Source organism: Nicotiana tabacum, chromosome 3 (genome assembly GCF_000715075.1).
Source record: "Nicotiana tabacum cultivar K326 chromosome 3, ASM71507v2, whole genome shotgun sequence".
In the NCBI taxonomy this organism is placed as follows: Eukaryota; Viridiplantae; Streptophyta; class Magnoliopsida; order Solanales; family Solanaceae; genus Nicotiana; species Nicotiana tabacum.
Genome location: NC_134082.1, coordinates 137,361,515 through 137,433,603, shown reverse-complemented (window position 1 = coordinate 137,433,603; position 72,089 = coordinate 137,361,515). Strand labels below are relative to the sequence as shown.

Here is a 72,089-nt window from a genome sequence, read left to right as displayed (position 1 = left end):
TAAGCCAATAGGAGAAACCAGGGATCACAATCAAGTAAATTGGGACAAAAAAGCTATAAACCTAAAAGATAGTCCAAAAATTACATACTTGGGAGGAATTGCAGACCGAGAAGGATAAACAGCCTCAAGCAGTCTCTTTTCCCTATGCTTCTGAGCCTCTGCTTCTTTACTTTCTTCACCAGCAACCATACACCATCTCTCATTCAAATTAAACTACCAATACAGCAATAAATGGGCTATTACAACAATGTGTACAGAAACCAGGCAAATAAAGGCAACCTCCTATCATAAAAAACTTAGATTACCTTGGGAGGGCACTTCCATTTAGCCAGAGGTATGTAAGGAAGCCTCTCTTTTGGTTGCTTCGGACAATGTCTTCCTTCAAATGATGGTCTAAGCGACGGCTTAAACTGAAGATGATGTTGAGATCCCCTACCGACTTTTGATGGGCAATCCTCTTGTAGGAAATGTTTTACCTATTGCAACAACAACAACAACAACAAACCCAGTGAGTTCCCATAAATGTTTTACCTAATGAATGGTAAATTATGCACAATTGCCAAGGAGAACTAGGAAAAAACTAAAGCATATCAACGTTCTTGATAAGTAAAACTGAAAGCATGTCAATCTGGCATGTCATGAACAAAATACTACACTAAGAATATCTCCTTGAAAAAATGAGGGTGAGGGGGTTAAAAAGAATACAGTAACGGCAAAAATCCACTTCTTCATGTTAGCTTTGCCTTCAAAAAGTGGGAAACGATTGTCAATTAACAACTCAAACATTTAGGTGTAGCTGTGATGATCTGCTATGGTTCTCAAAAGCTTAATTAGCAAGATACAATCAGCGACCACTAAGAATGACTCTTGAACAAGGGATGAACTTTTACCAATCAGGTCTCGTTTAAAAAAGTCACCATGACATTGACAAATTATAATAGGGATAATCATAAAAGAACTATTTAGTGCACGATGATATGGATCACTGACACCATAACCATTACTTTGGTTCAGCATCATCTGATCTTGAAATGCCTTTAATTACAGGAAACATAAGAATTTTAGTAATTGCATTTTGTTATATAAGTGACTTGAATAAGTGCTTTTGTTCAGTTTTCCTTTTTCTGTCCAAATACATTTAATGGCAAGATTCTCAGCAAACTTTTTCATGCTCTTGAGTCTTGAATCTCCGGATCTACGACTGACCCACTAGTAGAATCTCGACATACTTTTTTTGTGCACTTGATTCTCCTAACCTGACACTAATTTTGTTCTTCGGATCATTATTTTTAAGAATGGTAACAGCTTATATATACAAGTATCAGCACAAAAGGGAAGTGTTGCAGCCATATCTATAGTTCAAAAGGGAAAGCAAAAGTGAGTCCTCGTTCTTCATACAAGGATACTATAACATCTAAAAGTGAGCTTACATCATCTAAAAATCCTCTTTACACCACAAATGAAACAAAAGAATGCAATTCATTTATAACATTTTTGGATCACTTCTTTGTCCAATTCATTTATAAGGCCACATATGGCAGCTGTCTTTAATTTTCTTTTCACGAATTAGCATAAATGAATTACTGCCCTTTTTTGTCTTCTTTCCTCTAATAAGCTCCTTTTCCTTCTCTTAAGAAGAAAAAAAGTTTCTTTCTTTTTTCTTTTGGATATTTAAGAGAAAATGATGCTTAAGAAGATTAACTTGCAGATTTATTCCCCGATTTTTTCAGTTGACAAGTAAATATAGCATAAGTCAATAATTTTCTGATTATTCAACACCAATTTATTCTATTTATATTGCTCTATATAGCTATAAAATTGTTTCAGAAATTTTTGCAAGGAAAAAATTCCCTAACGGTCCGATTACAAAAAATATTTCAATCAAGATGTCTAAATCTGGTCATAAATTCCATATTTACCTTGTAGTATGGTCTTATATGGGGAAACAGAGTTTTAAAAAAAATCCACAAGATTAACATCAAGATTTTGTTCTTTCCACCAAAGCCATCTTCATTTGATGGGCAAAATCTTACATGGTTCTTTCTTTCATCAAATGTCATGAAGTTCTCCAAACATGGCAGATTAGCAACTAAAACTGCAAAGTTAGGTTTAAATATGACTAAATTATCATGGAAATGGGGATGTTGAGATGGATGTGTAGACAAACTAGGTTGGATAGAATTAGGAATGAAGTTATTCGGGACAAGGTGGGAGTGGCCCCTGTGGAGGCAAAGATGCGTGAGGCAAGGTTGAGATGGTTCGGGCATGTTAAGAGGAGAAGCACAGATGCCCCAGTCAGGAGATATGAGAGATTGGCCTTGGGATGTGAGAGGAGGGGTAGAGGTAGGCCAAAGAATTCTCGGGGAGAGGTGATCAGGCGGGACATGACGCAGCTTGAGCTAACCGAGGACATGACCCTAGATAGAAGGGTGTGGAGGATGAAGACTAGGGTAGAAGGTTAAGAGGTAGTCGTGTGTTTCCTTTTGTCTTCTCCAGTTCGATAGTATTAGTGTTAGTACGGTACCCTTTTTTCCTTAGTTTGCTATATTCGCATGTCTTGTTCCGTTATTACTTGCCATCGGTAATTCCATAGTTTGCTAGCAGTACTTCGTTCATATTCTCGTTTGGTGCCTTGGATTTAGTTTTCTAAATATATTATTTTGCTACCTTTCATATTCTCTGTTGCTATCTTCGATTTAGTTTTCTAATTATTTGTCTTGTTATTACTTGCTATCAGGGCTTCTTTCACCTTCTTTAGCCGAGGGTCTATCGGAAACAGTCTCTCTGCTTTTCCAGGGTAAGGGTAAGGTTGCGTGCATCCTACCCTCCCCAAACCCCACTTGTGGGATTATACAAGGTGGTGGTTGTTGTTGTTGTTGTCATGGAAATGGGGCATAACTTCCAAGAGTCTTCATCCCGATTTGTTTTCCTTTTTGACTTAGCACGAGTAAGGAGGAGTTTGAAGTGCAATTAAAAGCTAGAAACATGAATGGGCATTTGGGCTAAAAATAGATCTTATGCCACTGTAATAACTTTTAGGATAAACATTTCTTAGAAATCCTTCAGGTAGTGACATACTGAAAAAATGTGATGAATAGTGTAGAAAGAGTAACATTTCTTAGAAATCCTTTAGGTAGAGAGATACTGAAAAAATGTGATGATAGTGTAGAAAAAGTTTTAAGCACAGAACACTGGACAACCAGTAAGGAGGTTGGGGTAATCTACTTGAAACTTTGAGGTTATTACATAGCATCCGAGCAGTAGCTTTTTTACGTAAATTACCAAATTTTTGGGACTTCAATGGAGATGACAGTATCCAAGCTGACGGAATTAGGCTTTGGAAATCATAATAATGTATCAATCTCATCAATTCCTTCATTTACAATATGTTTACAGTTCTTGCAGCTGTAATTTATAAGCACCTTTGCAAGATAGAGCCTGTTGAAGAAGCTTCTCAGTTGATACCAACTTAACATGGGCTGATTTACTGCCTTATTGCACGTTTGATCTTTCCGCCAAACTAAGTATTTTATGTACATATGTCCTAAAATTAATTTAATATTATCTGCTGGCTCCGCTCCAAAAAGGTAAAATGGTGCACTTGGTTGAGTGTTGAGTTATTTACCTAAAGGATTAGGGATCGATCCCCACTTAATACTTCCTTTTTTCTCTTTTTCTTAGTGGTGTACCCATGTTCCAAAAATCCTAGATCCGCCTCTGGAACTTAAGCAAGGAATTTGTTAGCGTAATAACATTTATCAAGTTACTTCCCCCTCCTTGCATTACCATTCATTAGGTATCTTGTTGATATCTTCAATATATATAAGACCAAGAACATAATTTAGTAAAAGTTCTCAGCCAAAATGTAATTCAAGGGACTACCTTGTGGGTTGGGAATTGATGTGATTCTAGATGGGGATTTTTTTAATGAATATTGGGTATGATCTGCCTCAAGATGCATCTTTCTTTTAATATTTTATATCTCATTCTAAAACTCTTGGCTGAAACAGCAGAGACACATCACTTTAATAAACCTGCTCCCCTCCCAGTGTTGATCTCATTTCTTATTTTTCATCCACACATGTAGCAAATATGCTGAGGTCTTTGTCAACGAGCATCGTGTATGATCAAATTTATAAATAAAAAGCTTCTAGTAACTGTTTACCTGAATGATAATATGGACGAGTTCGACATTCACCTTGACGCTTGATAGTACTTCTCTAACATTTTAAGTTGATTTAAATACATGTAAGTTCCCTTTCATAAGTCCTTTTCTTTATCCGTAAAAGAATATTCTATAGAATAGCAGAGCACTAAGCATGTGCTTTGGCGTTACAAACAAAATTATTTACATTCTTTCCTAATTCTGAATATGCGAACCTTATGTTGTCTGTCTTTAGTCTGCCACTAGATATTAGTTCTTTGTTTCACTCTTCCTTCAGATAAATTTAAGTTCCTCTTAACAAGTTAGATACCTTTATTTTACATTGTTTGATCATGTGTAATATAAGAGCTTCGGGTAACTGTTTACCTTAACAATAGCATAGAAAAGTTCAGCCTTTATCTTGAAACCGAATAGTACTTTCTCCCTCTCATTGAATATTGTCAGTCTTTCATCTTGTCAACAGATATTACTCCAACCGTCCCAATTTACATGACTCTTTTCATTTTGGAACGTCCTAAAAGGCTTGAAACCATTTCATTTCTTATACAAATTTCATAAATTCAAAGTCAATAGACTATTCAAATCTATACTTTGACGTGTTGTTTTCCCTTTTAAACTTATTTTCGAACATTACTACAGTATTTCTTCTACTATCACTAATATACCAAGCAAGTTAAACTTCATGTCCAATCAAATACTATCATATAAAAAAGGATGAATATCAATAAAATCATTTTGACTTGTATAGAAAAATGTATGTTTGCCTTGAATTCTTGTAATTACTAGTGCAAAGCAATAATGACAAATTAACAGCAATAAATCAATATGATAACTAATAGACAGACACACACCAAGAAGCCTTATTAACTACATGCTCTGGTGTCATCTAATTATAAAAACACAATGGCACTTAAAATTTGAATTTTAGCAAATATTGATGAAGACCGCCTTTCAACCAAAAGGATAAACAGCAAAGTCAAAGCTCGAAAGAAAAATCAGTGGCCACTAAGCCTTACAAACCTAACAGCTGAAAACATTACTTCTTGGCGGAAAACCAGAAGTTTCCTTTGTCTACATCCACTTCAAGGAACCTAAAGACACTAATACACAACTCAAACAATCGCTCAAGGCCTTTGACTCTCTCCCTCAAAGCTATGTTTTTTTTTTTTTGACAATGGTGGTATCTGGGCCAGCTTGTTTACACCTCTGCTACCTCCCTAAAGTTTCAACTTTTATCTCATCCTTCTCTTTACCCTTTAGTCCTATAAAAACCCTTAATCTCCTTTTCCAGATTTACAGTCCAGAATAACCCCACCTAAAACTGATTGCAATGTTTTTCTACAATCCTGCCACTCACATATAACATAAAATCACTACATCAGGCAGCCAAACTAAAATAAATTAATACAGGTAACGCAACATAGCAAAACTAGTTATCATCTATTTATCTACGAACAGAGGCTAGCCTGAAACTGACTAAATGCTCATGAATAAGAAATCAAAAACAGGCATAAACTTCGTGCACTAAAAATACACTGTGTGCAGTAATGTGGTGTATACCTGACAAAGATTAGGTCCAGTAGCCCAGGAAACCCTGTTTGATTTCTTCAATTCCATGAAATCCCTTAAAATCAGATGAATTAATTAATAGATTCGAAAACACTCAAATTTCTTATAGATAAAAACGAATTGTTTTCGCCTCCAGAGAATTAATGCAAGTTATATCTGCGTTCTGAAAAAAGCTAAGAGAATACAAGTCGGAAGCTGAGATTAGAGTAATCTACAGAATGCGAAAACCCTAGAAGTTGAAAAGCGCCACGGGGATGCAGTTTTGTTATATGGCTGCTGCTGCTGGAGTCTGGAGAAATCGTTACACTTCTTTTCAGGTTTAGCGCTTACAGCTCATCATCATGTCTTTTTATATTATAAAAAAGAAATAGTAGTACGTCCATTTATTTGGAATTTAGTCCTTTTTCTCTTTGGATTGTGAAACGTACTCCTTTCTTTTCTCTCCTTTACCCATCCGTAGATTTTGTTTTGTTTTAGGAATGCATACGTAGTTATTTTATTTTATTTATATCTTCCTAATTTTTATGGTGCTGTCTACTTGCACTCACCTCCCCTACTTGTTACGATTTCCCATCATTACCTATACAGCTATACCACATAATTATGTTCATCAAAAATTCAAAATTTAGACAAATAAAATTAAATCATACAATATTACTAGAGTTTAAACACATTTGTTCCATAGTTATATTCCAGCTTCCTCGAACATCAAAGAATAAATCATAGGGGTATAACATTACTAGATTTCATTAATAATTGCAAATTGTCACGATCCGGATTTCCCACCTTCGGGAGTCGTGATGGCACATACTCGTGAAAGCTAGGCAAGCCGAGTATTATAGATTCACTAACCCTTTTACTTAGCCTTTTTAACAGTTTTAAAACAGCATGCGATCAACAGTGAAATATTAATAATAATTAAAGACATGCGGAAGACGAAATATGATAACTTAGCCAAATACAAATACGAAAAATACAAAGTACATCTCTACCCAGAACTGGTGTCACAATATCACGAAGCATCTACTAATACTACAAACAGTTGTCTGGAAAGAAAGATACAATCTGTCTCTGAAGTAAATGAAAACAGAATGTAAATATAGAAGGGGACGCCAGGGCCTGCGAACGCCTGCAGGACTACCTCGGATCTCCTGATGGACTGAAGGCAGCAACCTCTCTCTACGGTCCGTATGCTCCAGAACCGGGATCTACACACAGTGTAGAGTGTAGTATCAACACAACCGATCCCATGTACTGGTAAGTGTCGAGCCTAACCTCGGTGAAGTAGTGACGAGGCTACCAAATAAACCTGTACAATTTAAGCATATACGACAAGCAATAATAATGAAAACTAGCAGTTAAAGGTGGGAAGGGGAACATGTTGTAGGGAAATATCAAGTAACAACAGTAACTCAGGAGAAAACATAAGAACATTTTAAGGTTTGCATAAGTAAGAATAAAGAAACAATAACATATCAGCATCCACTTTCATCATTTATTGTTGCGGCGCGCAACCCGATCCAAATCATATAACACTGTTGCGGCGTGCAACCCGATCCAATCAGATATTATTATTGCGGCGTGCAACCCAATCCAATCAGGTATCACTGTTGCGGCGTGCAACCTGACCCCTCCTGTCCTCCCTTATTTCTCCATGTTGTGGCGTGCAACCCGATCCCATATAACATTGTTGCGGTGTGCAACCCGATCCAAATATACAATTCAACACCAAACACAAAGAGTCCCGGTAATGGATCAATAAGGAAACAATAATATCCCGACAAGGGAATCAACAATAAGAATAAACATATCCCGGCAAGGGAACCGATAGTAAGAATTAAATACGTCCCGACAAGGGAATCAACTATAACCAAACTTGTACCAACATTTAACTTTACAAATAAAATCTCAACTGGAACCAGTACTCAACAATAAACAACTACCACGAGAATAATCACAATTCTTGCCCAACATGGAGAATCAACAACTTAGGCATTTGTAGTATTTATCAAGAACACAACAATTACAATTTAAGACCCACAGGCATGCTTGACAACTACATATAGATACTCGTCACTACACCTATACGTCGCGCACTACACTAGCACATAACAAATAAGACACAACACCTATTCCCTCAAGCTAAGGTTAGACCAAACACTTACCTCGAATTTTCACGGCCAACTCAAGCCTCAAACATCGCTTTTCCTTTAGAATTCGCCTCTAAATTACTTGTATCTAATCCAAATTAATTTAACAACATCAATAAATGCTAGGGAGTTCATACCCAATGTTAAATTATAGGTTTTCTACCATTTCCCCCAAAAAGTCAAAAAATTGACCCCGGGCCCGCTTGATCAAAACTCGAGGTTCGGACCAAAACCCGATCAACCGTTCACCCACGAGCCCAAATATACAATTAGTTTCGAAATCCGACCCCAAAACGAGGTCTAAATCCCATTTATTCAAAAAGCCCTAACTCTACCCAAATTCCTAATTTCTACCATGAAAACCTTTGATTTTTGATTAAAAAGTGATGAAAAACATTGGGTAATTGAAAGAGTAAAGTTTAGAATTGATTACCGGCACTTTGGGGATGAATTTGTGTGAAGAAAATCGCCTCTAGGCCTTAGGAGTTCGAAAATATGAAGAAAAATTAGTTCTGTCCGCGATGGGGTCTGTTTTAAAATGACCGGGCACGCTTTCATCGCGTTCACGATGGGCCTGTCGCGTTCGCGATGGGTCAGGAACATAGGGCCATCAAATTCGCATTAAAAGGCTCGCGTTCGAGGAGCTTCATCTCCTCAAGCCTTCGCGTTCGCGGTCAGGTGGCCACGTTCGCGTAGAACAATTTGAAATCCCTCCCCCAGGTCTACTAACCCTACACGTTCGCGAGAGCCTGAATGCGTTCGCGAAGGGTAACTCCCCCCCAGCTTTGTATTCGCGTCCTGAGCTCCACGTTCGCGAAGAACAAACTGGCACCTGAGGAAACTTGTCTTACGCGTTCGCGAGTGTAGCCACGCGAACGCGAAGAACAAAATCTCTGTGCACCTGAGACAGCAAAACCTGCAACTTTTCTAAGTGTAAAAATATCCCGAAACCTATCCAAAACTCACCCGATCCCTCGGGACTCCAAACCAAACATGCATACTAACTCAATAACATCATATGGACTTACTCGTGCAATCAAATCGCCAAATTAACATCTTTAACACGAATTTAGCATTAAAATCAAAGAAAAATCTCAAAACTCTTAAGTTCAAATTTTAACAACCGAGGATCTGATTCACGTCATTTCAAGTCCGTTTCTTACCAAATTTTGTAGGCTCAACCTAAATACCATATAAGACCTGTACCGGGCTCCAAAACCAAGATACATGCCCGATATCATCAATTTCAAATACATTCAAATTTTCAAAAACTCTTAAAATTCCAGTTAAACAATTTTCTTCAAAAATTTATTTCTCGAGTTTGGGACCTCGGTATTCAATTCCGTCCCATGCTTTTCTACGGACCCTCCGGGACCGTCAAATCATGGGTTCGGGTCCGTTTACCCAAAATATTGACCAAAGTCAACTTAAATTCCATTTTTAATGGCCAAATTAGCATTTTCATCAAATTTTCACATAAAAGCATTCCGGATATACGTCCGGACTGCACACGCAAATCGAGGTGAGATAAAAGGAGGTTTTTAAGCCTTAGAATACAGAATTTACTTGTAAATCAAGTGATGACCTTTTGGGTCATCACACAAATAGTTGCATGTTTTACATTCATTTGATGCACATATTTCCATTATTTCTAAATGGCTAAGGAGGGATGAACATTGCACTAATAATTGTACAAAAAGCAATACAAGTTGTGCCTTTTCTACTAGGTATTATTTTAAATTGTGAATATGTACAGGGGTAAATTGGTAAATTCATTTCTCCATAAAAATACATGTACTGCAGTACTGTAAAACACGTGTATTGTCCTCTCCATAAACTGCTTGTAGTGCATTTTACCAAGTAAACATAGATAATTACCCATATTCTCTCACTGATCAGCGACTTTGAAGAGGATTACTAATAAATTCTCGGTGTTCTTCCGAGTTCTTCTTCTGTTGCTCCTTCGATTCTCCAAAATTTAAGCTAACTCTAATGAGTGTTGGTTGGATTTTTCAAGGTATTACTTTATTTCTATTGGTGTAAGCACAATTTGATGGGATATACCTGGTATAGCTGAGTTCCTATTTTTCTGATTGGTGAGCATATAATACTTTGGTTCTAATTTTTCGAATATTATTAACTTAGAAATCTTCATTCTACTTCTAGAGCTCTCTGTGGATATATTGCCTTTTTCTTCTCCTTTTTTCTCCAATTAAGTCTACCATTTTGTATTTGTGGTTGCAATTTTTTTGGTCTTTCTTCACGTTTCCTTGTGAATTCTGTACATGTCACACTTCCTTTTTACACACCCGAAGGTAGCACAAGGGAGTTTTTTCAATTTAAGTGATATTATTCGAAATGAGATTATTTATTTATTTTTATTCAAAGTCGCCACTTGGGATGGTTTGTTTTTTGGTGTCCCAAGTCACAGGTTTATTTTAAAATCCCAAATCGAGGAAAAAATTCGACTTTCCTTTTGAAGTATGCGAACCAGTAATTCTGAATAAGGAATCTGTTAACCTGAGGGAAGGTGTTAGGCACCCCGGGTTCCATGGTTCTAGCACAGTCGCTTAAACTATCATAATTGGCTTATTATCAGATTTTAATACATGTTTTACCTATGATACATTTCAAAATTATTAGCCGCTTTTAATTAATTTTGGGAAGATTCAACGTTATCTAACACACGTCTTGAACCACGCCACATGAAATGCACCCGCGGTCCACGACACATTTTATTTAACGTTGTTGAGATTTGGATTTGGGTCATATAAAATGCACACCCGAGTTTAAGGAAATTAATTTAAATTGCGCGCCTAAAACAACTACACACTTTCAAGTCTGCGAGGGCCATGGAAAATTCAATTAATGGCACACCTCAAATTTAAAAGAGTTATTATTAATTATCCGAGGTCCATGGGTTATTTAATGAAAATGGCACACCTCAAATTTTCTATAAGAGCTAACTAGTTTTGTGAGGGCCATAGGAAGTATAGAATTATATGTTGCCTTAGATACAAAAAAAAAAGTTTCTTCACTAGGTAAAAGAATACTAAACTTACAGTCTACAAATGGAAAGAAACGTTCAGCAATTTGTACCACCCAAATGGGCAAACGGGGTCATAAATATTCTCCCATCTTCGTCAGAGCCAAATACACAAACCCAAAAAATATACTATAGTTCAGAGAGCCTTCAAAAGAGGTCACTTTAATTCAGATCATATTCCCCTACGTGTTGACCTTTAAAGCAGAAGAGAACTAACTTGCACCAATAACTGTGCAAACAAAGTTGCCATCAGATTATTCCACTTCTAAAAGCGAACCAAAAATTGTCTGCTCCCTAACGATAATCAAATATTTTACTACTGGTCACAAAAATACGCAAATATCTCAAATGCGCTAAGTCTGCTGACCAGTTCTTGGCTCCTATATTACAACACAATTGGTTTGGCAGAATCTAAATTATCAACAATAAAGACTAATCATCTACAGCTTTCGCGTCATCAAATGAAAACAAATAGCTAAGCATTTAATGCTCTACAAATGAATTGATGTTAGCCATGATTACCATTGTTTTATAACGAAACACTTTTTCCTAACAAAATTCGTCTATGATTATGTTATTGCAATGACTTAGTGGCGCACAGATTTATTTCATTTAAATGAAGAACAATCATCCTTTTTTTTTGTGCATTACTTAGGTAGTGAGCAGAATGGAAAGTAGAACAAACATGAACAACAGATTTCCATCTTCCTATAGATAGCTCGAAGAACAGAAAGATTGTCGGCAAACTACCAAACTAACAAGCTCTCATTAATTGAAACAACAAATATATTCCAAAATAGATGTAGAATCCCAAATCTGGACAGATCTTTTAACAATTCCAGCAACAAAAATAAAAATAATTCCAGTAGCTAACATCCCTTTTGATTTTTTTTAAAAGATTTACAGGGTAATGGCATACTACAACAACAGAATTCCAAGTCATGAAACAGATTCACATGAATAAATCGAGGGACCAACAATTTTAATCATTAAAATGAAAACAGAATACAAGGGGTTTCAAACTTATCTAATCAAACAGCAACAAAATGACTGAAACAAGCTAAATGAAAAGCCGAAAACAATTGTGACAGTGAGAGCTCGGTCAATTCCTCGGCAACAGCAGAAACACCATGATTTCCAACCTCAGTTTGAACACCCAGAGATATCAACTTCAATTTTTGAACTAGTTAAGAAGGAAAACATTTCTTTTATAGCCTTGCTTTGGCTTTTGAACCTTTTGCTTTAAAACCCAGAACACTTTTTCTTTGAATTCTTTAAAAAATGCTTTTCAGTTGATCTCTAGGTGTTTGTTAGTGTATGAGGGAGAGTGTGTAGGAGAGTAGGAACGAAAATGGAGAAGATGAAAGCATCGAGCAGTAGCTCAAGCCTCGGATGCGCCGTTTCTTCAGGGGTCCAAGTCTAGGAGCTCCTGATTTTTCTATCTCTACGTGCGCCGCTGCTATCTCTGTCTTTAGAAGTGAGGTCTAATGTGTGTTTTATATGCAGAGAGAATGATGAAGAGTGGGTGGAGGAAATATTTTTGGGGAGAGTGGGGAATATGAGTGGAGAAAGTGGGGAGAGTGGGGAACATGAGTGGGGAAAGTGGGGAGTGAGTGGAGAAAAGTGAGAATAAATTCAAACATGGTCAAAAATTAAGTGCTCAAAGTACATGCATATGATTATTTGTTCAAATGCATCTTATGAAAATTCTCTGCATTGGTGCATACTTCACTGCGGCACTTTGCATACTAATGTAGCTAAGGTGCTCGATAATATGCCTAAAGCAACTAAATAATTTTTTTTTTATTTCTTTTCCTTTTTTACACAGGAGTTCTACAACTTACACATGGTTCAAGGAATGATGTATTGAAAGAGATGTATTGTTGTTGGATCGAAGCATGGTAAAAATGAAAAAAAAAACACATTTATCTAATAGCATTGAAGCCATGGGCAAGAAGGTGAGAACTTTAGAGATTGACTTAACCTCTCTTGAAACAGTCTTCTAGCTATGAGCACAAGCATGTAACATAGTTATCGCCATTTTCATTAGAATCAGAAGTTTGATCTCAAACCTCTAAAATATGTCGCACAAATTGGGAGACAAAGTTTTAAAAGCTGACACAACTATCCAAATCAGAAAAAATGAGTAACAGTCAGATATAAGATAATACTATCCAGGAAGCATACAGAAATCTCACAAACATTTGAAGAAAGTTGAACTTGAGTGTTTGAGGTTGTATGCTTGCCATTGTTAGTTTACATTGGGAGTTGTTTAGAAAGTCAGTTGCATATAGAACTTAAAGATTAGCATGTGGTTCACTATCAAAGCATACACCTTCTTGCCATGTGATAACAACCAGAGTAACAATATGTGGGATAAGAGTTCAAATATATTATAGCTAGACAACAAAATGAAGACGTGAATGAGCACTTATATGAACATCTTAAATAAGGTGAATACTTTACCAGATGCAGATGCCATTGATAAATTTTTATCTCTTTTTGAAGTCGACTACTACCGCAAGTCCTGCGACTTAACGTCAAAACTTAATTGTACAAATTATAGCTTAAATCTCAAATATTTAATAAGCAGAGCATATTAATTAATCACTCACTTGCCATAACTCAACATCTTCTCCTTGAATCATCTTTTTTGATTCTCATTTATTATTTCTTATATAGGATTTAAAGCTAACACAATTACCTATTTCTCTTCTAGGCTGATGATGACCTTTTTCCGTCAGATGTTTCCAAGTCGTCTTTAAGACTCTTGAATTTCTGAAAATTTAAGTTATTATGGCATCTCCTACAATACTTATAATGAACAGGAATGTATTTTTGTAGGTAATGGACTTGAGGCTCACTACATTAGGGGAATTGGCAGCTGTTTGAGCAAGCTATTGTCACCAAATGCTCATTTGAGGATATCGCTAATATTGAAAGGTTCTCTTATCATTTTGAAGCTATTGCCTTAAGGTAAGCTAATGGACAACAAAGGGGAATGAAGGCTTAAAGCCAGAAAAATATAGAGGTTGATAATTTGAGCATATCAATATTGAAAGAATTGCTTGAGCACTTAACATATGACTGTACCGAAGAAAAGTAATCACATGTAGGAGGTTTACTTGAAAAGTTAATCATAAGCAAATTCACTAAATAAGAAGCTTTAACCTATTTCTGATGTCATCGTATCTTGCCTTATTTTAATCACGTTGTCAAATTTTTATAGTACAAGCATTACGGTGCCACTGATATGGGATCCGAAGGAGGAATTCACATACTTTAGCAGGGCAACGTAAGTTGAGAACTACAACATAAAAGATGCTTCATCATTTGAGAATACTAAATGCTTCCTTTATACTTTTGTTTGCAGCTACTTTTAATTATAATCTTTTATGAGATTGAAACTGTTGTTCCTCTGTACTTGTAAATAATGATTCTGAAAATTAGAACGTTAGCTTATAAACGTAAATATAAATAAAAAATCAGAAATTAATTCGAGCCCACTGAATTCACAGTGTTTCCTTAAGGAATTTAATCCCCTCCTAGTACCCAAGGTTATAGATTATTTCCTCCCAGGATAGAACAAATTACACACTGGTGTAGCGGTACTTCAAACCCCAGTGTTTCAGCGAACACAAAGTTCGGCAACAAATCACACTTATGGATGTTTTGTTTGTAGTTAAAAACAATGCAGAATAAGGAGGACAACTCAGAAGTCGAATGGAAATTCTGAGAGGAAGGAATGCAAAGTATAGCCAATGTTGAATTCTTACTGAAGAGAATATCAAATTGCAATTCGTTTTTCCAGTGTATACGCAGTGTATACAGAGCGTATATCCAGTATATGCAGAGTGTATATCCAGTGTATACAGAGTGTATATTAAGTGTATACAGAGTGTTTCAAGTGTTTTTTCCGATGTGTTCTTCTTTCTCTCCAACTTATGCTCTATTTATAGCAGTTATTTGAGAGAAATCCGCCCCTTCCATGGTGCAACAAGCACTAGATCATGGAGAAAGCACTTACATGGTGGTATATACACTTGCTTGGTGGGAGGAACACTTGCACTATTGTGGGAGGTGCACTAGGTTGCTTATTGTATTGTGTTGCAACACAATACACGGATTGGAAAACATCCGTTACAAACACGGATTATATCACGTTAATATTCACTATTAACAAATAAATTTGGTCCAAAAAATTAATCAATCGATCGATCATTTGACCAAATCCGAATCCAAATCCAAATCCCATTTCCCATTCACTCTAATTTTAAGACTATTTCATCTTAAACAAAAACTCAACAATCCCCCACATGAATGGGGAATGGCTATATCACGGAAGTATGCATGAAAAACTTGTGTGATTTGCAAACAAGAATTAATTGCATCTGGATAAGTAGGTTTCTCTTTGAACTTTCCGTAGTGAACTTATGTCGGATATACTCGGTCAATCGGTAGATTTGATATCTTTGAACCGTCGAACTTTAATGTATACCTAGACAACCATAAGTCACACAATCAATCCCTTAACCGTCTTTGGTTCTCATTGTTGTTCGTTTCAGCCATGAACACTGCCTGGTTTCATAAGTGCGTAGAGAATTGGCCTTGCAAAATTCTCCTTGAAGCGGCTAACACTTCACACTTACATAGGTGATTCCTAAACGTGTCATCCCGTAGATACATTATTTGATATACCATGTATCAAATTTAGAAATCATTAAAAAGTCTTAATGCTTTATCCTTGGTACTGAACATTGTCTCATCACGAGAATGGACTAAAACAAATTTTGTTGACAATGTTGAACCGTCATTAATGACTTTGTTTGATCTCCTTGAACCTAGATCTTGGGATCTCCAGTCTTCTAGGTAGAGTTACCGCCACAATGACTTGTTCTCGGCCATAGTCTCATTCCCTTCGATGATTTCTCAACTACCTCTCTAGTTAGGCCTTTTGTAAGTGGATCTGACACATTATCACTTGACTTTACATAGTCAATCGTGATAATTCCTCTAGAGAGAAGTTGCCTAACGGTTTTATGTCTTCGTCGTATATGACGAGATTTACCGTTATACATAACGCTCCCAGCCCTTCCAATTGCCGCTTGGCTATCACAGTGTATGCATATTGGTGCCAACGGTTTGGGCCAAAATGGAATATCTTCCAAGAAATTCCGGAGCCATTCAGCTTCTTCACCGGCTTTATCTAAGGCTATGAACTTAGCCTTCATTGTAGAGCGGGCAATACATGTTTGTTTGGACGACTTCCAAGATACCGCTCCTCCACCAATAGTGAATACATATCCACTTGTGGACTTCGAATCAGTTGAACCGGTGATCCAATTTGCATCACAATATCCTTCAATCACCGCAGGATATTTACTGTAGTGCAAATCAAAGTTTTGGGTATGTTCTAAGTATCCCAAAACACGTTTCATTGCCATCCAGTGAGATTGGCCTGGATTGCTCGTGTATCGACTTAGTTTACTTATAGCACAAGCTATATCTGGTCGTGTACAATTCATGATGTACATTAAGCATCCCAACACACGAGCATAATCCAATTGTGATATGCTTTGGCCTTTGTTCTTTGCTAGTGCAAGATTCACGTCAATTAGAGTCTTTGCAACTTTAAAGCCCAAGTGCTTGAATTTTTCAAGTACTGTCTTCATATAATGAGATTGTGACAATGCCAGACCTTGAGGAGTCTTTTGGATCTTAATCCCCAGAATTAAATCCGCAATTCTCAAGTCCTTCATATCAAACTTGCTAGTTAGCATACGCTTAGTAGCATTTATGTTGGCAATGTTATTACTCATTATCAGCATATCATCCACATATAAGCAAACAATGACTATGTGATTTGGAACATTTTTAATGTACACACATTTATCACATTCATTTATCTTAAAACCATTTGACAACATTGTTTGGTCAAATTTCGCATGCCATTGTTTGGGTGCTTGTTTTAGTCCGTAAAGGGACTTAACAAGTCTATATACCTTATTTTCTTTACCTGGAACCACAAATCCTTCAGGTTGTTCCATGTAAATTTCTTCCTCCAACTCTTCATTTAAGAAGGCCGTTTTAACATCCATTTGATGAATTTCAAGACCATACACTGCAGCTAGTGCTACTAACATCCGTATGGACGTAATTCTTGTAACTGGGGAGTATGTATCAAAGTAGTCAAGACCTTCTCGTTGTCTATACCCTTTGACAACAAGTCTTGCCTTGAATTTATCAATAGTGCCATCATCTTTCATTTTTCTCTTAAAAATCCATTTAGAACCCAAAGGTTTATTTCCAGGAGGAAGATCCACCAATTCTCATGTATGGTTGTTCAATATGGATTCTATTTCACTATTGACTGCCTCTTTCCAGAACAATGATTCCGAAGAAGACATAGCTTCTTTAAATGTTCGAGGCTCATTTTCCAATAAGAAAGTTACAAAATCTGGTCCAAACGAAGTAGACGTTCTTTGACGTTTACTACGTCTTGGATCCCCCTGATTAAATGTACTTTCTTTTGTTTCTTCCCGAGGTCGTTTAGATCTTTCACCAATCGACTCACATTCCTTTTTATACGGATATATATTTTCAAAGAACTCAGCATTATCTGATTCTATAACCGTATTATTATGAATGTCGGGATTTTCTGATTTATGAACCAGAAATCGATATGCTTTACTATTAGTTGCATATCCTATGAAAACACAATCAACTGTTTTCGGTCCTATTTTTACCCTTTTGGGTTTAGGAACTTGCACCTTTGCCAAACACCCCCACACTTTAAAATAATTCAAGTTGGGCTTCCTTCCTTTCCATTTTTCATATGGAATGGATTGTGTTTTACTATGGGGTACTCGATTTAGTATTCGGCTGGCCGTAAGAATGGCTTCCCCCCACAAGTTCTGTGGCAAACCAGAACTTATCAACAATGCGTTCATCATCTCCTTTAATGAACGATTCTTTCTTTCCGCAATCCCATTGGATTGGGGCGTGTAAGGGGCTGTTGTTTGATGAATAATTCCATATTCTAAACATATTTGTTCAAAAGGAGATTCATATTCACCACCCCTATCACTTCTTATCATTTTGATTTTCTTGTTAAGTTGCGTTTCAACTTCATTTTTGTATTGCTTGAATGCGTCTATTGCTTCATCTTTACTATTAAGTAAGTAAACATAGCAATATCGAGTACTATCGTCAATAAAAGTTATGAAATACTTCTTTCCACCGCGAGATGGTATTGACTTCATGTCACAAATATCTGTGTGAATTAAGTCTAAAGGATTTGAATTCCTTTCAACCGACTTATAAAGATGTTTAACATACTTAGATTCCACACATATTTGACATTTTGATTTTTCGCATTCAAACTTAGGCAATACTTCCAAGTTTATCATTTTTCGCAAGGTTTTATAATTGACATGACCTAAACGTACATGTCATAAATCATTTGACTCAAGTAAGTAAGAAGAAGCTGAAGTTTTATTATTAGTTTCAACAACTATTACATTCAGCTTGAAAAGGCCCTCAGTAAGGTAACCTTTTCCTACAAACATTTCATTCTTACTAATCACTACCTTGTCAGATACAAAAACGCACTTGAAACCGTGCTTTACAAGAAGTCCAGTAGAGACTAAGTTCTTCCTAATCTCGGGAACATGAAGGACGTTGTTCAAAGTCATGACCTTGCCAGAAGTCATCTTGAGAAATATCTTACCGTATCCTTCAATTTTTGCTGTAGCAGCATTTCCCATAGAGAGCGTCTCTTCGGGTCCAGCAGAAGCATATATAGAAAATGCTTCCCTCACAGCACAAACATGGCGAGTGGCTCCAGAATCAATCCACCACTCCTTTGGGTTTCCTACCAGGTTGCATTCAGAAAGCATGGCGCACAAGTCATCAACATCATCATGCTTTTCTACCATGTTTGCTTGACCCCTTTGCTTGTCTTTCTTCCGAGCACGACACTCCGTAGATTTGTGTCCGGTTTTCCCACAATTGTAGCAGTTTCCACTGAACCGCTTCTTGCTTGGGTTGTATTTCGGACCAGAAGCCTTCTTTCTCTTTTTGTTATCTTCAACAATATTTGCTCCCATTATTGTTGAATTTCCACGGCCTCTTCTCTCAGCAGCTTTGTTGTCCTCTTCGATTCTCAATTGAACAATGAGATCTTCAAGGGACATCTCCTTTCGTTTGTGTTTCAAATAATTTTTGAAGTCCTTCCACAATGGAGGCAACTTCTCAATTATTGCTGCTACTTGGAATGCTTCATTGATGACAAGACCTTCAATGAAAATTCCGTTAGTAAAATTACTAAAAAATTTACTTTCAATATCAGTATTTATTTGAAACATACCTTCAGCAAGTAGATCATGAATAATCACTTGCAATTCCTGGACTTGGGTAATAACAGACTTGCTATCTACCATTTTGTAGTCCAAAAATTTTGCGGCGACGAATTTCTTCATCCCGGCATCTTCAGTTTTGTACTTCTTTTCAAGTGCATTCCACAATTCTTTTGACGTCTCCAAGCCACTGTATACATTATACAGATTATCCTCCAGTCCGCTAAGAATATAATTCCTGCACAAGAAGTCAGAATGCTTCCACGCCTCAATCACAAGAAAGCTATCATTCTCTGGAGTTTCATCTGGAAGATCAGGAACATCTTCTTTGATGAACTTCTGTAGACATAACGTAGTCAGGTAGAAGAACATCTTTTGCTGCCAGCGCTTGAAATCCATCCCGGAAAATTTTCCAGGTTTCTCTGCCGGTGCCAACGCCGGAGTTCGACTTGTCGATGCGTTGGCAGTCATCATCGGAACAGCTTGATTTCCGTCATTCGCCATTTTTACTGTAAAAATGACACAATCAAACGTTTAATAAACGTTTAAAACTGGAGTGAAAAATCACGTAGATTTTAATCTCCAACAAAATGCCACGAAGGCTTTAAAACTGGAGTAAAAATCACGTAGATTTTAATCTCCAACAAACCGCCACGAAGGCTTTACTCTCCAAACGGGAGTACACAAAAAACCACAAAGGTTATAGTTTCCAGAATAATAAAAGTAACACAAATACAGAAATTAAATTATTAAATTATTAAATTCTTAAATTCCTTAAGATTGTTGTTCCTCTGTACTTGTAAATAATGATTCTGGAAATTAGAACGTTAGCTTTTAAACGTAAATATAAATAAAAAAAACAGAAATTAATTCGAGCTCACTGAATTCACAGTGTTTCCTTAAGGAATTTAATCCCCTCCTAGTACCCAAGGTTATAGATTATTTCCTCCCAGGATAGAATGAATTACACACTGGTGTAGCGGTACTTCAAACCCCAGTGTTTCAGCGAACACAAAGTTCGGCAACAAATCACACTTATGGATGCTTTGTTTGTAGTTAAAAACAATGCAGAATAAGGAGGACAACTCAGAAGTCGAATGGAAATTCTGAGAGGAAGGAATGCAAAGTATAGCCAATGTTGAATTCTTACTGAAGAGAATATCAAATTGCAATTCGTTTTTCCAGTGTATACGCAGTGTATACAGAGTGTATATCCAGTATATGCAGAGTGTATATCCAATGTATACAGAGTGTATATTAAGTGTATACATAGTGTTTCAAGTGTTTTTTCCGATGTGTTCTTCTCTCTCCAACTTATGCTCTATTTATAGCAGTTATTTCAGAGAAATCCGCCCCTTCCATGGTGCAACAAGCACTAGATCATGGAGAAAGCACTTACATGGTGGTATATACACTTGCTTGGTGGGAGGAACACTTGCACCATTGTGGGAGGTGCACTAGGTTGCTTATTGTATTGTGTTGCAACACAATACACGGATTGGAAAACATCCGTTACAAACACGGATTATATCACGTTAATATTCACTATTAACAAATAAATTTGGTCCAAAAAATTAATCAATCGATCGATCGATCATTTGACCAAATCCGAATCCAAATCCAAATCCAAATCTCATTTCCCATTCACTCTAATTTTAAGATTATTTCATCTTAAACAAAAACTCAACAGAAACATCTTATGGGCAAATGTATTTCAAGCTTTACCACCCTTTTTTTGTTTGTAGCTTCTTTGAATTACAATTTTAGAGGAGACTTAAGAATATGTATGCAAATGTGTACCTTAGATTTTTTAGATTCATCACTCTGTTAAATTTTCTTAGAAACAGTATTTGTAATATACTTTGTGATATGCTGGTTGTTAATCAGGTTCCTTGAATATACTTTGGTGCTCATTTTGATCGATGCTACCATTTTATTGAAACCAATATTATGATTTGAGTCACATAGTTGATTTTTTGCGATTTAATTGTTGCATAATATGAGCAAGTTCTGGACATAAACGATCACATTTTATTCTGTATTATGTAGTTAATACTATTGGTTTTAATGCTTATACATAGGTTCTACAAATGTGAAGGTTGTTGTAACCTTATCTAGACATGAAATATGTTGTTGCACCCGTGCATTGCACGGGCTTCTGTTTCTAGTACTAATTATAATAGGTTTAACTGTTTTGTTATGTAAAAGTTTGTTCACAACTCCAATTGAATTTATATTTCACGACTCAATAGAAAAAATAAACAAATAAAAAATAATTAGTCAGGTTTCCTTTTAGATGAAACGCGACCCAAATTGAACCATCACACCCTTAACACCGCTAAGCAATGTTTTAAAAGGCGGGGTGTGAGGCGAAGCGTTTTACCTCTAACGAGGCGAGGTGTAAGCTCTGAGACATGGGGCGTAAGTCCAACTGATTGTTAAATTTTATTAATTTCAAGAATTTTATAGTATAAAATAAGTATAAACTGACACTAAAATCACAAAATTATAATATAATCTATTTAAAATATTTATAAAATTATAATCCAACTATGAATAATACAAAAAGTACGATATATATCATAGTATGCAAATTAGCTGCAGCGCCGTTACAACTCAAGCATCAAAAGTAATTTATTCGATGAGAAATCTTATATGTATCTCTTAAGGAGTAATGAATCTTGAAAGAATTTCGATATTATAATTTGATATTTTTTTAAATCCTCCTTTTATTTAATATGTTTTCTATTTGAAAGAGAATTTATATAAAATATAATTCACAATTTAAATATGATTCTCTAGCATCACTTATTTTTAAATTTCAACAAGTAATGAAGTGACACATAATTCACCATACAATATCATGATAAATAATTATTTGTAAATAGTTACTAGCTAATACTGAGCTATTAAATTAATAAGTATTGTAACTCGTAAACATGAAAAAATAATATTTGAGAAATAATTATAAAAAATTATGAACTAATAAAACAAAGACATAACAAAAGTTAATAAATAAATACTTTTAAACAAAAAATTTATTTAAAATTTACTATCATAGTAGTATTAGTGGATAACATGCAATAAATTTTATTTTAATCATGATATAAAATACTCTCAACTTAATGATTTATGATTAAGAAAAAAGTAATTTTGAATAGTTAATGATTTATTAAGAAAATTTGAGGATTTACAAGGTTAGTTACACACAATTGCATAAAATTCTATTAGGCAAGCCTAGTACGCTAGGCGTTGGGCGCGTCTGAGGCATAAGCCCCTACGACCAAAGTATAAGTCTCACGGAACTAAGCCCTGCACCTAAACCCAGGGGCCTTTTACAAGTGCTCCGTCCTAGGGCGAGCCTCGGACGAGTCCCAACTCTACCTTTTAAAACAGAGCCAGCCGCTAAGCAACGTATTCGCAAATTCAATTTGAGGTCATGGGTTTCCATTAACTATCCCATTAAGCAAGGTTAGATCTTCTCAGAGCATGAGGAGTAGTTTTATATTAACTTGTTTCCATTAACTATACCAGCGTAGTCTCGCTTTTTGTTGGTAGTAGATTTTTATTAACGGTTATTTTCTTTCATTGTGATCACCTTACTATCTTGTTCTCTTTATTCTGCTTTTTATATGGCTTTTGGGCTTTGTCTATATTTTCATTAATGTGAGCTTATGCTTTCCTGAGTTGAGGGTCTATTGGAAACAACCTCTCTATCCTCGCAAGGTAGAGGTAAGGTCTGTGTACACACTACCTTCCCCATACCCCAAAGGTCTGTGTACACACTACCTTCCTCATACCCCATATTGTGGGATAATACTGGGTATGTTGTTATTGTTTACAGCAGCGTACGCGATATTTTTATAAGTGGTATCAAAATTTGTAGAAGAAAAAAAATATTAATTTTAATTATCCTACTTCTAGACAAAAAATGGCACTAGTTTGCTGGGTTTGTTGAGTTTTAAGTTAGAAAAGGTCTTGAGTTTAATTCTACTTCATCACAATTTTTAACTACAGAGGCTCTCAATGTGCTCGTTGAGGTTTGATCTATAACCTCTTGGAACAAAATCATAACGAAGAGACAATGTCAAGAGGTTTCACTACAAGAAATATAATTTTTTGTGACGACTTTTTGCGGCGACACATATAGTTGCCACAAAAAGTAAGATTTTTGTGGCGACTCAAAAGTGATATTTTTAGCGACGACTCTTGCAGTCTCTACAGAAAATAGCATATATAGTGGCGACTATATGTAGGTCGCTACAGAAATGTACTAGTTTTTTACAATAAAATATGGCTGGAAATGTATTGTCGCTGCTAAAGACATTGTTGTGGCGACATTGTCGTTCCTAAAAGTGGAGTTTTTGTGGCACCTTATTATGTCGCCACTAATTATTTTATTTTGATATTGATTATTATTTTTATGGAAAAAGGTTCAAAATGCCCCTAAACTATATGGAAAAGGTTTTAAAATACCCTTCATTCACCTATTGGGCTAAAAATACCTCTCCATCCACTTTTTTTGTTCACTTATGCCCTTTGACCGTTAGGTCAATGCTAAATTAAAAATAATTATTATTCTTTGTAAAAATAAATTTTAAACAAAATATTTTTGTTTTTTTAAACTAATGCATCAATAGTCCACTAATTTAGTAAAGTCTTCTTATTTTTTATTTTTTTAGTTTTTACAAAAAAATATTTTTTTAAATTTTTTTTAGTTTTTTAAAGCATTTCTTTTGTAAAAACTGAAATTTTTTGTAAAAACAGAAAAAAATGTTTTTAATAAAATATTTTCATTTTTGAAAAAAAAAATATTTTGCAGTTTTTTAAAGCATTTCATTTATTTTTGTTTTTCAGTTTTGTTTAAAAAAAATATTTTCATTTTTTAAAAAAAACTGAAAAAAAATATTTTTCAAAAATGAAAATATTTTTTCAGCTTTTAACAAAAGAAAATATTTTATTAAAAATAATTTTTTTTCGTGTTTTTACATTTTTTTCCAGTTTTTACAAAAAATGCTTTAAAACACTGGAAAAAAAGAATTTTTTTTTTAATAAAAACTGAATTGTTTTTTGTAAAAACTGAAATAAGAAGAAGACTTTACTAAATTAGTGGACTACTGATGCATTAGTTTTAAAAAAACAAACATATTTTGTAAAATATTTTTTTAAAGTTTTACAAAAAGAATAATAAATATTTTTAATTCAGAATTGACCTAACGGTCAAAGGGTATAAGTGAACCAAAAAGGTGAATGAAGGAGTATTTTTAGCCCAATAGGTGGATGAATGGTATTTTTAAACCTTTTTCAATACTTTAGGGGCATTTTGAACCTTTTTCCGTTATTTTTATTTATATATAAATTTTACTATTAGTTGAAATAAGTTCATGTATTTTTTGTCCCTTAATATTGCTAAATAAGTACTTAAAATAATTTTATATATTTATACACTTTTAAATATAAATACTCATATATTGAAAAGGTTTGATAATAGTAGAGTTATTTAACTAAGTACTTGAAATAATTTCATATATTGTATAACAGTTAGTTCATAAAAATTCATTTTTAGTTCCAATTTAGATAATCCGAAAAAAAAAAAAAAAATCAAAACATAAAGAAACCAATGGTTCCCCCTTGAAGTTAAAGACCCAAAATTCCCCGTCAAACTCCCAGTTCCCTCTGGGCCCTTCATATTTCGTCTTCTTTATCTAAAAGAGTTTAACTCGCATTGTTTTACCATCAGAGACACAATGTCCTCTCAGCCAAGAAGAAAACCCATCTCATTTATAAAAAGAGGAGGAGATTTAAAGGAGGTCCATATCCCAAAAGTTGAAGTTTGAGTAACATTAAGGTACAATCATTTCTTTTGTGTTGGTTTGATTCAGTTTCTTTTTGGGTCAATTTGACTTTTCTCTTGCACATCACTCACATTTCCCGTCAATTCCAAATCTGTGCTACCGAAGCAACAAAATAAACAAATTCCGACAATTTCAGTTCTTGCTGACTTTATTTCTAGGGTTTCGTTGATTCTCGCAGATATTGTTGCATCGAGGTAAGCTGAAGTCACTCCTTTCTAACTTAGGGTTTCGTTATTACACCGTTTCTGCATTTTGTCAAACTTTTTGGCTCTCTAAACAACTATCGCTTTGTTGCCCTTGATGTTTTTGGCTCTGTTCATTGCTGCTTATAGAACAGGTGGCCGGCCGCGACCAGTGCCACTTTTCTTCAATTTGAGAAAATTTCCTTTGTTGAGGTTAAGTCAAAACTAGTCCTTGTTCTCATGGTTATCATTTATGTTCTGCTTTTAATGATGAATTTTATTTAGCCACTTAATTGTGTATGTATTGTTACTACATCTAATTAGTTGTCTCCTTACATTTTTATTTCTATCAATTCTTTGTTCTGCTTTTCTTTTGTTTATTTCAATTCTTGATTTTGCTTCTCTTCCGCTCTCGCTGTACACATGCTTGTGTTTTTCTTTTTGACCTTGTATCTTTTTTCTTGGTATTTGGTTCTTTGATTGGTTTTGGGAGGAAGAAAGAGTAGAAGCAATATGAAAAATTGAAGTACTCCGTTCTGTTTTCCTCTTTGAATAGAGTGTAATCTATATGGGTAAGACGAAGACAGGACATAATGCAGAACATTATTTATATCCTTAAATTAATGTGGCGAGACAAACAATGCAGAACATATTGTATATATTTAGCAGTACAACTCGAAATTGAAGAAGATTGTAGCTGTAAGGGCAGCAAATATCAGGCTAGAGAATGCACCACTCATTTCAGTATCCTCGAGATACCTTCATGCGACACTTTCCATACACCTGTGCAAGACTCCAATTCTTTTTCGATAATCATTTGTTTAAATCTATGAAAGGATGTCATACTACTGTCTGTGTGGCATGTTGATTTTCTTACTTATCTATCAAAAGAACACTGTCCTATATGACATGCAATAAACTTATCTGATTGGTTTAGCTTTTCTTTTAGTCCAATCCTGTGAGCTGCTCATCTTGGTGTACTTTTGATTTTATAAACGAGTAAAAATTATTAGTTCGAGCTAGAGGATTGTCTCCACCCTGTTGTCTTTCCTTTTACCGTTCTAAGCGGCTTTGTGGCTCTAGTACCTACTCAATGTTGAAGTGTTTCATATATCAATATGTATTTCACTTGCACTTTTCCAGTTAGTAATATGGTTTCGATTTTGGATTTCCACTCCTTTATAGAAATCACCGGGTATCTCATCACTTTTGATACTGATATCCTGCTCACATCCTGTGCTTTCTTTAGGGGCTCTTTTTTTTCTCTTCTCAGGGACCTTCCAGTTACTGACAGAATAAATGTGAACCAACCTCGTGCTTGAATTTCCATGGTATCAGTAAACTGGGTTGGATGACGGATCATCTTACTTGTGAAGATGGTGGCCTTCATAAATTTGAGTATATTAGAGGTTCTCTGGTTGTATCTTTGAAGTTGCATCTCTGTGTCTATCTTGCTGTGTGCATAGCTTCTTCGTTGTAAATATTGTTTTGGCTCCTTGTATTTTAAGGCTGTTAAATATTCATACTTTTCAATGTCCGAATCATATGTAAGTTTTTCTTTCAGCCACGACTTCTTTCAGTCAATGTATCAGATTCCACCTGATCTGTTGAAGGATATGCGTGATTCCTCTTCCTTAGGTGGGATGCTTCCATATGCCAGCTTCAATGCCACATCACAAATTAAAACAATTTGGTTGTTTGGTGCTGCCTCTCCTTTTTAACATTGAAGCACGTATCTCATAATTGATAACATCAAGAGTGTTGGCACTTATCTTATGTCATTACACAAGACATGCTTTTCCTATGATCGAAGAATTGTTTCTTCAAAGGTAAAGTGCGATCATGAATCAAGTAATGTTACAGCTTTTGCCTCTTTGCATTTGGCATACAGTTGGGCTATTAGAGATCTTTCCATGCTCATCTTAGCCTCCATCTCTAGCAGCTTCCGTATATCAGGATACCCGCACCTTTTGATTCTCTGTGGTTAAATTAAGTTTCTTAGAAGACTAGAATGATGCAATGAAGCCATAGGCATATGTGTAAGAAGTGATTTAAGACACTTGCAAGTTTCCCGGATTAAGTTTGTCGTTGTTAAACCTTTTAATACCTGAGGATCTTCTCGTTTAGAAACCAATTAGAAATGAGCAATTGTATCACTTGATCAGAAGTGCTAATTGCGGGAACATTATGGATCACATAATGCTATTTATAGAGTCACAGTTGTAGGCCTCATAAGTAGTACCAGAGGAATTACACTGCATCTATTGACTGGTTATGTGATGTGTATGCCTAGTCAGTTATCACTTCTTGTTCCAGATTGTTGGCCATGCATTTTCCCTTCCACAGCTTCTGACTTTGTGTGATCAGTGAGACACCAAAGTCACGACTTAGTGACTTAGTGGTCTTTTTAGTAAGAAGACCACTTAGTGATACTTACACTTTGCAACTAGGCTTAGTCACGACTCACGACTCCTTGGTAGCTCATTTATGTAGTCAATTTTTAACACTTGTTTCTGAAAATGAACAAAGAATCTGCACGTTGCCTGAATGTCTGTTCACCTTTTAGCATGTGGGAGTTCACTTTGTTGTTCACCATCTAGTAGTTTCATTTTAAAATTAGTAAATTATAGTTGGAAGAGCACCTTTTATGAGAAACAGAGAGAGAACATAGTGAAAATTAGGACAATCTGGAAATATGAAACATGACTCATGTTTATACCATTAACTCAGGAATTATTTCAAATCTTAATATTTTCAAACTATACTTCCATCAATGTGCAGTATGATATGGTATTTAGGAAGTTTGTTCTTTTATAGAGAATACGATTAATAAATAATCAGTAGAGAAAGTTTTACTTCCTTATATTTTCCATCTGTTGTTAATATGTGTTGATTAGTTTTAATATTTAGCACTTACACATGAAAGAAGATAATTTTAGTCATCATTATTATCGTAATATTTAAAAACGCATTGGCATGATTACATCATTTCATTTCATGGTATCTAAATTTCTAACAAATCACCCTGAATTTCTTTTGTAGGTAGTAACAAATACGCTGAAGATAATAATGAGCCTTCCTATGAAACTGTACAAAAGGAGCCACACTTGGTGGGCAGCCAATATTATCTTCTTATGAAAGTTTGTGGCTGCATTCTAAGGTCATATTCTTCAAAAGGAAATGAAACTAGCCAAGGACGAGCTCGAAGACATTTGAATTGTGTTGGCTTTTTTTTTTTTTTGGCATTTCATATGTATAGAATTCCTATTTATTATGAATTTTTAATAAATTGTTCCTTGATCATTTTGTTTGATAGAACTTTTAATTGTCTTTTTAATATTAATGAATTGCTCTAATAAATTTGTGTAATATTAGTTTAAAATATTGTTGCAGCTTAATAATTTTTAAGAAGTAGAATCAGTTGGAAAAATAGGTTTTAGGGGCGACCAATTTTGTCACTAAAAATTAGTATTTGTGGCGACCAATATTGCTACTAAACATAATCTTATTGTGGCGATCTGAACGGCTACTAATGGTATGATCCCTTTTGTGGCGACTATTGTCGCTGCTAAAGTCCATCATCAGCGGCGACCTACCCCCAAATCTACTTTGTGGTTGCATGTTTTCTTTACTTGTTGTAGTGAGTTAGGTCGCCACAAAATGTATATTTTTGTGGCGACATTCAAGAGTCGTCACAAGTAACATTCAGTAACGGTTTTACTTGGAGCAACATATTAACGCTACTAAATGGTTAGTGGCGACTTGTCATGTCGATTTCTTGTAGTGAATTTCATTTGTTCCTACTTTTCCATTTCCTCGTAGTATTAATATATATATATTTAATGTCATGTGACACCGCTTTGATAACGTGCATCCGCCCCTGCTTGTTTATAGTAATTTGGCTCTTAATCCTTTTCGCTAATGGATTATCATATAGGGAAATGAAAGTGTATCGTAGCTACCTTCTTGTTGTTTTATTCTTTCCAACTCTATATATAATCTTGGATCTTCCCTCTGTCTTGTTATGTGCATTCACCTAACGATTCTTTCAAAATGGAATTTGGAATGAGAGATGTAAGGCAGATGCATGTGGCTCTGAGATTCTATGAATACTTCATTTCCTTTAATGCTTTACTAACATGAACATTATTCACAATCATAATTAAAGGAAGATTGCTGTGAATTAGCATGCTACTTTCTTTTTATTCATTTAGATGTTTACCGGGGGATTTGCATTTATACTCGCTTTTTGGGTCATGTTTTAATTTGTGCCCGCTTTGCAAAAAAAATTGCAAGCATACCCACTTTTTCGCGTAACTTCAGAATACGAGGTTGAAGCTTTTGTTTTTAACTGGCGAATTTCAGCTCTAGAGCTGAAGTTTTTGTTTTGTAACTGGCGAAAGTTTTTGTTTGTAACTGGCGAACTTCAGCTTTCTTAGAGTTGAAATTTTAACTGTCTTTCCATATGATTCGAACTTCAACCTTCAAAGAAGAACTTTGAAAGCAACAGCTATTTAACAAACTTCACTACAACTATTTATCAGAAACTAGTAGAAATCTACAGCTTTGTTTTCAAACAGTGTAGAAACAAGTTATGCAGAACATTCATAATGCAACTTAATCAAGCAAATAGTCAGTTGTCAAAAATTTCTGACCTTCGTTCCTAAAGTTTCAGCAGATCTTAGAAATACGATCAATATAATTTCAGGATTCTTAAAACCAAGAATCCTATCTTCGAACAAAGGGGTATACGCAATTCCAAAAAAGTAAACCCATATCGTTAAAATGACTTTCCATTGTCTATAAACAATGGAGTGAAAAATAGGAAGGAGTGGCCTATCGGATTGAGGGCGGATAAGGAGAAAGTGGGCTGAAGTTGTTTAAAAAGTGGATACAAATTAAAACTTTAAAAAAAAATGGGTATAGGTTAAATGAGGGCGACCAACCGTGCAATTTTTACATGTTTACCTCATGCTTTACAACTTTTTTACTAACCTTGTAATTAATCAATTCTTAAAATTAAAAGGATATTTAGAGAAAAGGTGTAATTCAATTATTCAACCAACATTTATGCTAAATGATTGTTAAAAGACTTTTTAAACACATAAAGGTTTTTCCTCAACTCATGAAAATAGGAAAACAATATCTAAACACTTAAGTATTTCTTATTTAATGCATGCCTAAAGATATTTTGCTTTTTCTAGCTTGGTAATGGTTCATGTCAATAGAACTATATGCCAATCAACCCAAGGGCATAATATGTAAAATTATAATTTGTTTCTACCAAATTAGTATTATTAAGAATTAATTATGACCTGAGACGGCTCAATGAAATGTTAACCGACTTTGAAATCGATACAAATTGTTCAATTACCCATAAGATCCTTAGTGAATAATTAATTCTTCTTGTTTTTAATAGGTTCAATTAACCATATGTATTTTAGTCGGTCAAATATGTGAATATTTTCTCTTTCGGTGAGAATTCCTGAAAAGGAACCAGAGAGAACAAGCTAGAAAGAAAAAAACAAGTTGGGAGCAAGGTCATTCTAATAACTTCATTATTCAGAAAAAGAAAATAAATAATTGGATCCATAAGATAAAAATTGTTCTTTTGACGGTATTAACATGAAATAAAAAACTTCTTAATTTCATTCAAAACTATGACGCCATCTTTACGTACTCTAATATTTTCTAGTCTTCATTCAACCACCTTTTCTAGAGAGAAGTTAATTCTCAAATTATATTTAAAACTTTCCTCATTTTTCTAATACGTGTATCTTATCTTGGTCACAACTTAAGACCACAGCTAATTATTACGCATTATATATAGTGCGATATTTGGAATTTCATTTGCCTGGTTACAATCAAACAAATCTCCCCATTATGGCAGCTGAAAATGGCAGCACCGCCATTGCACCACCACCTCGCAAAATTGCACTGATCACTGGTATCACAGGCCAAGACGGTTCTTACCTCACTGAATTTCTCATTAACAAAAACTACGAAGTTCATGGCCTTATTCGTAGATCTTCCAGCTTCAATACCCAACGCATTAATCACATTTACATCGACCCGCATAACACCTACAAAGCCCGAATGAAGCTCCACTACGCTGATCTCTCGGACGCTAGTTCTCTTCGCCGTTGGCTCGACATTATCCTCCCCGACGAGATCTACAACCTCGCCGCTCAGTCCCACGTTGCCGTGTCTTTTGAGATCCCTGATTACACTGCTGATGTGGTAGCCACCGGCGCCCTCCGCCTTCTAGAAGCCGTTAGGTCCCACATCTCCGCCACTGGTAGGTCCCACTTGAAATATTACCAAGCCGGGTCATCTGAGATGTTCGGATCTACAGCGCCTCCACAATCCGAATCTACTCCGTTTCACCCGAGATCTCCTTATGCCGTTTCCAAATGCGCTGCGCATTGGTACACAGTGAATTACCGCGAAGCGTACGGGATATTCGCGTGCAACGGGATTTTATTCAATCACGAGTCGCCACGTCGAGGTGAGAATTTCGTGACGAGGAAGATTACTCGGGCCGTAGGAAGAATTAAAATCGGGTTACAAAGCAAGGTGTTTTTAGGAAATTTACAAGCGTCGAGGGACTGGGGTTTTGCTGGAGACTACGTAGAAGCAATGTGGATGATGCTGCAGCAAGAGAAGGCAGATGATTATGTTGTGGCGACAGAAGAGTCCCATACTGTGGAGGAGTTTTTGGAAGTGGCATTTGGGTACGTTGGGTTGAATTGGAAAGAACACGTGGAGGTTGACAAAAGGTATTTTAGGCCTTCAGAAGTTGATAATTTGAAGGGAGATGCGAGTAAAGCCAAGAAAGTGTTGGGTTGGAAACCGAAAGTGGGATTTGAGAAATTGGTGAAGATGATGGTGGATGAAGATGTAGAGTTGGCTAAAAGAGAGAAAGTTCTTGTTGATGCTGGCTATATTGATGCCCAACAGCAACCTTGATCACCTATTGTCGATCGGTTCTATATTGTAGTATTAGATTTCTTTAAATATATTGTGTTGTTAAGAAATAGTAGTTTATTTTGGTGTGATGAGATAATTATTTGTTCTATTTTCATTTTATCATTAGTGGAGTATTTGTTATTTTTACTTACTCCTATAATAATAACAAGAGAGACAGAATATCTTGAGCAGCTCCGCCTTTTCGCCACTTCTCTTTTTGTTCTTTTTTGGCCACTCCGGAAAGGAAAGTGGCGGATTTATGTACTAATTTTTGGTGCTTGAAAATGTTGTTGTTTTGGTTCTTTCACACAATCTTAGAGGACATCTTTCTAGCTTTTTTATTTTTTCACTTTTGTTAAATATTTAATAAATTTGCATGAGTTCTTCTACTTTTTATTAAATTTTTAGAACGGTTGTAGCTTAATTTGTATTCTTTTATCTCTTTCAAGCACTTCTCCACCGAATGTTGTTATACATCAGCGATTCCTCATAATCAAGTGGGAAAAAAATTAAAAAGACGAAACAAGATGGTTGTTTCCTCCTTGTCAAGTGCCAACATAATTTGAATTTAACGTGCTTCAAATGCAATTGCTTCCTGATTCTGATTCATGTGCAATGTATTCCCTTGCTATGTTAAAGCTAAAGATGTATCGAGTGCCAATAAACGAAGAGTTAATACAAGCCCACGAGTAGGGGTGTTCATAAAAATCCGAAAACCCGAACCAAATCAAACCGATACTTTTTGGTTTGGTTTGGTTTTGGTTTTGAAATTTAAAAACCGATCAAATTTGGTTTGGATTTGTTTTTAATTAAAAAAAACGAATCAAACCAAATATAGGAGTAGCTATTTTAAATTTAATATTACACCTATATATATGTATACTTTTATACAAAGTTTTAAAATTTTTATAGTAAATATTAATCGTTTGCACATTTAGTACAGTTCTTTACCTTTACATTCTAGTTTAATTGGTAGTTTTCTTTTGTTAAGTGTAAGAATCTATTTCATGTTAAAAAACAATACTATTTTTAATTGAGTCCTTAAATTATTCATCACTATTTGATTCAATTATCATCAATATATCTTGGTAAATAATATATTTCTCAAGGGGCAATTGATTTGATAGTGTCACGTTAAAAATGTGGTCGCCGAAATGTATGTTTGGTAGTGTATGTCTTATATTTAAGAAAAAACCAACAAATAACCGAAAAAACCGAAAAACCGACATAAACCGAATCAAGAAAAAACCGACTTAATTGGTTTGATTTGGTTCTAATATTTAAAAAACCAATTTACTTGATTTGGTTTTTTTTTAGGAAAAAATCGATCCAAAACACCCCTGCTGTGGACTTCAGTTGCAAACTTGCAACTAATTTCCTGACTGCAATAATTTATTGACTCTACTAAAGCTACAAGTCACTACGCACTACATTACGCGAAATACAATGTGTAAGGTCAATTCCGCGCTGCTACCTTTGTAGGGGACACATTTCAATTGATTTAGTTAGAAAGGAAAAATGCCATATTTGTCCCTTTACTATAATAAATTATCCACATTTGTCCCTAGTTCTACTATCAGTTCAAATATGTCCTTACCGTTAAGAAAGTAGACAAAATTGTCCCTAACCCTAAGAGAGATCCCTCCTTCTCTTTGACTGCTAACTAGGCAAATTAAAAAACTCATACCCATTACCCGATCGAACACATTTCCCTCTTAAAACCCGTTTCTTCTTCCACCCCACCCAAAACGACCTCCAACTACCATCACAATCCTAAAGCAAATGATTTTCCATCAATGTGAAGCTTCCTCAACAACTTCAATGCCTGAGCAAATACCCAGATGATACACCAAATCATCTAGTATTCTTGAGGAGGAAGATTGGCCTCTAGGCCCTTTTGGGGTTCCTAGTATTTTTGGGTTAAAAAAATCTATTTTTTTTTTGTGCTATTGGTTTCCATAGTAACAAGGGTTTTGGCTAATCAGGTCAGATAATAGGTCTTTTGAATTTGGGTTTTTTTAATGTGCCTAGTTGGCAGTCAAAGAGAAGGGTCCCGATGCCACGTTGGATTTCTGTTAGGGTTAGGGACGATTTTGTCTACTCTCTTAACAATAGGGACGTATTTGGATGGATAGTAAAACTAGGGACAAACATGAATAATTTACTAAAGTAGAGGGATAAATCTAGCCTTTTTTCCTAGTTAGAATCTGAAAATACCAAGTCAAATCCATAAAGAATATTGGTACAAGACGAGTACATTTGGTAGTATGTAGTACATCTTTTTTGTCTAAAGAAACTTCTTCATATTAGGTGAAGTAAAACTATGTTCTACCCTCCTGCCCTTAATTCTAAAATTTTCATGTTTATTTCATCGAATGTTTACTACAATGTAGCCTTATTTTAGCATTCAATATTACCTGCCTGATAAGCTCCGCAATTTATTTACAAGGAAAAACTAGAATCAGCATACTATTCTATTTAAACGTCTTTCACCGTCCAATTAAATTCTCAAATTCACACAGCTCCTGAGTGTCCATAGGAAGAGATTTGTCATAATAAAAGGAAAATAAATAAATAAAGCATCAAGGCAATTAATCTTAATATTTCAAGTGCGAATTAATGAACAGTCAATACCAGTTGAGAAGTAGACTGTAGATCCACGTGCTTCCAATGCAATTAAATTCCCTGACTATGTTTCCTGTGCAATTAATTTCCTGAGTGTGCTTGAACTACCAGTCAGTTGGACAAAAGATACAATTGTGGGTCATGATGCTTAAACAAGTTATGTACACCAGGGATAGAGACATTTTATAAGCTCCAACCCAGCCTTCGCACTATTGCCTTTCATCTGCTTCAGCTTGCAGAGTAGTATGTATGCTACTGCAATTGCTTCCTGTATCAGAGGAAGCTGCTGTAAGTGGTTTGATAGACGATCGAAGTGATTCAGGTCCTTCTGCAGCAATCCTCTTGCACAATGCATCACAATTACTGATTACCTCCGTCAACCTCCCTTTTAACTCCCCAAGTTCAACCTGCAAACCATGTACTGCATGCAATTCAAACATTGAGTTAAAAAACAGCATTCCCTTGCTAGATTAAATATCTGGAATCAGATTATCATATGGACAACCATTTAACTTTATTCTAGATCCCCACACTATAGTAACCCTAGTGATTCCCTTGGGCATTTCTACTTTCTTCTACTCTCCGAGATTGTTAATCATAATACCTTCTGATAGACCCAATTCAAAGAAAATACCTTCTGATAGATGCTGTGAGGTGGTTTTCATTGCAGAAACAGAGTAATTGAAACGTTGAAGCAGCTTAACAGCCAACGCATCTGCAACTTCTATCTTGTTCTCTATTTCTTCCTGCAGCAATATCCAAAGAATCTACTTAAAAAATATATCCTAGCTCTTCTATTCACTTGAAGAAGAACTACAACAAACAACAAAAGCTCGAACACATGATGAAGAGCTTCACATGCTAGCATATGTAGGTTAACACCTTGAACATAGGACTTAATGTAATGAAAAGAGCTTCGAAATCCTAGTGTCAAAAAGCCACCTCCAAATTGACTATAACTTTTGATTCTCTTCAAAGGAAGCACTTTGCAAATGGTATACCATCTGTGTAACACAAGCGATACTACGGGAGGTGGCAAGACAATTCTCAACCAAGGTACAATGGAACAAATAATAATGTAGCTGTGATCAAACATAAAACTTTGCACTATCTTTACCCACCTTTTAAAATCTCAGAGTTGATGATGTGCACTTGTTGATTTAAAAGGATAGTCTATCACGGACCTAGAGGGCTTTTAATTTTAATGACCAACTTTGGGAATTTATATGCCCGAAAAGTTGAGGAATATCAAGTAATCAGATAGACAAGATTTTGAGGCAGCTGCTCCTTTACTTGTTAGTTCTAGAATCAAGTTCCAGAGAACCCAAATCAATCTAATCACCCACTTCTACAAAGTAAATACAATTAGGATGATAGGATCAGTAACTGTTTAACAATTCTGAGCATCCATGCAACTTCTATGGCGAACATGATGACTATTGGGGTGATAATCCACCTTCCACCTCATCACCAGCCTCGGCTAACAGTAGTTACCTGACCTTAATTTACTTGCAAGAGCACCATACAAAGTTCAGACCACAGCTTTGACTCAAAAGGATACTGATAAGTGATAACTTCTATCCCCCCCCCCCCCACCTTAATTTTGATGGCCCAAAAAACGACCATGTTTTGAGACTGGAAATTGCACTAAGAATAGATTTTGTTGTGTAATTACATAGTCTAACTCAAACTGACACAAAGGTGCATTTCGTAGACCTGTTCTAGATCCACTTTTTTTAAGGAAACGGTGAATGGCTACTGAAGCGTTGAGTGACCGTTACACATGATAATAACTGAGCAAACCTGTCTTTTACAGATCTTCTGGGCCTTCTCCTCTTGCCACTGGCGATATACAGAGAAGAGCTCAAGTAGAATTTTTGGATCTACACAGCCTACAAGAACAAAGAAAGGAACATCAATATTTCACCAGCAGGATAAGAGAAAACTTCTAATTATTCCTGATGACAATTGTTGAAAATAAAAAATTATAGTGCAACAGGGATTGAAGAAAGTGCTGGTCAAATGCTACCACTGCTGTGATGGAGGGCGGTTGACGGCTATGGGAGCCTGGAAGAGTGGTGGGGATAGCGTTATGTGGACAGCGACATCGGACTGTATAAGGGAGGCGGCTAGAGAGGTGTTAGGGGTCTGGAAGGGTTACTCTGGCGGGCACCGAGGTGATTGGTGGTGGAATGACGTGGTCCAGGGTAAATAGGAAGCAAAGAAAGCGGCATACCTTAAGCTAGTGGAGAGCATCGACGAGGAGCAGAGGAGAGCGAACAGAGAAAGATATAAGGAAGCTAGGAGGAAGGCGAAATTAGCGGTCACGGAGGCTAAGACTGCTGTGTTTGGTCGGCTGTATGAGAAACTGGGGGGCAAAGGTGGAGACAAAAAGTTATTTCGGCTGGCCAAAGCGAGAGAGAAGAAGGCTCGTGACCTGGATCAAGTGAGGTGCATCAAAGATGATAAAGGTCATGTAAGAGACCCAGATTAAGCAAAGATGATAGTCGTACTTTCATAAACTTCTGAATAAAGAGGGGGACGGAAACATCGTGTTAGGGGCAGTGTTGTGAAGAGCGTGAAGCGAGGAAAAGCGACAAACCCCTTTTCGCTTAAAGCGTGAAGCGAGAAGTGAAGCGCTCACTTTTTTGAAGTGAACCGGAATTAAAAAAAATACTAAAATAAATATTACATAGACAACACGTTACACATGTAACTACATACAACACTTGTAACTGCTAATACTAAAAAGTTGGCAGCTAGACTAAGAACGAAAGATGCACCGAAGAAAAAAAAAATTGGCAGCATTTCGCTGCAATTTTAAGGACTGAAACAAAAATAAAAAGAAGAAGAAGGGAATGAGAAAAAGAAGAACTGAAGGGAAAAAAATTTTGGTAGCATTTCACTACTATTTTTAGCACTGAAATGAAAAGAAGGAGGAAGAAAACATACCTTGGCTTGAACTTTAAGAAGAAGAGTGCTGAAAACTGAAACCCTAGTCGTTGCTTGCTCTGCTGCTCGCTGATTTTGTAAAAAAGACTGAGCTTTTTTATTTTTCAGTGACTTAAAAGCGAGAAGCGAGCGCTTTCGTCGCTTCTCGCTTTTTTGGCAAAAGCGGACGCTTCAACGACCTACCTGTTACGCTTCATCCTACTGAAGCGACACAGTGGCCGCCTCGCTTCGCTTCAGCGCTTGCTTCACGCTTAAAGCGCTGAAGCGAGCGCTTTTCACAACACTGGTTAGGGGAATTGGGGCACTCCGAGGGTCACCAATACTTTAGTTAATGTAGGCGTATTAAGGTTGAGGAGGTCGTGGGAGCGATGCGTAAGATGAGTCGGGGCAAAACGACAGGACCAGACGAGATTTCAGTAGAATTTTGGAGGTATGTGGGTAGAGCAGGCTTGGAGTGGCTGACTGGGCTGTTTAATGTTATTTTCAAGACGAAGAGGATGTCAGATGAGTGGAGGTGGAGTACGATGATTCCGCTGTACAAGAACAAAGGTGATATCCAGAATTATAACAACTATAGGGGTATCAAGTTACTAAGTCATACCATGAAAGTTTGGGAGAGGGTGGTTGAAGGTAGGGTAGGAAAGGCGGTGTCTGTATCAGAAAATTAGTTCGGGTTCATGCCGGGTCGTTCTACTACGGAAGCTATCCACCTTATCAGGAGGTTGGTAGAACAGTACAGAACAGAGATAGGAAGAGGAATTTGCACATGGTATTTATTGACCTAGAGAAGGCGTATGACAAGGTCCCGAGGGATGTTCTTTGGAGATGCCTGGAGGTGAAAGGTGTGTCGGTCGCTTATATCAGGGCGATAAAGGATATGTATGATATAGCTAAGACTCGGGTTAGGATTGTGGGAGATGACTCAGAGCCTTTTCCGGTGGTTATGGGGTTACACCAAGGATCTGCGCTCAGCCCGTTCTTATTTGCCCATGCCCTGGCGATGGACGACTGACACATCATATTCGGGGAGGGGGGGTGTCATGGTGCATGTTGCTCGCTGATAATATAGTTCTGACTGATAAAACGCGAGGCGACGTTAATGAGAGACTGGAGGTATGGAGGCAGGCCCTGGAGTCTAAAGGTTTCAAGTTGAGTAGGACCAAGACGGAATATTTGGAGTGTAAGTTCAACAATGTGTCGGGGGAAGCGGACGTGGAAGTGAGGCTTGACTCACAAGTCATCCCTACGAGAGAGAGTTTCAAGTACCTAGGGTCAATTATCCAGGGAGGTGGGGAGATCGACGGGGATGTCACGCATCGTATCGGGGTGGCGCGGGGTGGGGAGGTTAGCGTCTGGAGTCCTATGTGACAAGAATGTGCCACCAAAACTTAAAGGTAAGTTATATAGAGTGGTGGTTAGATCGTCCATGTTGTATGGGGCTGAGTTTGGCCAGTCAAGAATTCACATATCCAAAAGATGAAAGTAGCAGAAATGAGGATGTTGAGATGGATGTGCGGGCACATTAGGCTAGATAAGATTAGGAATGAAGATATTCGGGAGAGGGTGGGCGTGGTTCCCATGGACGACAAGATGCGAGAAGCGAGGTTAGATGGTTCGGGCACGTGGGTGTGAACGGTTGGCTTTGGCAGGTTGGAGAAGAGGTAGAGGGCGACCTAAGAAGTATTTGGGCGAGGTGATCAGGAAGGACATGGCGCGGATTCAGATTTTCGACACATGGCCCTTGATAGAAAGGTGTGGAGGTCGAGCATTAAGGTTGTAGGTTAGGGCGTAGTCGAGCGTTTTTCCTCGTTGTACCAGCTAGTCTGATAGTGTTTTGTCATGGACTGCTAGCGGTTTTTGTTGTGTTTCACACTTTTTTTTTAATTATTATTATTATTGCCCATCCATTTATTTGTTGTCTCTTACGGTGCTAATATTATTTTTCTGGTTTCTGTTGTTGTTACGGATCTATTGTCTCTGAGCCGAGGGTCCCCCAGAAACAACATCTTTACTCCTCCGGGGTAGGGGTAAGTCTGCGTACACTCTACCCTCCCCAGACCCCACTAGTGGGATTCTACTGGGTTGTTGTTGTTGTTGTGGTTGTTATTTTAAGCTTCTTTGGTATCTCTTTAGGTGAAGACCATTCCCTTTTCTTTTGATAAGTTAGACATACCCACCCTTGTGGGTGTGATTACTTAGATAACAAAAGTAAATTGATTAGTTTTGTAGCTTTAGATACTACAAACAAGTTTAGTCATTCAGATTTGCTTAAAGGCGATTAGACTCATCAAAAGGGAGCTAGTTCGATGAAAAGACATGTATATATGATCTCATTCAGGATCTCCAAAATCTGCAGAGATTCCAATAATGAAAATAATAGGGATCATAAACTGGAGCAGCAAATCTGTGGACACTGCCAGAGATGAGGCTTCAGCCAATAGAACCAAATGGAGTATAGGAATGATGGAAAATCTGAATTTGACAAAAAATACTTCAGCCAATAGAACCAAATGGAGTATAGGAATGATGGAAAATCTGAATTTGATAACAAATTGAATATAGGAGAATCTAAGCCTGATTACCAACTTAATATGGGCAGTATTGGGAAAATCATATACACAAGAGAAGCAAGCAAGACAAAGTGGCAATAAATCGTCTACTATCAACCTCGTTCTAGGAGATGTTGTTCTCTATTTTAACTCAAAGACAGCTCTGTGTCTGCTAATTTTACAAACACCCTTCATTTGATGACGTTATATACAGAAAATCTGTGACTTAAGTTGTCGTCATGGGTGCCCAAAGACATTTGGTGATTAACCACTTCATCAGCAAGGTCAAACCTGCCGCTCTCATGCTTAACCCCCAAGTATAATCAAGAATTAAACTGCATAGTATCTTGATGTGTTTAAAGAGCGAAAACCGCAAAAGGCGAAAAGGTCCCGGGGGTTCTAAGCGAAAAGCGAGAAGTGAAGGGCAAACTTTACAGAAAACTAAATAACACCATACATATATGATATTTGGTACTAGAATAATCAAACTTAAATAAGAAACAAACATTTCAACATCCAATATACAACAACATTGATATTAATCCAACTCTTCAAAGTTGATATCAAGTAGGGAAATCACAAGTGACTTAAGAAAGTAGCACATAAACATCTAGGTGTGTCTAAAAGCTTAACACCCTAACCAAAAGAATCATAGTAGAGAAATGAGAACTCATGCCAAACATAATGGACACGGGAAGAGAAAGCACAATATAAGCTAGCACGATCAAGAGAGGAGGGGTAAAACTTGAACCAAATTATGTGTATTAAAGACAATTTTCAGCAAGTTTTGACAAGAGATAGTGAGAACAAAAAGAGAGATGAGAATGTTATTTCGATCAATTGCCTAAGACAAATTATGAGGATACCTTACATTTGGGACAAATTGAAACCTTGACTACACTCATAAATTAGGTATACTAGAGAAAAGGAAGACATGAAAAATCTGAGGATAAAAGGCATGTGGTCCAAATGGTATCACAACATAGTTTTGTAAATGCCTTGAAGAAGTTGGTGTATGGCCAACCAAGTTACTCAATGTTATATTAAACAAAGAGTAGCTTGTTCTGGTATATGACAATGGAGGGAGATATTCAAAGATGTGGAACTGTTGTGTCATTAAAATGAAACTCTGGAAGAGAGCGATAGGCCATAATCTTGGAGACGTTACAAGGGTGAAAACGAATCAATCAGTGTGGCTCTATGCCTAATGTAATATTTGTAGGACGAAATTTAACTGACTCTCTCTACTTCCTTTTTTTCTTCCTTTTATTAAAGCTTGATATATTCTCTTGATTTGTTGTTCATTTGAGGAACTCTAAAGTACTTTTAATGTTGGAGTAACACCACCATAGTCCGCTTGCATCACAATGTTTCAAATATTAGCAGGCACAGGTCAAATACCTTTATTCGAAGAGGACGATGGTTTTCTCACCAGAATGTCAGTCAGGCTACTCTCAGCCGGCAGCGATTTCAGTATTGGAGCAGCCTACTCATAGACGCAACGAATTTAGATAAATTCACACAGTAAGTGATGGCTTAATAGCTAGCAAAACAAATATTCTGAAGTTAGCGAAAGAGAGCTTACAATTTTGAGAGATTTTAGCCTCTCCAAAATAGGATCAACGCCTTCTACACGCTCGGAAACTGTAGTGATCTCATCGATTGGCCTCTGCACTCACGAGAAAATTAAAATTAAACAAGGAAAAAAGCGAACAATTTGAACTGAGATTCATAGAATTTATTGAAGTTGAAAAAGTACTTGTGAGCTGGAGAGAATTGATTCCGATGCACCCATTGATAGGGTACAGCACCTATGTTGAGCAGCGATTAACAACACCTAGAGTTCGAGTGAAATCTTTCCGTCGGACGAACAGAAAAACTGAAATTTTTAACGGCCAAAGCTTCCCCTGTCGTCTGTCTTTTTCTCGGAAGCAGGTGTATGCCGAAAGGCCGTTCATAAATGAGCCTGAGATGGGTCAAAATACTCAATATAGCCACTCTTGTTGGTGATGCCACATGCTGTTATCGATCTGTTTTTCTTTCTCTTTTCTTTTTTCCCTAAAGAATCAATTTTTAATTATTTTCGTACAAGCACTATATGCAAATTTTTCTTTCTTTATTTAATGTGAAGAAATGCAAATTATTCAATCCACACAAGAGTCAATACAAGAAAGATATACTAAGAGACAAGTTTTATTTTCAAAGATTACACAAATGAAAAATAAAAGTTTGTCGCCAAAGAAATAGGAGTATTGTGAATTTAGAGATTAACTGACGCGTTACTGAGGTTTGTTATGGTTATAGATAATAGGCCTATATTAGCTGCGAGCAAAGAATTGGCACACACTTCTGTCAGGTCATTATTTTGTATTTGTTTCCTCTATCAATAAAAATGGTGCCATTTAATTTCATGTACTACTGCTAACACTATACCACAAGCAAATTCTATTTGACGTGGAAGATCATTTTCCAGGTGAGTCAATACGTAGAAAAGATTCATAGAGAACGACTAAACAAGCAGAAGAGCGTGTTCGATACGGGCAAAATGCTAAAAATACACCGGCTTGCACACGTCTTAGCCATTTGTTCGCCATATTCGCTGTCTAGGCAAAGCTATTTGTCACCCAAATCACCATATTCATTTGAATATATTTTGATAAAAGCAAATTACATGATATGTGGCCGTTCTGATAAGATGAATTGGAACTCTGAGACAGAGACAGAGCTAAAAAATGTGAATGAATAGCTATTAGCTGTATATATCCTGCACAGTTTTAAAGTACAAGTTCTTTCATCCACAACACACTTCCCCAACAATGCCTTCTACAAGTTTTGAGGTCCCAATCCAACGTGCATACAGAAGCTATTTTAATGTGCTGTAGCGGTTTGTACCATGTTTAGCCCAATGATCCTTCAGGTCAAGTGGAACAGAGAGGTCATAACCTTGACCAGCAAGACGATTAAGCAATTTACTGAAGGCACCACCACTCATCTTTCTGCCACCCACCCGGGAATAGCGTTTGTTTGATATTTGAGGTAACGGGTACATAGATATGGTAGTTGTGCAGCAGGCTGATTGCCACCCACCATGACCCCATTTGTAGCATGGCTGTGGAGTCCCAGTACAGGAGCAAACTGGCACTGGCATGGCAGACTCATCAAAATTGATTTGGTTCAAACCCAAGTTATCTTTCCATGATGTGAGCTGCATATCTCCCTCCTTATCACTATCCAACTCTTGCAGATTTACCCAATCATCTGATGATGTAGAAATGACCTGCATATTCAAACTTTCTGCGCCAATTTTACCCTGCCTTGGTATCTTGGCTTGCTTATTGTGTCTGCTCTCTTTAGGTCGCCTGACCTTTTTAGGATTCTTTGCTTCAGAAGTATCCGTGCCTTTCAAGTAGCCGGCTGTGGGATCTTCCGTTGAACCATGAGCTGCTTCAGCTATGGTTTTATGCATTTGTTGTTGGTTATAAATGTGCTTTGCACCAGTTTCAGTGTCATTTCCTGGTGAATCTGGAACCACATTGTTGTCATTTATAGAGCTCTCCCCTAATCGAAGAGCAGCAATGGCATCATCTCTTTCTTGTATCGCAGCATTACGCTCTGCAAGAGCTGCATCCCTCTGAAGCATTGCCATGTCTCGCTCTGCAAAAGCCCTTTTTCTCTCCTCTAGTGCCATATTCCGTTCACGGATGGCAGCATCCCTCTCGGCCATGATGGCCATGTAAGTCTTTATAGTAAAGTTATTGTGGTCCTTTATTAAAGAAAGAATCATTAAGCATATACATAATCAGATCATTATAGTTTAATACAGTAGCCTGTTCATGAAAATTATTTTAGTTGCCAGCTAAGTGACAGCATTATGGTACATAAGTAGGTTCTACCAGTTTTCTCTTTGGTTTGTTAATCTAGAATAGGTTCAGTCAGGTCTCATTAATTCGCAGTGGTAAGTGAAGTCTAAAAGATTTCTAAATCAATTACTGATAGTTGCTGCAATTGTAAGATATATATTTAAAGTTCCTTAAATAAAGGTACTTGCAGATTCCTTCTCAGAAATATTTAAACCTTCTCAAAAAAGGTACTTGCAATTTTTTTCTGTTTCTTATGAAAACAAGTCAACATTACCAAACATTCACCTGATACAGAAAAATGCAAAATCCAAATATAATAGTATGGCATCATACCATCATATCATTCAGGAGAAAAGGCAAATGCTAGAAACCCATCTTGAATGTGGCCTTTCTGCAGAAATATAAGAGAAAATACCTTATATAATAATCTCAAAGCAACCAAAGTTGTAGACAAATGAATGCGACACATCAGTCACAAACCCAATATTATTGATTTCAAGCTTTCCTAGAGACGGGAACTTTATCTCATCTCCATCTGTTCTATCTAACATTACTCATGATTAAGTCCCCCCTTATGCCAAGAAATAAGGAAAGCGAACACAGGTTTCCACATAAAAAGCAGTTCTTTCTTTTACCATCTATGACTTGATAGAAACTAGAAAACCATTAAGGCATTTTTTTATAACTGTGATATATCACACAACAGTTTGCGCGTACTTTGACTAATTCCACGGGATACCTGCTACCTCCAACCAGCAACAGGTACCAAATAATTTTGTCCACCTAGTCTTGACCATTAGGCCACACCCTTGGGTGCAGCATACTTCATCTTATATCCCGTGGGGATTAATTCCCAACTCTATAGGCGATTTAGCTAGGGATAGAACGAAATGAAAACAAAAGATCCAGAAAAAATAGTTGAGATTTAAGTTAGTTATTGGTGTACGGCTAAGTGTTGAAATTTAGATAATTTCTAATTTGTCTTGAAAAGGAAAATCATCTATTATCAAAACGAAATAGACTTGAGTAGAACGAAACGGATATAGAATATTGATATATTCAAGCCCTACTAATTTGAGATTGAGACATAGTTGATTGAATATTATGCAAAGAAACCAAGGAAGCAAACATAGGTTTCCCCAACCCAAAGCTAGTCTATTTTCTTTCATAATTACACATCCATCTTGCATGTTGTGACACTCATGTTCTAGATATTTTAGCCTTCGATGCCTAATATTCACTTTCATCTAACATTGTTGTCTCACCAATGTTCTATCGAACTTGTCTTTTACTTAGTTAAGTATCTTTTTATTGCATAGTACCTCTCGTATCATTCCTCCGTTCTATCAATTCTGTTTTAATTGCATGTGTTCCATTTTCATTTATTAAGTGATTCTCCTGAAGTCTGAGCCTAAATATCTGAATACTATAACAAAGCAAAGTCTAGGCTCTATGATATGTGAGCAAGGCTAAGCAAACACTTAGGTTCAACAAGCAGTGGAAGCAACATAGCAAGAGAATAAATTTCGCCAAGTCAACCAAGAAACTTCATTGTATTTCTATAGGTACAACGTGTAAATCTAATGAAACCAATAAAGACCGCCCCTTTACTGTTCAAACAACCTAATCCTTGAGGTCAACCACACCTCTTCGCCTCTTAAATCAACATTTTAGAAGAAGAACTGACTTTCTAAGTGAAATTTTAACGATGCATTGATGTAGAACAAGCTAGAGCAACTCATATCAAATGTGAGATACACAAATTAGATCAGAAGCTAGATTTTACTAGTCGGAGCAAACAAGAATTAGAAACCACCAAAATGCAGTTTGAATTAGCGAAATAGTAGGAAATTGAACAGATCAAACAATAGAAACATGAAATAGGAAACATCATTGGAACTAAGCTTACCAGAGGGAGAGGGGAGAGGAGCTGAGCGAGAATATTGATTACAACCGATGCAGAGCTGAGATTCGATGCCAAAAGCCCTCTTTCTGTTGTCTTTTTATCTTTTCCTCTTTGTTCTTTTTTTTTAAAAATTTTTTTTTGTTCAGCTGATAGATTCAGAAGAAGATGCTTATGCACTATCCAATCTCAAAATTGAGATTTAAACGCCGCCGTTTGTCATTACAGGACGACTAAACTGCGTCGTTTGGGGATTGACTCGTTGCTGGCCTGCAACAACCCGGATCAGGTACCAGGCATGAACAATCATGTTCGAATTTGAGCTGCGTCAATCCCAAGATTTATACGTGAATTACGGAATGGTCCTTAAAGTAAATTGTTTGCGGCAGTTGACCCACTTAACTATATTAAAATATTCAGTATACCCTTGTTACTTCTTTTTCATTTTTAAGATCAAGTGACTGGCTCTTGAGTCTTGACTACTGAAATTCTAATGTGGATGTTTTTACTTCTTTTTTCATTTTAAGATCAATTAACTGGCTCTTGACCACAAGTTATTCTCATTTGTCCCTTTTATTATGCTTTGCCTCTTGATAAAATGAAAGTACTCGTTTAAATGATATAATTGTTTTCATGGGGATCAGTTGACTGAAAACATTATTTAGATTCATTGGATTCACGTATTACTATATATTTAGATAATGTCTTACTTGAGCAACAATAAAGTTGCTTTCAATATAGTCGATTTGAGTTGTATATCCGATGACTCTTCCTTCCAATTTATATCAATCTATACTAGTTACAGAGTTTAAGATAAAAAAAATATTTTTGAAAGGATTAAATATATCCTTCTACTATCCAAAATAATTTAAATTTATTCTTAGTTTCACTATCAGTGTATTTAAACTCCTACCGTTATACTTTTGGTTAAAATTATCCTTAATTCTAATAGAGGGACACGTGCCAGCTTAGTAACAAAAGGACCACCCCCAAGTTTTTACACCTGATCCAATTAAAATCCACCCTAATTTTGTACTCGTACCCGACTCAAATTTCCACTTAAATCGACAAAACCTCAAGAACATCTGATGCCAAAATTCAACAATCTTCCGGCGTCGATGCTGCTTCGGATACATCCGATGCCGAGTTCGGTTTGTTAGACAGATTTTATTTTCCCAATTGACCCACTCTATCATAAACACAATCACAAATCACAAATTTATTTAAGTGTTGACCAACGAAGCAACATGTATAAGGGTTTGATTAATCGGAAAATAAAATTGTTTCCTAGTTCGATGAGGAATTTGTGATTGTGCTTTGTTAGGGGAGACGTGAGGCACAAATTTGATATGAGCAAAAGAAACTTTGGTGATAAAATAAAAAATAAATATATTGAAACCCATCCTAAAAGAACAAGCTTTGGCTGTGGGTATGAAAATTAACTTTTGTGATTTCGAAGACAGTGATAGTTGGGTCTCAAAATTGAAGATAGGTGCTACAAGATGAGCAGCCGCACAAAAAGAAAAGGGGTCATCTTCTTCCACCGAAAGCAGCGGCAACTAAAACACTCACGAACTCATTTTCATTTTTCTCTCATTGTAACAGTTTTCTTTTTAACTCCATTGAACAGTTTTTAACTCCATTAAAGACCTCACATCATCCTAAAATACCATGACCAAAGCTCACTCACACGCAGCGGCTCCGCCGAACCACCCCCATTTCGCCGCCGTGAATTCGATACACCACCATTGCAGCTCTTTTGATTTGTTGGAATTTTGAAGGTTGTTTGAGTTGTGAAGCTACGCATTATTAAAAAACTGATTTCAAACTATTGTTGTTGTCTGAAATTAACTTAGACCAAAATGTTAAGAGTTTTATTTGGAGATATTCTTTTGATTTTTGTTTTTTTGTCAAAACTCATAGTGATAGTGGGGAATTGAGTCCGGTCTGGGTACAAAATTCGGGTGGATTTTAATTGGATCCAGGTGTAGAAACGCGGGGTGGGTCCTTTGTTCCTAAACTGCCACGTGTCCCTCCGTTAAAATTAAGGATAATTTTGACCCAAAGTATAACGGTAGAGGTTCAAACATACTGATAGTGAAACGAGAGGTAAATTTAAATAATTTTTGATAGTAGAAGGATATATCTGACCCTTTTCCGAATATATAATGAAGAAGAATCAACCCAAATAATCGCTCACCTAATTGCTTAAACTAAAAATAGCCGGTGAAAGTATAATATATGCACAATTTATGTATTATGTGTTTATAATTATGTATAATTAACAAATAACTTATATATATGGCTAGAAAAATAAATAATAGATATATATGGCATTTGTGTAAAGATCCCTAAAATGAAATACATATATTTTGTGTGACTATAAATCATTGCATAAAAGTAAAATATTTTCAAATATGAAAAGGGATTTTTTTTTACATGAACTAAAATTGAAATAAATTGAAACAGATAGAGTATACGTAATATTTTTCAAAAACAATTATACGTATATAAGTATATAAGAAATACGCACATGCAATCACAACTCACAAAATAACAAGGGTGTAACATCATGAATTTATCCATTACAACAGTAAAGCATTATAAGAGACGTGCAAAAGAAGAAGAAAAAAAAAACTAATATGTTGTCATTCACTTTAAAAAACTAGAATAGGCCCTGAACATCTTCACTCTCCGCACTTTTTTTTTTTGGTCAACGGACGAACTTATATTGATTTAAATTGTGACATTACAAAGAGCTTGTTGTAATATATTACAAAAATTATAATCAAAATGGTGATCGTTGGAGTGACCACTTTTTAAAAAGGTCGGACGGTAGGACAAGTTGGTTGGGCACGTAGTCTTCACAGATCTTGGGTATGCAGTGCCTTGTTTATCAGCCAAAAGATGTGGTAGCAAAAAACTTGGTGGTTGGGCGAAGATTATTGTGTAGTCTCCCACATTGACAATAGAACCATTCTAAGCAAGAGTATTGTTAGCTTATATGGGTTCACCAAATTGTAGAGTACCTGGTCTTCTACAAGTTTCTGCTGAGAGCACTTAGTAAAGCAGTAAGTAAATGAGGCAGAGGATTTTTACGTGGAAAAATCCCGCACAAGGGGATCAAAAAACCACGACCTACACCTGTAGGCTTTTAACTTTACTAACTTGTAATCTTACCTATTACAAGCCACTTTACAATACTTCCTATTGTAAAGGATTTACTCAACTAACTTGTGGTACCTTTACCACAGGCCACTTTATGACTATCTAGTTACAAAGACTTTTTCTAACTTGTGGTTCTATCACCACAAGCCACTTTGTAATTCTACAATTAAAAAGACTTTTCTTTATGACTAAATCTAGTCACAACCTAAACTCAACGAGTTTAAGGATTTATAAGAGGATTCCTAATTAGTATGCTTCTAAGTAAGCGATTTAGGAGATATAGTAAGTACAATAACAAGGCTACAACTCAACTAGGACAACAACAATCAATCTTTTTGAAACTGGTCCGTAGTGGCGTTCAACCTTGTTCTTCAAGTTTGAGAGGATGATTTTTCTGTTTTTGCAAAAGGCTTGAATGAGAAACAGAAACCTTCCAATGATGTCCATGTATAAGGCTTCATCCGGTACATCTTGATCACATCACTTGAAGTGATGTGAGTGCTTCTTTTGGTTAGAGAATGAGTGGGCTGGCAGTATATTGCAGTACGGCAGAAATAGTGCCGTCAATCACTTCAGTTCCAGCTGTGTCCAAATGACTCTGTACTGCCACATAGGAACCACAGGAGCATCAGGTCCTTGTTTGGTTCCTAGCTCCTGAATCTGTAGCAGTTCATCCTTAGCCGGGATCCGCTCCAGTTTGCAGCAATCCAGGTAGGTCAGGTTCCCTATCTAGTTCTGATCAGTAAGTTTGTTAGATCATCAAAACATAAGGTAAGAGTATATAAGATCTATCAATTTTTCCCTTTTTGATGATGACAAACTTAAACAGTTATAAGTTCACAATTAAGACAGCAAAGAGCAGTGTCAAAGAGTCCCCCCTGAGACGATGCCTTAATCTTTCAATTTTTCAATTCATATATAAGAACTATTTCCCCAATGTGGTTCCCCCTTAGTCCGATACTTTTCCCCCTTTTGGCATCATTAAAAAGAATAAAAGCACAAAGAAGTCCAGGCAAACTAACTCATGCCACATATGTGCACACTAGCATGAGGAAAAATAGAACACAAAGAGAAAGTAATAGACAAAATAAAAGAGGATTTATATTAATAAGTTTTTTTAATATGCCTCTTCCTTTGAAAAAGGATGAGGCAGCATTTGGACTTGATCACGAGAGCAGTAGTAGTAGTACATCCCAACCACACAAAAAAACAACAAAAACTTCCACCAACCATCAACAAGGAAACAAAAAGGAATAGGAACATATCCAGATAACTGATAACTGGTCACTGAAGGGAAACTTAGGGGCACTAGGAGAAAAGGCTTGGAAGATGCAGCAAGTGTCTGGAGAACAAGGTCTATTCGGGCATTTTCTGACTTTTGCTCGTTGAGCAGTTCAGCCTTCAGGTTCTAAACTTGTGTCCTGAGGTCAGCATTTTCTTGGGTCAAACGGATTAGCTCATCATTCGAAATAGGAACCGCTCAGGCTTGCTGGCCTTCCAGGATAGCATTCTTGGCCTTCAATCGACGTATTTCCTCAGCTGCACTGTTTTGGGCATTGATGAGCTAAGACACAGTTGAAGTGCATCCTACACCCCCATATTTCTCAATACACTCGCACTCTTCCAAGGTTGTCTGTGAGAATGTCTGCTTACGGGTCCCTACTTTACCTATTCCCAGTGGAACCTCAAAGTATTTGAACACTTGCGTGAGCAAGAATCCATAAGGAAGCCCGTGATTCATCAAGTTCATGAATACTGCTAGGGCACTGATAACCGTGATTTCTACATGTTTTATACCCATTCTTACCTAAGCTTTGTTCATTAACTGCCATAAATTAGTCCCAAAATGCTTACAAGTTGCGCTTGATTGCAGGTTTGAGCGACAAGATGACAAATACTAAAGATTGGCTAAAAAGGAGTGAAAACTGCCAAGTGTCAAAAAACAACAAAAGGGGGGAACAAAATGACATGTGCGGTCCGCACTGTTTTGTCATGCGGCCGCACAGGAGAGTTCAGAGGCTGGGCATTTTCAAGGTCAACCTGCGCAGTCCGCACTATTTTGCCACGCGGCCGCACAGAAAAGTTCAGAGGCCATGCCATTTTTAAGTCAAGCTGCGCGGTTCGCGCTCCTTTTCACGTGGTCCGCGCCCCTTTTCGTGCGGTCCGCGCCCCTTTTCTTGCGGTCAGCGCCTAAGAGTGTCAGAGACTCAATCATTCAAGGCAAAAGCCCATGCGGCCGTACACCTAATCAGTGCGGTCCGCGTGGATGAAGTTCACACGGCCGCGCGTCACTTTTGTGCGGTCCGTGTCCCCAGTGCCAGAAGCAAGATATGAAGACCCAAAACCCTCCGCGGCCGCGCGTCATTTGTGCGCAGTCCGCGCCATTCTGTGGCCGATCCCATAATATCATATATAAGTGGACGGCGTGCCACACGATCCCATAATATTATATAAAAGTGGACGGCGTGCCACACGATCCCATAATATCATATATAAGTGGACGGCGTGCCACACGATCCCATAATATCATATATAAGTGGACGTCGTGCCACACGATCCCATAATATCATATAAAAGTGGACGCCATGCCACACGATCCCATAATATCATATATAAGTGGACGGTGTGCCACACGATCCCATAATATCATATATAAGTGGACAGTGTGCCACACGATCCCATAATATCATATAAAAGTGGACGGCGTGCCACACGATCCCATAATATCATATATCAGTGGACGACATGCCACACGATCCCATAATATAATTCGAAACATCTGATTTTGTAAGGAGAGTCTCATTAGGGGAAATCAATAACATATCACTCTAACCCGGCAAGGGTACAACTAACAGCCCAAAATATCCCGACAAGGGAGAGTATATATATCGGTCTACACATCCCGGCAAGGGAGTAATCACAACACGTTCTCTTTTTAAAATCCCTTCTTCCTCAACTAACACATTCATGTTCGAGCTAACGCTCCAAAAGTACACCAATCACAATTTTACCTCAACCGTTTACATTATATGAAACTCATCAAATAAACAAGGAGATTGTGTCACGCTATTCGAATTAAAAGCAATTAAGACTCACGGTCATGCTAGATTGCAGTGCATAGATAACCGTCACCATGCCTATACACCGTACTCCACATTAGCAAGTAGCAAATAACATCCTAATCCTCTTCCCTCAAGCCAAAGTTAGAACAAACACTTACCTCGAATGCTCCAAACTCAACTCACGCTTCTAGTATAGCTTTACCTCTTGATTCCACCACCAATCCGCTCGAATCTAGTCATAAGTTACTTAATCACATTAATAATTACTAAATGAATCACTCCCCATGCATGAAAAATAAATTTTTACAAGGTTTTTCCCAAAATGGTCAAAAATACCCCCCGGACCCACGTGGTCGAAATTCGAGGTTCGGATCAAAATCCGGTTACCCATTCTCCCACGAATCCAAATATATGATTTGTTTTGAAATCGGACCTCAAATTGAGGTCCAACTTCTCAATTCTATAGAAAACCTAGGTTCTACCCAAAACACCCAATCTCCCCCATGAAATTTTTTGATTTGAATTTGAAATCATGTTAAAAGATGTCAAGGAATAAAGAAATTAAGTTAGAAATCACTTACCAATCGTTTTGGACAAGAAAAGTTATTTGGAAAATCGCCTCTTAGGTTTTGGGTTTTTGAAAAGTGGATAAAATGACTGAAAATCCCGAATTTATATATATGTTGGGGGCTGGCGCGGACCGCGCAGAAATACACCGCGGCCGCGTGGTTGCCTGTGCGGACCGGGCGGAAATGTACCGCGGCCGCGCCGAGGGAGGGAAGAAGTGGGCTCTCTGAACCCACCCAGCGCGGACCGCACTGATTTGGCGCGCGGCCGCGCTGGTCGACCTGGCTACCGACCCTCTGAACCCCCACCATGCGGACTGCACAGAAAAGCACTGCGGTCGCGTGGCTGCCAGCGCGGACCGCGCGGAAACGACCGCGGCCGCGATGGGCCTGCAATACCTGAACCTGCTGATAATTGTGATTTCAACATGTTTTATACCCATTCTTACCTAAGCTTTGTGCATTAACTGCCATAAATTAGTCCCAAAATGCTCACAAGTTGCGATTGATTGCAGGTTTGAGCGACAAGATGACAAATACTAAAGATTGGCTCAAAAAGGAGTGAAATCTGCCAAGTGTCAAAAAACAACAAAAGGGGGGAACAAAATGACTTGTGCGGTCCGCACTGTTTTTATCACGCGGCCGCACAGGAGAGTTCAGAGGCTGGGCATTTTCAAGGTCAACCTGCGCGGTCCGCACTATTTTGCCACGCGGCCACACAAAAAAGTTCAGAGGCCATGCCATTTTTAAGTCAAGTTGCGCGGTTTATGCTCCTTTTCATGCGGTCCGCGCCCCTTTTCTTGCGGTCCGCACCTAAGAGTGTCAGAGACTCAATCATTCAAGGCAAAAGCCCACACGGCCACACACCTAATCAGTGCGGTCTGCGTGGATGAAGTTCACGCGGCCGCTCATCACTTTTGTGCGGTCCGCGTCCCCAGTGCCAGAAGCAAGATATGAAGACCCAAAACCCTCTACGACCGCGCGTCATTTGTGCGTGGTCCGCGCCAGACCCTCAGGGGTATTTTTGTCCGGTTTTTCTTGTGTAGTATAAATAGAACATTTTACTTTTTAGGAGCAGTTTTTAGTTTTGGTTTTTTATCAGGTAGGAGCTGAACTCGTGACTACATGGTTTTAGCCTATTTTTGGGCAATTTCTTCTAGTATTAACGTGGATTTGAGTAGATTAACATTGTAATTAATTATTATGTCAATTTCATCTACTATTTCTTCAATTTGTGTTTCTATTATGGCTAGCTAAACCCATTAGCTAGGGTTGTGGCTCAACCCTAGTGTGGGTAATTAATGGGTGTGATTGTTTAGTGCATGAATGATGTTGGGTATTTGTTATTTGGATTAATCTTATGTTTTCATTAAGATTTGGTGGTTGCAAACACTAAGTCTAGCTTAGTGAGTCTTGACTCTTCTTGAGAAAGAGAGTCTATGACCCCAAGATTAATTCCAACAAGGAATTGGGATGGACCCATGAGAATGGTAGCCCCAATTAACGGGTTAAACCTCGAGAGAGTAATTACCCAACTTGAACCATGAGTTGCTTGGGCAAATTGGCCTACCCAATTGGTCTCGAGAGAGTCAATTGGGCAAAATCACTCTCTCTACCGAGAGGTGTGAGAGTGGGTGCAAAAGTGCAACAGTTATAGCATAAGTCCCATATTCATCATTCTTGCATTAGGAATCTCTACCCGTTAGTTGACCACCTAGATGCATGCCACGACCCTAGTGCCTTTCTCTATATTGCATATAACTTAGAATTAATATCTTAGCATAACTTAGCTTTAAATTTGTAGTTGCTATATTGTATTTGATAGTCAAAAGAAAACCAAAAATGTTAGAAGATCAATTAGGAGCTAAAATATAGTCCTAGACCATACAAACACTCAACTCCAAATTGAAGCTCCCTGTGGAAAATTGACCCCGATACCACTATTGGATAAAAGTATTAGCGCCCACTCTTCCTTAGGTTGAGTCCGCTACGATCACTTTTTGGCGCCGTTGCCGGGGAGCTTTACGGTGTTGACTATTTGTGTAGCTAGTATTGTGTTTTGCTTCTCTTTCCTTCTTATTTACTGACTTTGTTGTGTCGATCAATCAGGTACAATGGCTCTTAATGCAAATGACCCTCTCGGCAATGTGATAGCGGGGGAGGAGGTAGAGGATCTAGAACAAGATGAGGTCTTACCTCAACTCCCACGGAGAGGCCGGCATGTCAATATAAATGCTAATGAGAACAACAACATTCCAGACCCTCCTCCGGAACCGCCGAGAGTGGTTCCCAGAGTTCTACCAAATCAAGGATATGTCAGTGCTATTGTTCCTCCCCGAATCCGAGCGGGGAATTTTCAAATCACAAATGCTATGCTGACATTGCTCGAGCAAAGAGGTTATTTCATGGGTGCCTCCAATCAAAATGCCTACAAGCACTTGAAGGGGTTCGTGGATACATGTTGGGGTAGCAAGCAGACAAACGTGTCCGAGGATGCGTTGAGATTGAGGCTTTTCCCGTTTTCTCTTCGGGGTAAAGCATTGGATTGGTTAGAAAGGCTCCCCAATCATTCTATTACAACATGGGATGAACTAGCGGACAAATTTATTGCCAAGTTCTTCTCTCCAAGTCATATGACAGCTCTTCGGGATGAAATTCTAGCTTTCAAACAAGAGCCAACGGAACCTTTACATGAGATATGGGAAAGATATAGAGCAATGGTGAAAGAGTGCCCTAATAATGACATGACCGAGGCTATGATTCAACAAACCTTTTATCGGGGCATCAACACCACAAATCAATGTATTGCGAACTAACTGGCCGGAGGGAACTTTATGAAACTTTCTTACCAAGAGGCATGTGATGTACTTGATGAAATGGCCGACACCTTTTTGGCATGGCAAAGCCGAGCAAACGTGCCCCAAGGTGACTCCACGATCATCCATTTGCACAAGGAATTACACGATCATGGCCAAGCTATAGCCGATCTTACAACAACTATGAATCAGTTGGCAAAGGCACAATTGCAACAAGTCCAAAACCCGCGCCAAGTCAACGCAATGGAAGGTATTTCTATGTTAAAAAGGAGGCAAAGAGGACAACAACCTCAAGGTAATTATGAACAATATGACAACAACAATGATGGTAATGGAATTCGAATAAAGGATTTGATGACCAAAGTGAGGAAGTCCAATATGTCAACAACTATCAAGGGAATAGAGGTAATCAAGGGAATCAACAATAGAGACCCCAAGTGTAAGCACGTGATTTTTGCTTCACGAGCAATCGCTCCAAAAGAAAATAAAAATAGTGACAAATGATTTCGCGGTACAATTTTTCGAGTTGTCCGTGACATGTGTTGTTAGTCATTTATGGGTCTGTCCGTTTTGCATCTAGGATTTATCAAACAAAAATACAAAAAATGCCTGTCGTTAAAAGAAAATTCAAAAAATGTGTATGTGTGCATCGTTCGTTCTCAGCTGTGAGCTAACCATTTTTATTTTTATTTTATTTTTCCATTTATGTGTGTTTATCGTTGTGGGTATCACTCAATATGTGTGTAGGTTTATTTTAATTTTTACATTATTTTAGGAATTGTTGTTTAATTTGAAAAAAAAAAGAAGGGAAAAGGAAAATCTGATTTGGGCCCCGAAACAAGGCCCAAAACCAAAGTACTGATCCAGTCCAAGACGAGCCTGCCCAAACACGGACTCAAACGACGCCGTATCGGCGTCCCTACCAAAGCCGTTGATCTGATTCAAACGAACGGTCCAGATCAGGCTGTTCAACTCGCCTCAACGACGTCGTTTCAGGCAGGATGATCTAAGCCGTCCAACCCCATTGATCCAATGGATCCAGGCCCTCCTCTAAACCCGTCAACATGACCCGATCCATGCCCTTTACCCGGTCTCACCCACCATCACGCCCAAACGACATCGTCTTTCCTAAGTGGATGGATCCTGGCCATAGATCTCACTTGATCCAACGGCCAGGATCTAAACCCTCAATACATATATAAGCTCTCCATTACACCCCACGCCCCCCAAACCAAACCCCATCTTCCCCACTGTACACCCTCATCCCAAACACAACCCCTTCTCATCCTCGAACCCTAGCAGCCACCCCAGTATCCCTCGTCATTAAAGCCGGCGGCATGAACGCCGATGACCGCCTCCTGAACACCCTAGGACCACCTCACTGTCCTGAACACGAATCCACTAACCACGAGCCTCGAATCATTTTCGTTCGTCTCGAATCTTCATTTGAAGATTTGAGTCGAACCCGGATCTATGCCAAACCACCCCATCTTCATACCAGACACTCCCCTGACCTTCCTCATGACCAAACCAAGCTTGGTTTGGTCCGAATCTACCCACAACTCCCTAAAAATTAGATCTGGAAATCCAGACTTTAGAACACATGCACCTGGGGAATCCGGCCGGTTTGGACATGGGTTTGAGGTCTAATAGACCTTAATCAAGGTGTTCTCATGTGAGAACACCCTGATTAAAGTTTGTTCGGCCTCAAAAGTTCGAAGATGAATCAGATTTGGGTCTGTTTGATTTAAACATTTTCGGTACGTTTTCCTTTCTTTTGTGTTAGTTTTAATTAAGTGGTCAGCATGTTTCGTTGGGTTTGTTTGGTTATTTTTGTTATTTTTCACTTGGATTTCTTTCATCTCTTTAAAGACCTTTTTCTTTGGTCGGTTGATTTTCTATGTGTGTATTCTGAATGTACTCTGTGATAAACATGATCGTCGATTAGTTTAATCGTCAGATAAGTTAACTCATATAGGCCCCAGTAATTGAACAAAAATTGTCTGATGCCCTTTAGGTCCCTAAACATATTGTTTATGTGAGCGATTGATTATTACCTGTTATAATTAGTATAGTCGACTCGATAAATATCGTCGATTAGCTTTCTATAACTAATAAATCGAATGAGCTAATAATGTCGCATGACTAATTGAGCTTTGTCACTGACTGTATGCCCCAACATTGTTTGAAATGGTTTGTTTGCACTATAAAATTGACTGAAAAGGTTCAGCCCAGGCAGTCTTGAGTTCGAACTTTCATCAGTTCAAAAAATGCCCTGATGCTGCAATAGGCAGGGGCAGTAATAATCAAGGTTGACAGGGGTATTCTGGGGTGTTAAAAAGAACAAAAGTAATTAGTTTAAGTGAGCTGACAAATGGGGTACTAAATTAGGATTAAACTAATGCCAATGGGGGGACAAGACACAAGAGTATGGGTTTAAAAGGAATACTAAAATAAGCCCATAATCCTTGATTAAAGAATAAACCAGGCGTGGGGAACAAGAGGGGCTGGCATCAAGAGATGCTCAAGCATGGGTTTAACAGGGTAGGGGCAGGCTGCAAGTTGCAGCATGGGGGCAGCTCAGCTGCACTAGTGCATTTGGCCTATAAAGAGGCCATTGGAGAACTTAAAGAGGGCTGGATTTTTGAGTCTTCAGAGAGAAAAAAACTTTAGTCTGAAGAGAGGTCTAGTGAATCCCAAATCACAATAGCGTAAACACAAGGTAGTTTCCAATAGACATTGTAACCAAACACTGCCTGAAAGTTGTACAAGAGTGCATATTGGTCAAAGCTGTCTTGGCCAAGTTCTGTTGCTTGCATTGGCTGAGTTGTTTGTGGTTGTTGAACTGTTAGTCTTACTGCATTTGAACCCTCAGTTACTGCTGTTATTTCTTACTCTTTCCTGGGATTGTTGGCTTGGTTTCGACTATCTGCTAGTCCTTGTATTCTTGCTGAGCTTCATCATTATTGGCTGGTTGTTTGTTGCTGTGTTGTTGCTGTGAATCTGCTGATTGCTGTTGTTTGCTGTGTGCTACTCAGCTTATCCCTTTCCTTCTTCTTCTGTTCCTCTATACCAGGTACACACCTAAGACACTGTCAGATGTAGCTGGAAATTTGAGCATGAATGTAAAGGAAAGACCTGAAGAATGTTTTTTTATAGATATAGATTGTTACATTAAATATTCATGCAATGTGTAATAGTTTTACATTTTTGTTCTGGGTACTAGAGTTAGTCTCATGCCTATAAATGTCAATGTATGGTAGTTGAATGCTAGAATGTGCATATAGGTTGGTGATGAGAGTATGCCCAAGGCAGTAGTTTGTATCTCATATTTAGTTCAAAAGTGTAGTATAAGCCTGTAATGTATGCCAAGCATGAAATTCGTACACTAACTAAGTTCTTTCCTTTCCAATAAATTGCTATATATGACTCTTAAAACCATGTTTTAAGATCCGGAACACAAATTCAGGGCCTCAACCTCACAAAGGTCGAGTTCAGGCCAAAACAGGCCAAGCCGGCCTGCTTCGAACAAGCAGTGGCCCAGGTCTGGCCGATCACGCTTGGGCTGGATTTGGGCCCGTGATTATTTGTTCGGACAGCCTCGTTTTTGATTTTAGGCGTTTCTGAATGTTGTTACAAACAACTTGCAAGCATATAATTAATTAGGACTATCTACTGTTTTCAATTGATAAGGACAAACGCGATAAGAAACGTAGTTGCTATAGGATATCCTTTTAAAATAAAAACGAGATGAGCCTCGATGAAAATAAACACAACGTGCAGATGCGGGGCCCTTGTTTAAATGTATATTATCGAAGCATTTAGGTTCCAGGACGGGTTGTTTAGCAAATCTCACAACCCTCCTAAAATAACAATACGTTAGACTCTTTAGGACGCGCCTTAATAAATCTTACCTTCTTAAACTCGGGTGCGCATTTATGTGACCCAAATCCAATTCTCAACGGAGTCGAAATGTGTTTCTAATCACGGGTACATTGATTGTGACGTGGTTCGAGATGCATGTCCATGACGTTGCAAATTCATTAAAAAATAAAGAACGAGATGAGCCTCGCCAAATAAAAAATACAAATTGCAGGGCCCTCAGTAAATATTTGCTTTAGAAATTATTTGGATTTCGGGATGGACCGTTTAGTAAAATTCCACGGTCTTACCCAAAATAAATACGCTAGTCGCTTTAGGAGCATCTTTAATAATTTAATTTCCTTAAACTCGGGTGCGCATTGATGTGACCCAAATCCCAATCTCAACGGAGTCAAAGTGTGTCGACGACCACGGGTACATTGATTGTAACGCGGTTCGCGATACATTTTCACAACGTTGCAATTCCTGATAAAAACAGTAAAATGATAAAAACGGTTAAAAGTTAAATTTTGCACATAAGCTCACACTTGTATAAAATCAGATAATCGAGCCGAATATGATAGTTAAGCAACCGTGCTAGAACCACGGAACTCGGGAATGCCTAACACCTTCTCCCGGGTTAACAGAATTCCTTATCCGGATTTCTGGTACGCAGACTGTAATATAGAGTCATTATTTTCCTCGATTCGGGATTAAAATTGGTGACTTGGGACACCCTAAATCTCCCAAGTGGCGACTCTGAAATTAATAAACCATCCCCGTTTCGATTGTCCTTTAATTGGAAAAAACTCCCCTGCGCCCCTCGGGCGCGGAAAAAGGAGGTGTGACAGCTCTGGCGACTCTGCTGGGGATCTAACCCAGAACCACTGGTTCAGGGTTAAGAATTCGAGCTTAGAATAATTGTTATTATTTGGATTTATTTATTATCTGATTTTATTATTTGTTTTAGCCTAAATGTGCAAAATGCTACTTTTACCGCTTTGATATTATTTGAACTGTATATAAGCTGTGCCGAAACCCTTCTCTTCTTACCTCTGGGGATGTGCTTACTGGTTGAGACTCCTATTCTGTTAGTGTCGTACCCTAAATAAAAGAGGCTCGGAAAGTTTCTAAGCCGGCTGGCCTTTTGGTTCCCGGAAAGGAGCTCCTTCCTCAACTCGAGTTGTCCGCTCGGGTACACTGTCTAGAACACCGACCCAGGTTTTGAACATAGAATAACGTGACTTCATGCCGGATCCCTAGTAGGAACGCTTATTTACATCATGTTGCATATGACTTAGGGGACTCAACACAGGGGTTGGGTCCGTCTAGGACTAGCAACCTGATATGAAAAGACCATTCTGATGCATCCTATTGTTGTCCGTGCATTTATTTGTCTCATGCCCGCATGCTGACCGGTGTTTGAATATTTGGAATATTGTGAAAAAAAGAGTGAAATAACGGTTAGGAATTGATTGTTTATTGTTGAAAAAAAAAGAAAAAAAAAACAAATACTGTCAAAACTCTGCCAAAATTTTGAAAAAAAAGTCGTTGTTCTGTTTTTCAAAAAAATAAAATAAAAATAAAAATAAAATATCAATAGAAATATAGAGTTTGTCTTGTTTTTAAAATGGTTTTTTATGAAAATAATAATAAAAAGAGTCTTTTGTTGTCTTTACTTTTATTATTTGTTGCAAATATATGTATATATATATATATGAAAAATTCAAAAGTTTTGCTTTACTTCAAAATGTATATATATCTTTATTTGTGGCAAAAGTATTTGTCTTGCTAAAGGTCTAGAAAAGTCCTTTCAGGCTCCCAGTTTTCGAAACAAAAATCCAAAATATTTTCCGTTATTGACTTCTTTAGAAAGTTTTTATATATATATATACGAAAATTCAAAATTCACAAAAAATCGCATATATTTTTGTTTTTATCAGGATAAGTGTCGTTTGTTAAAATCTTATTAATAAATGTGCAGAATGAGCACGATTCCGAATGAACCCTTTTCAATCATGAATAAAATCCCCCTCCAATTGCGGCTCTGGTGGAATGATTTGGGCAAAGAAGGGCATGACGAAATCAGGAAGTATCTGAAAGGCCTCACGAGTTTGTTGGATATCAGGCCACGAGGAGATATCATAAGGGCACTAGTCCCCCACTGGGATCCTGCGCACAATGTCTTCCGTTTCTCAGATTTTGAACTTACCCCAACTTTAGAAGAAATAGCAGGGTATATCGGCAGCGCTGAGACTCCTTTGAGGCACAAATATCTGATTGCTCCAAGAGCTGTAGCAATACACCGGTTCCTGGACTCTTTAAAGATAGTCAGAACAATTCATAACCCTGACTTGGCAAAAGGTTTTTGCAGCATGAGTTTCGTATATCAAAGATATGGTCACATAGGAGGATTCGACAAGCCAGAAAACCAGTTGTGCAGCAAAGGTAATCGCCAAAAGTGGGAAGAACATAGACGGATTGCTTTCATGATAACTTTTCTAGGACTACTAGTATTCCCAAGAAAAGATGGGAATATTGACATAAAGATAGCAGGGGTCGTCAGTACGTTGCTCACACAGAGTGATAGTACGTTGGCACCCATGATAGTATCTGATATATTCCGGGCACTCACTTCTTGCAAAGCCGGAGGAAGCTTTTTCGAGGGTTGCAATTTGTTGTTGCAAATGTGGATGACCGAACACCTATGTCACCGAGCCCAGTTTCTGAGCCATGGATCCGCTGGAAAGACCTGCATAGAGGAGTTCTATACCAGAGTTGATGAAACCTACCTACCAGAAGGGGTCACAGCATGGACCTCATATTTTCATACCCTCAACGCTAGTCAAATACAGTGGGCGCTAGGGTGGTTACCGATCGACGAAGTCATATACATGCCAGCAGCCAGGCCCCATTTTCTCTTAATGGGACTTAAAAGTATTCAACCATACGCGCCGCATCGGGTTTTAAGGCAACTTGGGAGGTATCAGATAGTGCCGAAAGATGAGGATCTGAGCATCCAGGTAATCGAGATCAGTCCCGACGGCCAGTTTCCTGAAGCAAGGGTTCGTCAAATTTGGAGCCAATGTCAATACTTAGAAGCAAATACTTGTGTAATGAATCGGGCAAAAGGGGAAGTTTCGCCCGGGTATCAGGCCTGGTACAAAGGGGAGACATCATCTGGAAGACCGACCAAAAGACCTCACCTGCAAGAATTTGCCAAATCTTCACAAGAACAGTGGGGCTGGTTGGCCAAAGAGCAGGAATATCTTGTCAAAGCAGGCAAACTGAAGCAACAAGTTCAGGATATGAGATTTGAGTGCCAATTACAGTCTGCCGCCCACGAGGGAGAAAAGAGCAGGTTAATCAGAGAAGGCGAGATCCTCAAAGCTCGGATCCGGAGAATGAAAAAAGAGGCTAACAGCCAGCTGAGAAGCCGGGCAGATAAAAGATTGATAGCAGGGTTAAAGGATCAGATTGCGGAATGCCGGGAAGATTTGGAAAAAGCCAGGGACAGCACAGCAAAATTGCGAACCAAGTGGGCAAAGGGTGCGATAGCTCGGAGGCAGCGCCTGCAACGAGTCATAAGGGATTATGAACTGAGCATCGGGACATTAAGGGAAACGAATGCCTCTCTTCAAGAGAGGATCTTCAAGCAAACACGAGATGCCCAAGCCGAGAGAAGGCAATGTTACGAGGCAATGACCAGAATGGAAAGGCAGATGGAGATGTTCCAAGACCGGCTTGCCAGCAATGCACAAACACTAGGATTGAAGAACCGACAGATAAGGCAGTTGTTCGCGGAAAGGGACAACATTCGGGGAAAGATCGACGAGATCGGGCATTACATCTACATGAGATGCCTGGCATGCGAGCAAAAGCCTCGAAAGACCCTCCTTGTTTCCATCATGGGTTGCGTCCACCGAATCATGAATGAGCTGAAAAACCTGCAGAGGGACCTCACACCTAGGGCCGCGGAAAGGCCGAATGATGCCTCGCGGGTCCCTAAGTTGGAAAATTAATCTTTGGTTGAGTCCTGTTTATTTGGCTTTGTCGCTTTTCCATATGTTGTTTTCCTTTCTTTTAGTCAAAACGGGTTAAGAACTGTGGAGTCTGTACTATTGCTATCCCTTGCTTGAAGTAATTTGTAATAGCAAAATTTTGGGAATGAATTTAATGATTTCACAAGAATTGTGCGTTTCTTTACTTTAAGGCAGAACTACGCCTGGTCTGATTCACGCGGGGACGTGATACGTAGGCAATCCCCATAAGATTCGACCGCTTTTAATAAATAAATAAAAGAAAATGTAAATAAAATAAAACGCAGAGTTTCGCAAAATACTTTAAAAGAGACGAATGAACAAGCCGGAATGACGCATGTGGTTTGAAGCAAAGCATGTAGAAACGGTTAACTGCCTAGGTGCATTGCATCCTCTATGTGTTACGATCAAATCTGTTAAGCTCTAACACTAACAAAGTTTGTTGTTGTCTGATACCAGACAGTTAGTTGTTAAAGAATTCTGGCAACACATTCATACCAAACCAGATCCAAAGGACCGGTAGCAACAAGCATGACTACTTCAGAGAATAGTAATGAGGAAGAAAGGCCGATGAGCCAGTTGCTAAAAGAGGCAATGGAAAAGATTGAAAGGATGGGACTAGAGATGCATGCAATGCAGCTAGCCCTGGCCAAAACGCAAAAGAGCCCTGAGACACTGGGACACGTGCCGGAGTACCCTCACTCTGGCCCTTCCACAAGCCGCCCAAATCCCCTCTATCATCAAGAAAGAAGCCCTCATGATTCCCAAGCTCCACCACCCCATCAACCTCTCCCAACACCCAATATTCCCATTTTTGTGGGACCTGCATCAGCCCCTTTGCAGCGAACGACCAGTGAGCCATTGTTTCAGGCTCACGATACACAATACTATCCCCCTGAGCCTACATTCCACGCACCCGAACCACAGGCTTACAATCCCCATTTGGAAGTACCGGCAGAGGTTGAGAAGCCGGTTAAGGCCCCTGAACAGGATGAAGTGTTGAGAAAGTTCAAAAGCCTGGAGCAATCCTTCAGGAACTTACACGGGCTGGGCAATCAAGTCAGCGTGGCATACAAAGATCTGTGCCCTTTCCCGGATGTCCAACTCCCGGCTGGGTTCAAGATGCCCAAGTTTGATTTATATGAAGGGCACGGTGATCCCATGGCACATTTGCGGGGATTCTGTAGCAAAATGAGAGGGGCAGGAGGCAAGGATGAGCTTTTGATAGCTTATTTCGGCCAAAGTCTGAGCGGATCTGCACTGGAATGGTATACCAGGCAGGATTTCAGCAGGTGGTACACGTGGGATGATCTGGCGCAGGCTTTTGCAGGTCATTTCCAGTACAATCTAGAGATAGTCCCTGACCGTCTCACGTTATTGAGAACTGGGAAGAAACCCGGGGAAAGTTTTCGCGAGTTCGGGTTCCGCTGGAGAGAACAAGCAGCTAGGGTCGATCCTCCCATGAGAGAGGGAGAGATGGTAGACTACTTTTTGCAGACATTGGATCCAACCTACTTTGGTCACTTGGTGACAACGGTTGGAAAATCTTTCAACGAGGTGGTCAAAATAGGGGTCATGATAGAAGAAGGTTTGAGGTCGGACAAGATCTTAAACTATTCGGCACTTAAGGCCACAACCCAGGCTATTCAAAGCGGCACGGGAGGTGCGCTAAGAAGAAAGAAAGAAGAGGTTGCCACGATCGAGGCAGGCAGTTGGTCCAGGGCTGGCAGGCCGCACTACAACCAACCCAGGCCTCACAGGTCAAACTACCCATACAACCCACCACAAAATTTCTATCCACCTCGAGAACCACATTGTTCCGTACACCAAGCCCAGGTATACACTCAGCCTCCGGTTCGCCCACAATGGCGCGCACCGGCTCCCCAGAACATATATGCACCACCACAAAACACTTACCCTCCACCAAGGGCATATAGAAATCCTTCAGGGGCAGGTTTCCGGGGAAATCCAGATGCCAGAAATGACAGGTTGCGGAAGCAAAGAACCTTCACCGAACTAGGAGAAACCTACACCGCTGTGTTCCACAAGCTGCGGCAATTGGGTTTGGTTAGTCCTGTCCATACTCGGGAACCAAATCCCCCGCCTCAGAATTTGGATCGTTCAATCAGTTGTGAATACTGTTCAGGGATGCTCGGGCACGATACCGAGAAGTGCTGGAAGTTAAGGCATGCCATACAGGATCTTATTGACACCAATAAGATCGAGGTCCAGACACCGGAGGCTCCTAACATCAACCAAAACCCACTGCCAGCGCACCACGAAACTCACATGATTGAGTTGGTGTGTGAGGGAGGAGAATTAAGAAAACCCTCACAAACAGTGATGATGATCCAAGCTGCCCCAAAAGAAGTCTTAACCAGTGGAGGAACAAATGTACAGTCGCAGGGAGAAGGCGTCAAGCCGGTAGTAATATGGGGGAAGAGCCCGTCCGTCATAGCAAGCAAACCCGAGCCAAGCAAGTTGGTAATACCAGGGATCCTGCCCACACCGGCAGTCATGTTGAAAGGGGTATGTGGAGAACAGGTGACCATAAAGCCGGTGGTCCAACTGCCAATGCTTGACAGCAGGGCTGTGCCCTGGAAATATGAAAAAGCAGTGGTGACGTACCAAGGAAAACAGGTGGAAGAAGTCAGTTGTGAAGCGCAAGGGCTGACTCGATCAGGTCGATGTTTTGCTCCAGTAGAGTTAAGAAAAACCAACCCAGTGGCAACCAAGAAGCCAGTGTCAGAAGAAGAGGCTGAAGACTTCCTGAGGAAGATGAAAGTACAAGACTATTCTGTGGTTGAGCAGCTGAGAAAAACACCTGCCCAGATCTCACTATTGTCATTACTCCTCCATTCCGAGGAACATCGTCGGGCCCTGTTAAAGATATTGAACGAGGCCCATGTACCCAGTGAGATTTCTGTAAACCACCTGGAAACCATCGCCAGCAAGATTTTCGAGGTGAACAGGGTAACATTCTCAGATGATGACCTGCCGGTGGAAGGTATGGAGCATAACAAAGCTCTATACCTAGCTGTCAAATGTGAAGACTCGGTGGTAACTCGAGTATTGGTGGATAACGGCTCAAGCGCCAATATTTGTCCGTTATCCACCCTGGACCAGTTAAAGATTGACCGTGGAAGAATCCGGGAGAATAGCATCTGTGTCCGGGGGTTTGACGGAAACGGAACCGCCACTGTGGGGGATGTTGTACTTGAACTGACCATTGGTCCGGTCCTGTTTACCATGGAATTCCAGGTATTGGACGCCACGGTATCTTACAACTTGCTGTTAGGACGACCTTGGATTCATGTAGCTAAAGCGGTGCCTTCCACCCTACATCAGACAGTGAAGTTCGAGTGGGAAAGACAAGAGGTCGTGTTGCACGGCGAGGATACAACATGCACCATGGGCGGAACCATTGTGCCTTTCATAGAGACCACTGATAACAAGGGTCCCTGGGTCTACCAGATTCTCGATACAGGGTCGGCCAACAAAATTTCTGAAGGAGAAATCATCCCGCACCCTAGGGTGGCTGCCGCAACAGTCATGATGGTATCAGAAATGCTGGGTAATGGGTTTGTGCCGGGAAAAGGCCTGGGAGTTGAACTTCAAGGGATAGTCCAACCTGTCTCCCTTCCTAAGAATCTGGAAACTTTCGGGTTGGGGTTCAAACCAACCGCAGCAGACAGGAAGCAAGCGCGAAAAATGAAGAAGAGGGTCTGGTCTCTGCCTAAACCAGTGCCACGCCTCTCAAGGTCTTTTGTTAAAGCTAGTGCCAAGGGGTCAGCGATCCCAAAGATTCGAGGACCTTTGATCGATATAAATAAAGACCTGAATCAGAGTTTTGAGAGGCTATTCGCGGATGTCAGTATGGTGGAAGCTGGAGAAGGTTCCAGCAGAGCAGAGATACAATTTGTGGGGCCTGAGGCCAAGACCAACAATTGGACGGTTACTCCTCTTCCTGTCCGAGGGGAGTCTTGGTAGTAGGCTTTGATTAATGTTTTGTTTGTTTGTTTGTTTGATCGGATTATTCAAGGGTGTAATCCAAATTTTACTTTCGTTTTGTAAAAGTGTGAACCCTTTTTATCCCGCAAATTTAATAAAGTTCTTTTCTTTTGTCTCATTTTAATTTTTGTCTTGTTCTTTTTCTTTCTGGACAGTTCTCTTTTTACTGGTTCTAATGACATGGCATGCACAGCAGATCTTCGACCTAGTCTAATAAATCAATCTGAAACCGACTCAATGATGCAAAAGGTCGTTTGTGACGATGAATCTGAATGTGACGAAGGTGAAGCCTTCGAAGAAATAAACAGAGAACTGTGCCAATTTGAAGAGAAACCCAAGCCTAACCTAAATGACACTGAGGCTGTGAACCTAGGAGACGCTGATAACATCCAAGAGACAAAAATTAGTGTCCACATTGAGCCGAATGTCAAAGCAGAATTGATCGAAACTCTCAGGGAATTCAAAGATGTTTTTGCATGGTCATATGATGATATGCCTGGATTGAGCACCAATTTAGTGGTTCACAAATTGCCCACTGACCCGGCATACCCTCCGGTCAAGCAAAAACTAAGGAAATTTAAAACAGAAATGAGTGTAAAGATCAAAGAAGAAGTGATTAAGCAATTACAATCGAAGGTCATTCGGGTCACTCGGTATCCCGAGTGGTTGGCCAATGTGGTACCAGTCCCAAAGAAGGATGGAAAAATCAGGGTATGCGTTGATTACCGCAACCTCAACAAAGCAAGTCCCAAGGACAATTTCCCGCTGCCCAACATTCATATCCTGATCGACAATTGCGCTGGGCGCGAGATCGGATCCTTTGTGGATTGCTATGCAGGTTATCATCAGATCCTAATGGATGAGGAGGATGCTGAGAAGACAGCGTTTATTACGCCATGGGGAACCTACTGCTATCGGGTAATGCCGTTCGGGTTAAAGAACGTCGGGGCAACGTACATGCGAGCAATGACTGCTGTGTTTCATGACATGATACACAAAGAAATAGAGGTGTACGTCGATGATGTGATCATCAAATCTTGGCGTCAGGAGGACCATGTAGCAGACCTAAGGATATTTTTCCAAAGACTCCGGAGGTATGATATCAAGCTTAACCCGGCCAAATGCGCATTCGGGGTTCCATCAGGAAAGTTGCTAGGATTCATCGTCAGTCGACGGGGAATTGAGTTAGACCCGTCCAAAATTGAATCCATCCGAGATTTGCCACCGCCAAGGAACAAAACAGAGGTAATGAGTTTGCTGGGTAGACTCAATTATATCAGCAGGTTCATCGCTCAACTCACAGCAACTTGTGAGCCCATATTTCGGCTGCTGAGAAAGGACGCTGCAGTAGGTTGGACAGCAGAGTGTTAGGAGGCCTTCGACCAAATCAAAGGGTATCTGTCTAATCCACCCGTATTGGTCCCGCCTAAGCCCGGGAAACCTCTAATCCTTTACCTGACGGTCTTAGAAAATTCATTTGGTTGTGTACTGGGGCAACATGATGACACAGGAAGGAAGGAGCAGGCCATCTACTATCTTAGCAAGAAATTCACAGTGCATGAGGTCAAGTACACTCAACTCGAGAAAACATGCTGCGCCCTGACTTGGGTAGCTCAGAAATTGAAGCACTACCTGTCTTCATATACTACTTATCTCATATCCCGCTTGGACCCATTGAAGTACATCTTTCAGAAACCTATGCCCACGGGAAGGTTGGCAAAATGGCAAATTCTGCTCACAGAGTTTGATATCATCTATGTGACGAGGACGGCCATGAAAGCCCAGGCGCCGGCAGACCATTTGGCCGAGAATCCCGTTGATGAAAAATACGAGCCCTTAAGAACGTATTTTCCTGACGAAGAGGTGATGCATACGAATGAGTTGGAATTACCCGAGGAACCGGGTTGGAAGCTTTTCTTCGATGGAGCTGCAAACGCAAAAGGGGTTGGAATAGGAGCAGTACTCATTTCTGAAACAGGACGGCATTATCCTGTTACGGCTCAACTGCGCTTCTATTGCACCAACAATATGGCCGAATATGAGGCTTGCATTCTGGGTCTGCGCTTGGCTGCTGACATGGATGTCCAAGATGTCTTGGTCTTGGGAGACTCGGACCTCTTGGTACATCAAATTCAGGGCGAATGGGAAACACGAGATCTAAAGCTCATACCATACCGACAATGCTTGCATGATCTGAGCAAGCAATTTCGATCGGTGAAGTTCAAACACATCCCGAGAGTTCACAATGAGGTTGCGGATGCCTTAGCCACCTTAGCATCAATGTTGCACCACCCTGACAAAATGTATGTCGATCCTCTACACATCCAGGTCCGTGATCAGCACGCCTACTGCAATGCCATAGAAGAAGAAGCAGATGGCGAACCCTGGTTTCATGATATCAAGGAATACCTCAGGATGGGGATATATCCGGAACATGCCTCTGGGGACCAAAAAATAGCCCTTCGGCGTTTGTCGAATGGTTTCTTCCTCAATGGAGGAGTATTGTACAAAAGAACCCCGGATTTGGGATTGTTGAGATGCATAGATGCCGGGCAGGCAACGACGGTTATGGCGGAAGTACATGCCGGAGTTTGTGGGCCGCACATGAGCGGATATGTATTGGCAAGAAAGATCCTTCGAACAGGGTGTTATTGGCTAACCATGGAACACGACTGTATCACTTTCGTAAGGAAATGCCATCAGTGCCAGATACATGGAGATTTGATTCATTCTCCGCCAACAGAGTTACATACGATGTCAGCACCCTGGCCGTTTGTAGCATGGGGCATGGATGTCATTGGGCCCATCGAGCCAGCAGCGTCCAACGGTCATAGGTTCATTCTAGTGACCATTGATTACTTCACCAAATGGGTTGAGGCTAAAACCTTCAAATCAGTAACCAAGAAGGCAGTGGTGGACTTTGTTCACTCCCATATCATCTGCAGATTTGGGATCCCAAAAGTGATCATCACGGATAACGGTGCGAATCTTAATAGCAGCCTGATGAGAGAGGTATGCCAACAATTCAAGATTGTACACCGCAATTCCACCCCATATCGTCCCAAGGCGAATGGAGCAGTCGAAGCAGCCAACAAGAATATCAAGAAGATACTGCGGAAGATGGTGGAAGGATCCAGACAATGGCACGAGAAATTACCCTTTGCTTTGTTGGGTTACCGCACTACCGTCCGGACTTCCATAGGCACAACTCCTTATTTGTTGGTGTATGGAACTGAGGTCGTGATACCAGCGGAGGTCGAAATTCCATCCCTCCGAATTGTCGCTGAAGCCGGGATTGATGATGATGAATGGGTAAAAGCTCGATTGGAACAGTTGAGCCTGATAGATGAGAAAAGATTGGCAGCAGTGTGCCATGGTCAACTGTATCAGAAGAGAATGGCAAGAGCGTATAATAAGAAGGTGCGCCCCAGGAAGTTTGAAGTAGGGCAGTTGGTATTGAAGAAGATCCTCCCACATCAGGTCGAGGCAAAGGGCAAATTCGCCCCAAATTGGCAAAGGCCTTATATCGTGACCAGAATTTTGTCCAACGGTGCTTTGTGTTTGACAGATGTCGAAGGTAGATGTGTCGACATGGCTATCAATTCAGATGCAGTCAAGAGATATTATGCGTAATTTCTTTAATTATGGCAATTTTTGGTTTATTTGTTTGTATTTGGCATTTGTTGAATAATGAGATGACGGAGGCAATTTTTTCTTATACCCAAACACTGTTTAACCCTTGCTTCCCCCTTTTGAGCCTTAAATTATTCTTTCATACCCCTCTTTTGGAATCACTAATGGGAAAGATATGAAAAAGAAAAGAGAAGAAAAGAAAGGAAAAGAAAAGGGAAAAGAAAAGAAAAGAAAATGAAAAGAAAGAAAAGAAAAATCAAGGAATATAAAACCGTGGGAACTACGTTTGACCTGATTCCTCAAAGAGGATACGTAGGCGCCTCACGGCTCGGTCATAGTATGCATCGTAGCAAATATAGGATGCATAATGTACATAGTGTGCACAATATAGCACAATGTGCGTAACGCACGTAACTCAACATAAGCGTAAAAAATAAATTCCCCAAGCAAGAAAACCGGGGCAGAGGTTATGTTTTAAATTCCAACAAAGGTCTGATTCAAAAAGTTGTAGCACATCACCCTTCAAGTTGTTTTCATTTTTATAGCCCTTCTTCAATCCCACACCAAAACCAACATCAACATCCAAAAGACCTCTCGATCAACGTTCAAGAGATGCCAAATCCGGCAAATAAGACCGAGAATAATACACTGATCCCCAGCAAAGAAGAGGATCGTGAGACTGAGAATGAATTGATAGTCAAAGGAATCTCCAGAAGAGAGGGTCATATCTACAACGCCCCGATTCATCGA

General features: G+C 38.7%; 4 protein-coding genes and 2 long non-coding RNA genes across 6 annotated transcripts in view; 3 read left to right on the top strand and 3 right to left on the bottom strand.

Annotated features, from left to right (window-relative positions):
* LOC107810226 (zinc finger CCCH domain-containing protein 45-like) overlaps positions 1-6,068 on the bottom strand; it is an 8,157-nt gene extending 2,089 nt beyond the window's left edge. The window contains exons 1-3 of the mRNA XM_016634983.2: positions 5,726-6,068; positions 306-476; positions 89-213 (exon numbers count right to left, since the gene is read on the bottom strand). Of these exons, the coding sequence (XP_016490469.2) occupies positions 89-213; positions 306-476; positions 5,726-5,782 (353 nt within the window). The 5' untranslated portion in view covers positions 5,783-6,068. The remainder of the gene's footprint in view (positions 1-88; positions 214-305; positions 477-5,725) is intronic.
* A 5,688-nt stretch (positions 6,069-11,756) lies between these two features.
* Positions 11,757-14,847, top strand: LOC107810222 (uncharacterized). Its single transcript, XR_001653584.2, has 3 exons — positions 11,757-12,116; positions 12,759-12,888; positions 13,775-14,847. It is a non-coding gene; the product is annotated as an uncharacterized LOC107810222 (long non-coding RNA).
* Positions 14,848-24,939: 10,092 nt separating this feature from the next.
* On the top strand, positions 24,940-28,625 carry LOC107810223 (uncharacterized). The gene is made up of 2 exons (XR_001653585.2): positions 24,940-27,153; positions 28,367-28,625. It is a non-coding gene; the product is annotated as an uncharacterized LOC107810223 (long non-coding RNA).
* A 2,485-nt stretch (positions 28,626-31,110) lies between these two features.
* On the top strand, positions 31,111-32,484 carry LOC107810228 (GDP-mannose 4,6 dehydratase 1-like). Its single transcript, XM_016634985.2, has one exon. It carries the CDS (start codon positions 31,208-31,210, stop codon positions 32,291-32,293), a length of 1,086 nt encoding a protein of 361 aa, XP_016490471.1. The 5' UTR covers positions 31,111-31,207; the 3' UTR covers positions 32,294-32,484.
* A 2,456-nt stretch (positions 32,485-34,940) lies between these two features.
* Positions 34,941-42,451, bottom strand: LOC107810227 (uncharacterized). The gene is made up of 6 exons (XM_016634984.2): positions 42,179-42,451; positions 42,005-42,088; positions 41,821-41,905; positions 36,722-36,810; positions 35,553-35,664; positions 34,941-35,339 (listed from the first exon to the last, which is right to left on the bottom strand). Exons 1-6 carry the CDS (start codon positions 42,212-42,214, stop codon positions 35,128-35,130), a joined length of 618 nt encoding a protein of 205 aa, XP_016490470.1. The 5' UTR covers positions 42,215-42,451; the 3' UTR covers positions 34,941-35,127.
* Positions 42,452-43,256: 805 nt separating this feature from the next.
* On the bottom strand, positions 43,257-46,345 carry LOC107810225 (barley B recombinant-like protein D; the record flags this gene model as incomplete). The annotated part of the gene is given in 3 exon segments (NM_001325856.1): positions 43,257-44,182; positions 44,613-44,670; positions 46,189-46,345. Coding segments are annotated over 2 exon segments (906 nt in total). The 3' UTR covers positions 43,257-43,282.
* Positions 46,346-72,089: the final 25,744 nt, after the last annotated feature.

Coding starts and splice junctions, on each gene's coding strand:
- LOC107810227 (XM_016634984.2), bottom strand. CDS start 42,214: ATGGGTGCATCGGAATCAATTCTCTCCAGCTCACAA. Junction 36,811..41,820: donor ATCGTCCTCTTCGAATAAAG/GTATTTGACCTG, acceptor TTGTTCTTGTAG/GCTGTGTAGATCCAAAAATT. Junction 35,340..35,552: donor CTCACAGCATCTATCAGAAG/GTATTTTCTTTG, acceptor AATTGCATGCAG/TACATGGTTTGCAGGTTGAA.
- LOC107810228 (XM_016634985.2), top strand. CDS start 31,208: ATGGCAGCTGAAAATGGCAGCACCGCCATTGCACCACCACCTCGCAAA.